Raw genomic sequence first — 72089 nt, forward strand, 5'->3', positions numbered from 1 at the left:
CAAATAAGATAAGCATTTCATAAACTTTGCAAACAAGAGGATTATAAACAAAACTGTGAATCTGTTTTGCAGAGTTCGTTTTACTTTTAAAGACTGTAATAAATTCAGCATATAACTTACAAAATTGTCCTGATTGTGATGTTTTATGTTTGATTCTCTTTTTTTAGAGGAGCAAGAAGAAGAGGACCTCTATTCTTACTCCTGCTTTATTCTTCTTCTTCATTCCCAGCCCGTCAGACATCTTGGTGGTTCATTGGACCCAGAGTTAGGACGATTTAAGTTAAAAAAAAAAAAAACAGGTTGCAGACACTTACTAGCTATGTAACCCTGGGCAAGTCATTTAAGGTCTGTGTGCCTCAGTTTCTTCATCTATAAAATGGAGATAATAATAGGACCTACATCACAACATTGTTATGAAGACTAAATGAGATAATATTTGTAAAGCACTTAGCACAGCACATAGTAGGCTTATGAAATAAATGCTTATTTCCTTTCTTCTTTCCCCTCATTAACAAATCCCTTATAATTACAAATATGTGTAATCAAGCAAAATTAGTTTCCACATTGACCATATCCCCAAAATAAATGTCTCATTTTACATCTTGGGCTGGAAGGACCTATTGGTGTTTACATAATGCCACTGAAGACAGGGATACCTGGTCTCATCCTGGGAAGGAAGAATATATTATTAAATAGCTTCAGAGACCTCAAACTATCTTTCATGATCATCGTTGATCCTCTTTGCAGTCTAGAGAACTTGTCAAGTTTGATATTAAGGACTTACATATTTAAGATATGTCTCTATGTAAGATGGAGTTGTCAAAGGGTATAAATATGGCTTATAGAGAAAATTTATTAAGAACCTATCATGTATGAGGGATTCTTATTCATTACCATCATCACTGTTAACATCACACCAACTGTGATTGCCATCTCAATAACTATTTTTGTTGTTGTTGTCATTCAGTTATTTTTCAGTCAAGTCTGACTCTTCATGACTCCATTTGGGGTTTTCTTGGCAAAGATATTGGAGTGGTTTGCCATTTCCTTCTCCAGCTCTTGAAGAGGATGAGAACTGAGGCAAACAAAGTTAAGTGATTTGCCCAGGGCCACAAAACTAGGAAGTGTCTGAGGTCATACTTGAACTCAGGAAAATGAGAGTCTTTCTGCCTCAGGTGCAGAACTCTCTCCATTGTGTCACCTTGAATCACCATTATCAGCACCATCAAATTCAACTCAATTCAATGGAATTCAATAATCACTTATTAAGTATCCATCATGTACATGGCACTAAGCTAGACAGTGGGTTTACAAGAACAAAGATGAAATAGACCTTATTATATACTTTGCTTTTCCACATTTAAATGTTTCCCCTGGCTTCTGGTTTTTTTTTTTTTCATTTTTAAATGATGATTCATAACTGCATATAGTATATTACATATTGTATAATTATGTACATTATGTCTATAGTATTTATGTAAGTTACATATATGTATATCTATCAGTCTATCCCTAGATTATCTTTCATGTGATTCTTTTTAAAAAAATATTTAATTTTTTACTCCCAATTACATGTTAAAAACAATTCTTAACATTTGGGTTTTTTTTTTTGTAAGGTTTTGAGTTCCAAATTCTATTCCTCTTTCCTTCTTCATTATCCCCTCCCTAAGATGGTAAACAATCTGACATTTATTATACATGCTCAATGATGTAAAACATTTCCATATTAGTTATTTTGTACAAGAAGATTCAAACAAAAAAAGTGCAAAAACAGCATCTCGTGATTCTTGATAAGCATGCCTACTAATTTTGTCATATCTTTAGCCCTTCTCAAATGGCACAGTCTATTTTATTGGGAATGGGGTGTGAAATAACATATACAAAGATAGATAGAAATATAAACAAAGTAAATTTAAAGTAATATTGGAGGCGAGAAAACAGCTAACCCCTAATGGGAAATCAGGAAAGAGCTCATACAGGATGTGGAATTTAAATTAAGACCTGAATAGATCAAAGATTTTCAAGAAGCAGAAATGAAGAGGGAGAGAAATAGATAGATGGGACACTTTCTGTGTGAGGACAAGACCAGAAGTGGAATGTTGAGTTTAGGCAATAGCTACATTGTATGATTTGGTTGAATATAGATTCCATGAGTCACATGAATGCATTGGTAAATCTTCAACAACCAGCTAATAAAAAAATATTACTCATGACACATTTTGAAATTTAATCTTCATTATTAACATTCTCTCCATCACTTTCTTTTTCTTTCTTTCTTTTTTTTTTTTGCCTTTTGGAGGGCAATTGGAGTTAAACAACTTGCCCAAGGTTACACGGCTAGTATTTTTGTGTGGGTATTAAGTGTCTGAGGCCGGAACTGAACTTGGGTCCTCCTGACTCCAGGCCAGCACTTTACTCACTGTGTCACCTAGCCATCCTCTCCATCACTTTCTTAAGTCTATACAATGAACAAAATAAATCAAACCCTAACTTGTAGTGTTTGCTTATTTCCAGATTGTAAATGCTCACACTGAAATTTTATCAATTGGCTCATAAGAGCCTATCTGAGCTGGTTCCATCACATCCTTGAATGAGTGGGAGTGATGTGAAATTATTCTGGGAAGATCAATAGAAGCCAAATTGCAAAGGGCTTGATATACCAAATGGAAATTTGTATTTTGCCCTAGAGCTAAATATGGAGACATTGAAGTTTCTTGAAGAGTGAATGAATGAATGAATGAATGGGAGAATTGATGAGGGTCCAAAAAAGAATGTCCATGTAAGCTAAGAGAATAGGATCTATGAAAGAGATGTTGCAAAGATAGAATGGATATGACTTGGAAACTTATTGGAGTTAGGGAGAAGGAAGAGTTGAGGTTATTGGAGTGACTGGAAGTATAGTGAGTGACTGGAAGGGTGGTGTCACCCTCTATAGAAATAAGGAAATCAAGAGAAGCAATGGGTTTTAGTGGAAAGTTCATGATATTTTAGATGCTTTGAGTTTGAGATGATGGAAATCATGGAACATCTGATAGAATGTCTAGGTGGAGATGTGCAGAAGGAGGTTAATGATACAGAACTGTGGGCTGCAGATAGATTTCTTCACCATCTGAAAAGAGATAATCATTGAATCCATTAAAAATCATATCACCAATATACTAATCAATCTACTACCATTTGTCATAACCATCATTATCATCTTTACTGAATTTATCACCATTTCTATGCCACCATCATCTCTATCACCCACTATATCACTTTCACCACCATCATGTCTGTCATGATTTACATTCTCTTTAATAATAACAATAGTCAGCCCTTTAAGGTTTGTGAAATGTTTTGGAACTATTATTTCATTTAATCCTCAAAACAGCTCTGGGAGGTAGGTACTATTATTATCCTCATTTTACAGATGGGAAAACTGAGTCTGGAAGAGGTTAAGTGATTTGCAAAGGGTGAGCCAAATGGTAAGTGACTGAGGACATATTTGAACTCAGGTCTTCTTGACTCCAGGTCTAGTACTCTATCCACTGTGCTGCCTAGCAGCCTGTGATCATCATCATCATCATCATCACCATCACCATCACCACCATCACTACCACCTTATCAAGAAACATTTATTAAATTATATATGGAGGTGAGCTAGATATCATACAAGGAGATTTAGGCATGTTTTTTTATTTCTATTAGAATGCCTTTTAGACAGATAGAACTGATGTTGACATATAAAAAGTGGGACAAGAGTATTAAATATTGTGCATCAACACATAGAGTCACGTGTCCTCATGAACTGGATATGTTCCTTTTCTGGAAAGAGCAATGGAAATGTTTTCCCCTGAGTGTGCTAGAACAGCAACCCAAGGTCTATGCAAATCCATGGTAGGCATCAAAAAGTAAATCTGAACAACAAACATCCTCTGTATGGGTGTGATTTCACTGGAAGAACCCACACTTTGGGTCCTGTGCTTCCTTCTCCTTTCCTCCTCCAGATGGCACATCAGCTAAGGGCTGATTTTGAGGGCTACGATTTCATGCAACACTGAAGTGGAGAGTGAGTATTGGATGTTTCCAAAAGACATACCCATCATTTGAGTCTCACAACAGCCCTATGACGTAGGTGCTACAGATATTATTAACTCCATTTTAGAGATGAAGAAACTGAGGCTCAGAAAGGTTAAACCACTTATTCAGAGTCTCACAGCTAGTGCATGTCAGAAGATAGATTCAAACAAACTCAAGGTTAGGTCTCCATCAGTTACACCATTCATGATATAGGCTATATGATATAGCAGGTAAAAAGCTAGAATAAGAGTCAGGAAGACCTGGGTTCGAATCCCACCCCTGCCATTTGTTAGTTGTGTGACTGTGGAACAGTTAATTAATCTCTCTGAACTTCATTTTCTTTATTTATAAAGTGTACCTAATAAGGACTGTAGTATCTTCCTCTCAATATTGCCATGAGGCAGCCTGGTACAATGGAAAAGAGTATTCACTCTGGAGGCAACAGACTTGGGTTCAAATACTGCTTTGGACACTTACTACCTGTGTGACCTGGAAAAACCACTAACATTCTTTGACCTCCCATTTCTTCATCTGTAAAACAAAGATATTGGACTTGATGGCCTGGTGGTAGTAGGGAATGACTGGAATTTATTAAGAAAGGGAAGAAACATAGTCCAATCTATACTTTAGGAAATTGATTTTAGCAACTAAGTAAAGGATGGATTGGAGTTGGAAGAGACCTGAAACAGAGTAACCAATCAAAACAACAGTCCTGGTGAGAGGCGATGAGGGCTTGATTTAAGGTAGCTCTGGGGACATATATGAGACATAGCAAAAGTAGAAGGGACAAGATATGGCAACAGATTAGATATGTGAGGTGTGTGAGAGTGAGGAGCTTTGCATGACACCAAGGGTTCAAATCTAGGTGACTGGGAGGATAGTAGCACCTTTGACAATAATAGCAAAATTCAAAAAAGGAAAGAATTTTTGGGAAAAAATGAGTTCTGTTTTGGACTTGATAACTTTGAGATGCATATGGGAAATCTAATTTAAAATAACCACTAGGTAGTTGATGATATGGGACTGATGACAGTCCTTTTTCCATATTCAAATAATTTATATATGTGATACAATGCTTAGAGACAGGGTCTCTAAACCAGGAATACTTGGGTTCAGGCCCTACCTCAGTTATGTATTGGCTGTGTGATGCTGGGCAAGTCAATTAACATTTTGATGCTTTAGATAAATCTAAAAATATAAATTGTAGAAAAATCTTACATTGGTAGATGGAATGTCCTTATCTGGTAATTCTTTATATTAATAAAATAATAGGTATATTCCTATCTTAATAATCTATCTAAATTATGTAATATAGATATACACACATAAATGCACACACATTATATATATATATATATATAAACCTATTATATACTTATTCTGATAGATTCCATGTATTGGATTTATCATAGTCTGAATCTTCCTTAAATGTCACAGCCTACTGTCAAGTCAAAAAGCACTTATTAAGCACCTCTTATATATCAGGCACTATGTTAAGCACTGGGAATAAAAAACAAAGGCAAAAAACAGACCCTACTCTCAAGGAGCTCATGGTCTAATGGGGCATATTTTAGCAAAACAACATGCCATTTTCCTTACCTACATGGTTCTAAATGCTCTCTATCATTTCTCATTTCAGAATCAAAGTTTCCTATTGTGTTCTACATTGATATTTTCACCTGAAGTGATAAAAGCTGGATTCATCCAAAGCCAACTTTTATTTTTTTGTTTTCTGAGAGTGATGGTGAAGGTGGAGGTGAGGGTAAATAGGCAGGGAGAAGTACCATAAATAAATAGGGAGTTCCTTTTTTGAAAATGTGAAGAATAAAGTGTTTCATATTATTTTACAGATTGTGTGGCAGCTGAATTGTCAGGAAATGAAGTAGGATTGTGTAGCCAGGCATACCCCATGTTTACCATCCTTTTCCTGGAGCTTCTGACAATAGCTCGATATATCCGGTCTTTTCCTTTATGGATTGTCCAATACAAGAGATTTGGTTGCATTCAGTAAGTCATTATTTAGATTGGGAAATTCACCTTTCATCTGATAGAAGATAACCTTGGGGGAAGGACTTCTACTATATATATATTCTACTATATATTCCAATCCAATCCATTTCAGTAAGCATTTATTAGGCACTTACTATTTTATAAGGCACTGGGTTAGGTACTGGGAAAACAAAATGAAAAACTTCATTCAGCATTCTACTGGGGGCTACAAAATGAAAACAGATAATAAAATATATGTTAATTTGAAGAGGAGGAGAACTCTAATAACTTGTGCAATCAATAAAGGCTCCCCACAGGAAGTGGTATGTGAACTGACCTTTGAATAAGGCTAAGGATTTTAAGAGGCAGAGAGAAGACAGGAATGCATCTGGACATAGAGGCCAGCCTTGTGCAAGGCCAACATGTGTTCAAGAGTTGGTTTTAATCTTTTGGAATAAGCCTTAAACTATCTACATGTGATTAAAAAAAATTAAACTGGAGTAACCTGACTTATTTTCTTGAATTTGTATGTTGGATTTTGTATTGTTTATAGTTACCCTCGTCAAATCTAATATTCAGGTTGTGATACATTATATTCTCAAGTAATTTTAGGTCATAGCAGGCTGAAGCAGAAAGGGGTTGAATAGACACAAAGTATTGAAAGAAGTCCTTTCTACAAAGAGTTTGAAATGTTGATGTGGTTTAGTTTGAAGGGAAAGGAAGCTTTGATAATTAGCTTTGCTTCCTTCTCCTTCCTGCAGTGTGTTGCTTTTTCTAAAACTCAGTGGAACAGATAAGAATAAGATAGTGATGATGATGATGGTGATGATGATGATGGCTAGTATCCATGTAGTACTTTAAGGTTTGCAAACTAACTTGTCAATGACAGACAAACAAAATCAAGAACTGTCATCTGAGATCAGAGATTTGCGCAATTATATAACCGATACTTTATTGGAAAGAATTAGAAGAAATGAATAATCTTATTTCCCTCTTCTGTGAAATCTGATATTTTGTAATGTATGAAATATACATTTTGACCATGCATTTTTAGAGATATTCAAACTTTGAAACGGTAAATTACTGAGTTAAGTAATCTAGAGATAATTTTTTTTTCCACTTGAACTTTATGTGAAATTAAGATCATGCCAATATCAAGCCAGACTTGAGTGGAAGTACATACCTCAAAGCATTGTTCTTATTTGTAATTGTAAGGTGAAAAAAGTCATTAATTGTAATGGTCAAGAAGAGCTCCTGTTGTTTTAGACACTACACCTAAGGTATAGTTCTGCCATCTAGTGATTTCTCTGTTGAATTACAGGAGGTGTGGAAGATAGCAACTGGTTTGCTTATAGAGAATTGATGTAGACTTAATTTTACCTTGTAATTGGCATAGGCCTTCATATCCAGAACCAGAAAACAAAATCAGAGCAGACATAAGAGGAATTAGGCTGTGGAAAAATAAAAATTTAAATAGAAAATTTAATGGAAATTGAATATATGATGAATGATGCTAATGTTTCTCTTCTCAAAACCAATTTTTTAGGATTTTAATTTTAAAAAATATCATCGGTCAGTTTTAAACCATTCTTTCTTTCTTTTTGCTTTTTGGAGGGGGAAAGGCAGGGGAATTGGGGTTAAGTGACTTGCCCAAGGTCACAAGGCTAGTAAGTGTTAAGTGTCTGAGACAGGCTATGAACCCAGGTCCTCCTGACTCCAGGGCCAGTGGTCTATTCACTGTGCCACCCAGCCACCCCTTGAACCATTTTTTTTCAAAAAATTATGTTTTGACTAATTTGAAAATATTTTTAATAAGAATGCATATGTAGAGCCTATATTGAATTGCATGCCATCTTGGGAAGGGGGGAGAGGAGAGAGGCAGAGAAAATTTAAAACTTATGGAAATCAATGTTGCAAACTAAAAATAAATAAATTAATTTGTAAAAAAATATTATGTTTGAGAAAGCTGAGGAAAAACACATGATACCATTTCAGAATGATTAACTACACAATGCTGGATTAAAAGCAAAGCCAAACTAAACTTGAAACATATAACATGCCACATCATGGAATACTGGTTGTGCCTGTTCACCACTTTTAAAGGAAGTAATAATGGAAGAGGAGGTGAAAGAGACACTTTGTACCAAGTTCAAGTAAGAATGATGTATGATCTGGTCAAAATACAGATTTATCGTGGTTCATGCTCACTTTTTAGTTTTGTGGTCTAAACATACAATGTGCTGACAAATGTGAGACTTAAGATACTTTACACAAACATCAGCATTTGTGCTTATATCTACCAGTCTATACTTGTTGGGGGAAATAATTGCTGCAAAGCACAGTCAATGTTGGGAACACTTTCTGTTGTTTGTTGTCATCAGATGCACCATTGCAAATACTCTTAACAAGTGTCTAGGGCCCGTTGCTGGGATGTATGACTGACTGTAGAAGTATGAGTAGATATAGGTGCTGCCTTTATATAAAAATGGCCCATAGCTGATGACGCTTGTCAGACACTATTAGGGGAGTCTGTATTCCCAACCCCCACTGAGTTATCCCCCATCTTTGATTTCTCAGCTCATCTGCCTGTTTCCTGGAGCTTAGAGAAAGCCACAAAATTGTCAAATTGCAAGGGGCCTCAGAGGGACTCTAGTCCAACCCATTCCTGACCAAGAATCTCCTCTACAGCATACCTGATGAATGGTCATGAGGTCTTTGCTCAAAGACCTCTACAGAGAGCAAAGCCCATTTCCACTCAAGATGGCCCACTAAACTTTTGGATAACTGTAGTGGTTAGGGAGTTTTTCCTTACATCGAGCATCTTGGCCACTTCTATCCAATGCTCATAGTTCAGCCTCTGAGTTCAAACAGATGAAGTCTAATGCCTATACTTGAAGATAGCTTCCCTTCTTTAGGCTTTACATCATTCATTCCTTCAAATAGTCATCATGTGGCACGAATTTAAGGCTTCTTTCCCCATCCTGGTTTCCCTACCCTGAAGGCTCTCTAACCTATCAGTGTCCTTCCTAAAATGTGATGCCAGAACTCTAGACCATAACCCATATGTGACCCAAGAACATGAGGGCAGAGTGCGTTATTATCTCCATAATCCTCTATAATATGCCTCTCAATCCAGTTTAAGGATTGTATAGCTTTCCCTACTGCCCTAAGATCCTGAACGTATAGTCTAGCTTTCTCATCCTATGCCCTAACATGATACTTTGATTCCTATAGAGACTATCTTTCCATGCCTGGAATTTCCTCGGGTTTTATTCCTGGCTTATATTCCCAGGATCTACATTATTGAACTCTGAGTCATATTCTCATATTAATTGCCTGTTTCTCTTCCTAACCCCTAGTGAATTCCTGGTATGATGAGCCCTCCTTCTCCCCTCCCCAAAAGATCCTACTCTCATTTAACTGGCTAATGCTCTCTGTGCTGCCTGTAAAGAAGCAGGGTCAGGGCTCCATTCTCATTGGTCTACAATATTAATCATAAGAAAGACTAGAGGAGACTGAGTGAGGATGTAAGGGGAAGGCAGATAGCTATATTATGCTAAATCAACTAAATGACTTAAATTAGTCTTCTAATTCCTTAATTAACCCTTGATTAAACAGAATGCTCAGGAATGAAGTATTTATAGCAATTGAATTTTCCTTAACTGAGAAGTTAGTGATTTTTATTTCAACATGGTTTATTTTTTTACTCTATCAGATTAGAAGCTCCCAGGAAAGAAAATGCCTCTACTAATATAGATTGGCAACTTGCTAGCAGCTTATAGTTATAGAAAGTTGCTTAGAGCACTGAGAGTTTAAGTGACTTGCCCTGGGTCACAAAGCTAGTATGTGATAGAGATAGGACTTGACCCCAGGTCTTTTTGCCTTTGAAACTCAATCTCCTTTATAGCATTAAAAAAAAATGAAGTATACACAAGAGAGGTTCAGAGTAACACAAAACAATTCTTTTTTCTGTTCTTCAGTGTATGGTGAAATTGTTCACGTTTGTTGATGCTTACATTCAGAGTGGGAAAAATAAAAGCATTTAAGGGCAGAGCCAAGATAGCAGAGCAAAAGCAGAAACTTGGCATGGGCTCTGGCTTCAACCATCTCTAATACCTGTAAAAAAAATGACTCTAAAAAAATTTTAAGGCTACAGAACCCACAAAGAGACAGAGAGAAACAAATCTCTCACTGAAGGCAGCCTGGAAGGCTGACAGGAAAGGTCTATTGCAGTGTGCTGGGAGCCTAGTGCAGTCCCCAGTGAGTCATGGTTCTGGCCCCAGGGAGGCCCTGACCAGCGCCCAGACTGGCCAGAGCAGACTTCAGGAGAGTGAATCACCAGCAGCTGTGGAAGATTCCAGACTCTACAACCCATAAATGACAAAGTTGGGAACTCTGTTGAAAGGGTTAAGGAACAGCATGTTCTGGCCCCTGCCCCTGGGACAAGAAATGGCAGGAGGTGAGGCAGTGCCATGTGGCTGCTTTCAGAGCTCCTGGCCTGCAGATCGTAGGGAAACCAAGCAACTATTCAGAGGGTAAGCACTCTTGCTTTGACCTGCCTGAATCTGGATCATGGTCTTGGGTGGTGGTCCTGGGGTGTATGTCCAGTGTGCCAGAGCTTGTGGGGGGTGTAGAGAGGGCACCCAACTAATAGCTCCAATAGCTGTGAAAACCCCAGAAATTTGGGACAAAACTCTCTCCCTTCTGTAAGTAGAATTCTACCATGTCAAAGAGCTCAAAAGTCAAATAATTGGCAAGATGAGGAAGTGCAATCAGACCATACAATCCTTTTTTGGGGACAAAAAGGATCAAAGCATGGAACTGGAAGGGGACAATGAAGTCAAAACTCCTGCGTCAAAAGTTTCCAAGAAAAATATGAACTAGTCATAGGCCATGGAGGAATTCAAGAAGGATTTTCAAAATCAAGTAAGAGAAGTGGAGGAAAAACTAGGAAGAGAAATGAGAATGATGCACAAAAATCATGAAAAGCTAGTCAACAGCCTGCTAAAGGAGACCCCCAAAAAATTCTGAAGAAAATAACACCTTAAAAAGTAGACTAACTCAAATGGCAAAAGAGGTCCAAAAAGCCAATGAGGAGAAGAATGCCTTAAAAAGCTGAATTTGCCAGATGGAAAAGAAATTTCAAAAACTCACTTAAAGAGAATAATTCCTTCAAAATTAGATTGGAGCAATTGGAAGCTAATGACTTTATGAGAAATAAAGATACTATAAAACAGACCCAAACAAATGAAAAAATAGAAGGCAATATGAAATATCTCATTGGAAAAACCACTGACCTGGAAAATAGATCCACGAGAGATAATTTAAAAATTATTGGACAACCTAAAAGCCATGATCAAAAAAAGAGCCTAAAAATCATCCTTCAAGAAATTCTCAAGGAAAATTGCCCAGATATTCTAGAACCAGAGGCAAAATAGAAATTGAAAGAATTCACCAGTCACGTCTTGAAAAAGATCCCAAAAAGAAAACTCCTAGGAATATCATAGCCAAATTCCAGAGTTCCCAGATCAAGGAGAAAATATCACAAGTAGCCAGGAAGGAACAATTTGAATATTGTAGAAACACAATCAAGATAACACAAAATCTAGCAGCTTCTACATTAAGGGATTGAAGGGCTTGGCATATGATATTCCGGAGTTCAAAAGACCTAGGATTAAAACCAAAAATCACCTACCCAGCAAAACTGAGTATAATGCTTTAGGGGAAAATATGGTTATTCAATGAAATAGAGGACTTTCAGGCATTCTTGATGATTAAACCAGAGCTTAACAGAAAATTTGACTTTCAATTACAAGAAGCAAGAGAAGTATGAGAAGGTAAACAGGAAAAAGAAATTATAAGGAACTTATTAAAGTTGATCTATTTACATTCCTACATGGAGAAACTATAATTGTAACTCATGAGACTTTTCTCAATATGAGGATAGTTGAAGGGAATATATATGTATACATACATAGATGTATATATATAGGAGGGTATATGTGTGTATAAATATATATGTGAGTGTGTGCATATGTGTGTACATGTATACATAGACAAAGGGCACAGGATGGTTTGAATATGAAGAGATGATATCTTAAAAATAAAATTAAGAGGTGAGAGAGGAATATATTGGGAAAAGGAGAAAGGGAGAGATAGATTAGGGTAAATTATCTTGTATAAAAGAGGCAAGACAACACTGTTACAATGGAGGGAAAGAGCAGGAAGGTAAAAGGGAATGGGTCAACCTTACTCTCAATGAATTTGGCTTAAGGAGGGAATGAATAACATACACATTCAATTGGATATCTTGCCCTACACGAAAGCAGTGGGGAAGGGGATAAGAGAGGAGATGATAGAAGGTAGGGCAGATTGGGGGAGAGGGTAGTTAGAAGCACATACTTTTGAAAAGGGACAGGATAAAAGGAGAAAATAGAATAAGTGGGGGGAGGGACAGGATGGAGGGAAATATAGTTAGTCTTTCACAATATAACTACTATGGAAATGTTTTGCATAACTACACATGTACAACCTATGTTGAATTGCTTTTCTTCCCAGTGGGAGTGGGTGAAGAATAAAGAAGGAAAAAAATCTGGAACTCAAAGTTTCAAAAAACAAATGTTAATGTATGTTACATACAACTGGGAAATAAGATATACAGGCACTGGGGTATAGAAATTCACCTTACCCTACTAGAAAGTTAGGGGGAGGATGGGGGAGGATATAAGAGAGAACAGACTGGAGGAAAGTGTCTTCAGTAGGCTCACTATTTTGGGGTGGGAGATAGGGGAGAAACAGGGAGAAAAATTTGTAACTCAATATCTTATGGAAATGAATGTTGAAAACTAAAAATAAATAAATAAAATTTAAAAAAATTTTAAAAATAGATTACTCCATTTTCCAGTCATAATAAGAGTTCAATAAACTAAACTTAATTCACTCTGTGTTTGATGATTTAGGATCTTACATTTCTTCAGGTTGTAGGAAATTGGAAAGATCAGATAGTAGCAAAAGCATTTTTAACATGTTTATTTTGTTGTCATTTATCCCTCCATAATAAAGTAAATCCAGGAAAGAAATTTGAATGAATAGAAGGTTATGACTATTTAGATATCAATTCATGAAGATACTACTGTATTCCAAGTAAGAATAATTATTTTACTTCTCATTTCTCTCATGCTTATTAGAATCTTTTTTTAATTTATAGAATGAATAGTGCCCAACATATATGTCGATAAGACAAATATGGCTGTAGCAATATGTACAAAATTGTGATACAAATTCAATAGCACAAATGAAAATGGAAAGATGTCTTATAAATGGAGGCACTTCTAAGTAGCACTAACAGTACCCATGGATCTACAAGGAATCATACTGATTCTGAAAACCTTGTGAAAGAGAGCAGGAAGCCTGTGAATTCTCCCAAGGAGACAGCAAATTGCTTAAAGCACTTCAGACTTGACAAATGTTTTATTCTTACAGAATCTCTGAGATGGAAGGGACATTAGAGGCCATTTGGTCCAACATGTGACCAAACAGGTGTTCCCATTGGAACAAATCTGACGGGGTATAATTTAGCTTGTGTTTGAAGACCTCTAGGGAGGGGGAACTTGCACCCACTGAAGCTGGCCCATTGTACCTTTGGATAACTAATTACTGGCAAGTTTTTCCTGACATCAAGCCTAAACTTACCTCTTTAGAACCTTGTTTCCAGCTCTGTTTTCGGCTTTCAGTGTCATACTAGAAGGCTTGGCTCAGAAAGTCATACTAATTAATTATGTTATTAAATACATGATGGCTTATGCAATAAGGATTTTGGATTTCACCCTAAACATCAGCTAAAACTGCAGAGACTTTTACTGATTTGGTGGAACATGTAGACATAGAAACAAGGTGGAGGGACTTGACTTCCCTGTTAACTTTCCTATAAAAATTCATGGAGGGGGTTGAAACATTTTAGTTGAAGTGAACAGTTTGGGGAAAGGTGTGGAGGTGGTATAGCTCAGGATATATTCAAGAAATTCCAAGTATTCCAAATTGGTTAGGTTATAGTGTATGTGAAAGGGAGATCTTTGGTGAATCACGAATAATTTTAAGAGTGGAAAGTGGTCTTAACCAAGCAGCCTGAGAAAAGAGGGAGGAATATGGAAAGGTAGGTTGGGTCAAGTTTTTCAAGGTTTTCAATACTGAGACAATATTTTTCAGTAGGGAAATGACATAATTGGGGTTGTCCTTCAAGAAGATTAATCTGATAGTGATATGAAAGTGAATTCAATAGGTCATAGCTAGAAAGTAACTCAGTAGATAAGAGGCCATAATATAAGGCATGTAAGGCCTGGGTCCTCATATCTCAAACATGCAGGCAGGCTTGTGTTTTGGATCTTCTCATTATAAACAAATAAGGACCCTTGTTTTGCTTTTGCAAATCTGAGTCTCCAGTGAGTTGTTACCTTTTTAATTTAGTAAAAACACAACAAACACATATGTTGGGCTTCTAAAACCATGTACCCATGAAAAGATGAAAATGTTTCATTGTCACATCTACCCTGTCACACTTCCACTTACTTCCTGAAACCCATAAACGAAATGCATCTATTTTCCTTTGCAATGGCTTGCTTACCTCTTTTACTGATGGTGGGCTTAAACAAGCACAGCCATCGTCTGTCTGCTGTCCTCTGTCAGATCTTAGAACATCCTGCCAGGGCCATCTGTCTCTCTGTGGTCAGAGCCAAACAGAATTGTCCCCTGATCTTAAAAAAAAACAACTTTGCTTTTTTTCTTTTATGGGGTTCTCTGCTTGACTGGGTACTTTTCAGGACTTGGAACATTTAGGGTGCCTTCTCTTAATGAGTTTCTGGCTTCCATTCCTGGGCAGGGGTGGGGGAGGGGTGTCAATGAGCTTCTTTGATTAGGTGAGACTTCAGATTGGATACTGGCCTAAGGCTATCTCTCTCTTCTTCAAGGAAGCTAACATCTGTGTCACAAGACAAGCATTTCTGAAATCTTGTTCATATGATTTTTCCACAATTGGGCCCATTCTCAAAAAGGGATTACATTATATTTTCTTTCTTTCTTTTCTTTGATACTTTAAGTTGTAATTATCTTCTGCCTAGCCTAGAACAGCAGGTATATTACCATGCTGAGATGATTAGTTCTTAACTATTTCAAGTTATTAGCTGCATAGAAAATGATATGCAAAATTCTGAGATTGGGCTTGTCACACACTGGGACAATGGAGTTGTCTCCTGTGGAGGCAGTTTCAGTGAGATTTCCAAATATCAGGATTTTTCCAACTCTCATTGAAAGTCTAGTGCAATAGTCTCTAGAAAGACAGAATTTAAATGAATCTTGAACTAGTTTTAAAAATGCTAGAAGATTAGGTCCAAGTGAATGAGCAGAATTCAAATTTGCTCATTTGACCAATTTAAGAATTAAACACAAAATTAAAGGGAAGGATATTGCATATAGCAGCAGTTGTCAAAGTGTGGTCCAAGGACCCCTCCCTGGATATCCCTGAGATCCTTTTAGAGTCCATTAAATCATAACTATATTCATAATAATACTAAGATTTAAATTTTTCTAACATAGTAAATATTGATAAATATTCAGTGCTGTGCTGGTAAATATTTAGTAACTGGGGGGGAGGGGGAAGGGGAAAAAAATGTACACAGGAGTGTGTGGTACCAGCCTGACTGGGGAGAGCTATTTGTTACATTTTCAGTGTGAGCATTTACACCTCAAAAATCAGTAAATACATTTAGGGTAATCAAGGCTTGATTTATTATTTTGCTGATGGTCTAGACAAGAAAGCAATGGAGAAAATGTTCATAATTCAGATTAAGCTTAAGTGTCTTGGGCATTTTTTTTGACTAGGGAATGGATTAAACATTTACCAGCACACCCATCAATATAACTCCTGCAAACAAAAGCCCTTTGGTGTATCTTCTAACAATTTTAAGAGTGTAAAGGGGTCCTGAGACCAAAGATCTGAGAACTGCTGACTCATAGTCTTGTGTGGTGCAGTATAAACATCTTTGTACTTAGAGTCACAGAAACTGTGTTTAAATCCTATTTCTGATGCTTATTATGTTTGACACTGTAACAGGTCATCTAACCTTGATGAGACTCAATATCATTAATGAAATGAAAGGTTGGATTAGATGACCTTTGAGGTTCCCTTCTAGCACAAAATAGACGTTCTCATATGGGGGTTCCTAATCTGAAGATCATGAACTTAAAAATATCTTGATAACTATATTTCAGTGTGATAGGTTTCTATTGTGATCCTATGTATTTTATTTTATACATTTAAAAATACTATTCTTAGATGAGGGCCATAGATTTCATTAGAATATTAAAGTGGTTGGGGTGGCTAGGTGGTGCAGTGAATAGAGCACAGGCCCTGGAGTCAGGAGGACCCAAGTTCAAATCCGGCCTCAGACACTTAACATTTGCTAGCAGTGTGACCTTGGGCAAGTCACTTAACCCCAATTGCCCAGCCTTCCCCCCTCCAAAAAAAAAAAAAAGCAAAAACCCCACGAATATCAAAGGGGTCTATCCAAATATCAAAGGATTAAGAACACTGATTCCTGATAGACAGTGAAGCTAAGCTAGTTTTCAGATGTTTCCCCTTTCCTCCTTTTTAGGCCTTTCCTTCTTCAGCAAGACAAGACAAAACTCTGACCTTACCCATTTGCTCTATTAAGAGGAAACCATTCCTACTTTGGTATGGAGTAATTTAATTTGTCACTCTTTCCAGAAGTATAGAATTTTCATGTAAGAAATAGATCATGCCAAAGGAAAAAAAACCTAAAAATTTCAAATGAACTCCTTTTTTCCCTTTTTAAAATTTTATTAAATATTCCTCAAGTACATGTAAAACTTTTTTTTTTTTTTTTTTAGCAATTGGGGTTAAGTAACTTGCTCAAGGTTACACGGCCAGTTATTATTTCTGGGTGTGTAGTACTGAGTATCTGAGCCCGGATTTGATCCAGGTCATCCCAACACTGGAGCCGGTGCTCTTACTCGCTGAGCCACCTGGCCGCCCCTAAGCAATTGGGGTTAAGTAACTTGCTGAAGGTTACACGGCCAGGTGTTTCTGGGTGGGTGCTAAGTGTCTGAGCCCAGAATTCGATCTCCAGGTCTTCTCAACACTGGAGCTGGTGCTCTTACTCACTGTGCTACCTGGCCGCCCCAAAACATTTTTTAACAATAATTTTTTTTAAAAATTTATTTCAAATTCTTTCCTTCCCTCCTTCTTCTATTCCCTCCTTGAGAAGTCTTTGATTTTGATTATGCATATAAAGTCATGCCAAATGTATTTCCATATTAGCCATATCACAAAAGAAAACAAAAATAAAATAAGATAATAAAAATAAAGGAAATTTAAAAATATGCTTCATTCTGCATTCAGAATTCATCAGTTCCCTCTTTGGATATGAATAACATTTTTCATCATAGGTCCTTTGGAGTTGTCTTGGTTTATTGTCTTGATCAGAGGAGTTAAGTCTTTCACAGTTGATCAACCTTACAATATTGCTTTTACTGTGTATAGTGTTCTCCTGGTTCTGCTCACTTCACTTTGCATCAGTTCATATAAATCTTCCTAGGTTTTTCAGGAATTATCCTATTCATCTCTTCTTATACCACAATAGTATTCTATCACAATCACAAACTTGCAACTTGTTCAGCCATTCCCCAATTGATGGGTATCCCTTCAACTTCTAATTTTTTGCCACAACAAAAAGAAGTGCTATAAACAATTTGTGTCTACTATCTTTGTTGCCTCCCTGGAGTAGGGATAATAATCATTACTGTTAATACCTGTTTCACAGGGTTATTATGAGATTCAAATGAGAAAAGGTGTTACTCTGTAACAGGAAAGTCACTATATAAATGTGAATTGTTGTTGTATTCTGATAAGTACAGTAAGGAGAAGTTTGGTGTGGAGTGTGCTGGTAAGTGTAAGCCGGGACAGTGGGAAATGTGAACTGAATGGGACTTTCATATTGAACAATACTTGTATTTGGGGGCCTTTTACTGAAGTTCTTTTACTCTAATGAGCTAGGTACTGATATACATCTTCTAGGTTCTTACTGAAGAGAAACAATCCCTTCATTAATCCAGCTTAACAGGGGCAAGAAATGGACAACTTATTCTTTTTCTGAGTCAGATGTTGATAGGGGGAGTCTGAAATCCAAAGCTTTTATTTTTTCTCTTTGGAAAAAGTTCTTTTCCTTGATTTTGCCATGAGAATATGTTTTCCAGAGCTCCTCCCTTCTGCTTTGGACGATAAGATGGGAATTCTACACCACAATAACTTCGGTTTTTATCTGCAGGGTATGCACTAGACCGTAACATTTATTATCTGGTTTGTGCTTTTTTTTTATTCCTATTGGGAGCTCAAAGACTAATTCGAATAGGGAAGATTCTTTTGCTTTATATGAACAATACAGTTACCCTTCTAATCTGGTTAGCTATTTATTAAGCATGGATCATTTCCCCATAGGTATCCTTAAAGGGATATTCTTTGAAAACCTTCCTATTTAAATTTGAGCTTTTACAACATAGAAAATGGAAGGATCAAGAAGGTAGATTACTACATAGGAAATGTATAGAACCTTGGACAATTAGCTGTCCCTAGGACCCATTTGGAATTGAGTCAGAGATGGGGTTCTTGGGGAAAATGGGAAAGGGGGAGAGGAGAGGAAAGAGGAGGAGGAGGAGGGGAGAGAGAGAGAGAGAAACAAAGAGAGAGAAATGTATTAAGTAGTTACTATATGCCAAGCATTATACTAAGGAATGAAGATTCAAACAAAAGTCAGACTCTTCCCCCTTACATTCTAATGGAGGAAGACAGCCACATAAAGGGGAGCTAGAACAGTAAGGGTTGTATGATATGGAATGGGCCAAGATTTGATAGTGAAAACCTAGACTCCAGCAAAATAAGACAAAAGTATACTTATGAGAGCAAAGGAACCCAGGGCAAGAATTCAGATTCCAAAGAAAAGATCCCAAAAAGAAAACTCCTAGGAATATTATAGCCAGGTTCCAGAGTTCCCAGATCAGGGAGAAAATATTACAAGCAGCCAAGAAGAAACAATTTGAATATTTTGGAAACACAATCAGGATAACACAGGATCTGGCAGCTTCTATACTGAAGGATTGAAGGGCTTAGAATGTGATATTCTGGAGGTCAAAGGAGCTGGGATTAAAACCAAGAATCACCTCCCCAACAAAACTGAGTATCATTTTTCAGGGGAAAATATGGTCATTCAATGAAATAGAGGACTTTCAAGCATTCTTGATGAAAAACCAGAGTTGAATAGAAAATTTGGCATTCAGATACAAGAAGCAAGAAAAGCATGAGAAGGTCAACAGGGAAAAGAAATCATCAGGAACTTTTTTTTAAGCAATCAGGGTTAAGTAACTTGCTCAAGGTTACATGGCCAGTTATTTCTGGGTGTGGTGCTAATTATCTGAGCCCAGATTCGATCCCCCAGGTCATCCCAACACTCGCTGAGCCACCTGGCCGCCCCTATCAGGAACTTATTAAAGTTGAACTATTTACATTTCTACATGGAAAAGTGATAATTGTAATTTATGAAAGTTTTTTCAGTATGAGGATAGTTGAAGGGAATATAAATGTATATATATGTATACATACATATATGTCTATATAGGAGGGTATATGGGTATATGAATACATATGTGAGTGTGTATATATGTGTATGAGTATACATAGACAGAGGGCACAGGATCAATTGAATAGTAAGGGATGATATTTAAAAGGTGAAATTGAGAGGCGAGATATGAATATAATAAGAGGAGATGGGGAGAAACAGAATGGGGTAAATTATCTCATATAGAAGAGGCAAGGGATAACTGTTACAATGGAGGGGAAGAACAGGAAGGCAAAAGGGAATGGGTCAACCTTACTCTCGTTGAATTTGGCTTAGGGAGGAAGTGACATACACACTAAATTGGGTATCTTGCCCTACAGGAGAGTAAGCGGGAAGGGGATGAGAGGGGGGATGATGGAGGGAAGGACAGGTTGGGCGGCAGGGTAGTTAGAAGCACACACTTTTGAAAAGGGACAGGGTCAAAGCAGAAAATAGAATAAGTGGGAGGCAGGATAGGACGGAGGGAAATATAGTCAGTCTTTCACTATATATCCACTATGTTTTACACATGTACAACCTATATTGAATTGCTTATCTTTCCAGTAAGGATGAATGATCAGGGAGGAAGGGAAAGAATATGGAATTCAAGTTTTAAAATCAAATTTTAAAAACTATTATTATTATTATTATTTACGTGCAACAGGGAAATAAGATATACAGGCACTGGGATATGGAGATCCATCTTACCCTACCAGAAAGTTGGAGGGAGGATGGGAGAGGATGTAGGAGAGAGCAGATTGGGGGAGGGGGTATACAGTGGGTTCAATGTTTTGGGGTGGTGGGTAGGGGAAAGACGAGGAGAAAATTTGTAACTCAAAATCTTGTGGAAATGAATGATGTAAGCTAAAAATAAACATAAAATTTAATTTAAAAAAGAACTGGGAAATTAGAGTTTGGGGGAGAGTATCATTAAGAATGTTGAAGTTTCATAGTATGAAGGCAGGAATTGGGAGGAGGGAAAGACTAAGTGTCAGGCCCTGTACTCACTGAGGGAAAAAAAAGGAGTGTCCTAGAGTTCAGTAGACAATAGCCACTAGAATTTTGATTGGTAGTGGAAATAGATTGAGTGAACTTCAAAGAAGGTGAGATGACCAAGTGATGGTATTAGAGGGAGAGCATGGAAGTGGCAATGGGAAATAAAGAATATTCCAACTCCCCCACCTCAACCAGTGAGTTGGGGGAATGAGAAAAAGTACAGCCAATGCTGGAAATTGTAGCCAGGGAGACTGTGTCTCAGGAGGTAGCCAATTTTCAGTGAAAACCATAAGATGGAAGGGTTGGCAATGGAAAAGATTGAAGATGAAAGAAGGTTTGGTATCTATGAGCAGGCATTTCAGAAAGCACAGTGGAAGAGGTGGGTAGCCTTAGGGTGGGATACTGGGTGGGTTGGGTTGAGAGGAATGGGAATAACGGTTCTCAAGCTGTAGGAGACCAAGAACTAGGTTTGAATGATGATACCTATAAGTTCTGAATCAATGGGGTGGGGAGGAAATGAATGACAAGATGTTTATTAGTCTTTGAAGAATGAGTTCAGGTAAGTTATCAACATTCCTAAGGGTTTGGCCTCAAGGTGGAGTCCTCTCAACGATTTAGGCAGCTCTGTCAATGGCACCAGTGGTTGGATGGGAGCTGAAGAAATGGTGTTTCTCTCTATCCTGAAGATGGGAGTCCACGTAGGAGACTAGGTGAGATGGAATGAATCTCTCCTCTTCAGATTAGGAATGCAGGTGTGGTAGTATATTTAGACAAGGCCTATACATTACAAATCGAGATGAAGATAGTGACAGATAAATTTAGTCACTATAAATATTGGTCCTAGACCAAGTATAGACACTATATTTGTTAAGGGGAACATAGCATAACTTATAATCTTTATGTCAATTTCTATGCATTTAAACAAATATCATTTCCTCCCTCATTCTAATCTTTTTAATAGTATTTTATTTTTCCCCCAGTTACATGTCAAGAAAATTTTTAGCATTCATTTTTACAATATTTTGAGTTCCATATTTTTCTCCCCTCCTCTTCTGATATAGTTAATACATTTGCTATCACCTCATTATAATCTTTAAGCAAAATAATAGTAGCATAGAATTGGAGGTAGGGCATGTTGAGGATAGGATGGCATAAGAATAGGTAAGATATCATAGGACTGATTTTTTAAAAAATCAGCGAGAAGGGACCTCCAATGCCATGCATTTCAACCCATAGCATACCAAGAAAACCCTCTCCCACACTTACAAGAGAAAGGAATTTTAAGGTAGCTTTTGCTTTAAGACCTCTAGTATGGCTGGATCTTCCTAGGTAGTCCATTCTATATCTCAGGTTGTATTTAGGTCTGTTTCCTTTCAAGGGAGTAGGTCTGGGGAGAAGGGACACAGAGATGGGAACTAGGAGAAATAAATGTAAGTTCTTTTTTTTTTTTTAAATCAGCAATAAACCATTAAGGTCATAAAAGAGGAAAGTCTGTCTCCCAGATGCTTTGGATATTTGTTTCTCCATTTTTCTGCTTGAAATAGACTTGAGTAGAAGTGTTAAAAGCACAAATAGGTTTTTGGCTTTAATCATAAAACTATCCCCTCAGGATATTAACTGTAGCATTTGAATTTTGGTTTTAGAAAATTACAGATGCAATAAAAGAGAGGAATCTGCACTTCTTCATTGCTCCTTAATTTCCTGGTGTAATGAGTTTACTGCTTAAATATGTATGTAGTCATTCTTCTTCCTTATCTAAAAAAATGTGTCTGGCTACTCTTTCTGGAGCCATGTTTCATTATAGTTCTCAGTCTGCTTTCATGAGGGAAAACAGATACTAATTAATAACAGCCCTGCCTAGCCCTAATATGTTTTTAAAAGATTGGAAGAGAATGAAGATGTTCTTGGGAAGAAGATCAAAATAGAAATCTTGAAGTCTCTTTGTAAGATTAAAAAAAAAAAACAGGAAAGTACATATGGGCGGGAGACCACCTAAATGCTATGAGATCCACTGCTTTTGATTCAGACTTTTATCTCTTTATATATAACTCTTTAAAATGCAAGAATGTTGGACAATGCTGCTGCTATTGGGGCTGGGGGTGGGGTGTTGAACTCCATCTGCTATAGCGGTCTCCCCAAGATGTCCTCTTTTCAATAAAGCAACGTAGGGCCCCCTGGGTCTTGCTATTGGCACTGCCACTGAATCCAGGGTCGTTGCATCCACCCTGTAGCTGGATTCTCTAGTTAGTGTGGGAGACCTTTAAGAGCAAGGACTATCTTGATTTTCCATTGATATTCCCTTCATTTAGCACAGTATTTATTACATAGCAAATGCTGAATAAATGCTTTTCCTTTTTACAATATCAACAGAAAACTGGAGAGAAAAAGGAAACTTTATAGAGATTCTCCTATTTTAAACTATATTGCAAAATAAAATAATTTCAACCATTCTACCACTGTATCTTCAGAATGATCCTCTTAGGTGAGTACTGGATTCTATAAATCAGCCTTCCTACTGCTTCTTTGTTCTAGTGACATGCATTTCACATTGATATATATTTTGGGGGGAAAACGTTTATTTTTTGAAGATGACTCAATAGCAACAACACAACAGCATTACAGTTCCTGAAACAATCAACAGAGGGAGCCAGAGTCATAGCTGTAACCCATTGCGTTGCCCTAAAAGTTGGGAGTTTTGCTTCCATAGTTTGAAGATTCTGTGGATACAGAGGAAGTGAAATACCCTATGAACTTTATTTTGGGGAAAACGCGGAAGTGTACAGTTTCTATGGTCTACATCTGTGCCAGCATCGCTGGAATGTAAATTCAAGCTGACTGTCTAATAGAGGGTACAACTTATAAAGAAAAAGAATTATAGATAGGAGACTCTTGAAATGGCAGCAACCATCATAAGCACCCCATCACTCCAAAAGTCATTGAAATACAATCAATGGGAAAAGCTGTACATGGCGCTTTCAATAACTCCCTTCCCATCAAGAGGTGAAGCCCCCAGAAGAAAGAGCAATATTCTGGAGGAGATCCTGTTTAGAAGCCAGCAATCAGATCTTCTGGCATCTTTCTGGGCACCCCATATAATAGCCCTTTGTGGATATAGGGCATGAAGCCAAGGCAACTCTGTTCACAGAAGTGGTCCGTAGTGGAGGGAAGATAATGAGAATTTGGCTGGTAATTAAGAAGCAGCATGGTGCAGTAGAAATTGGAATCAGAGGCCCTATGGTAAGTTCTGCTTCTGACTTGGCTCTTATAGTCTTGTGAGCTTAGGCAAGGCCGGTTAACAGTTCTCAGGATCAGTTGCCTTATATGTAAAAAGAGGATCACAGAAATCCCTGAATTCCACACAGGGCTATTATGAGGGCTAAGTAAGACTACGTATGAGAAAGAACTTTGTCATCAGTATGGAGAGATAAACATTTGAAAGCTTATTTCTTCTTTTTCTTGGTTCAGTGAAGAGAACAGTGCTTTCTCTAGTCCTGGAAAATAAAAATGGGTTAGCTCTTTGTGCTGAGATTTTACAAACTCATTCTGAAAATGAATCTCTCTTTCTTGATCCTCCCAGTCTTTGAGGTCTTTGGATATTTCTAAGAGTAAAGAGATATCAGAATAGAAAAGGATGAAAATATGATTAGCGGTTTACTCTGGGGAGAGTGAGTGAACACAGATTTAGGGGGCTTTAATATTTTGAGCCTCACTTCTTGCTTCAGTGATTTTCTTCATATTTAATTGCTACTAGGCCAATGATGATGAGCGTGAAAAATGCAATTAAAGAATGAAAAGTGTCACTTGTGACTTGATGTTGAACAGAACTGATGGAGTACAACAAAAAGAAATGGCATTGCAGAAGCACACATTTTGTCTTTCAGTTTAATTGAATCACTTTAAGTTTCTAGAGCACTGAATTCCCCCTCATGCTTGATTTAATTATGCCAATAACAATACCTTGAATTCATATAGGGTTCTTTGTCATGAGAGGGAGAGGAAGGGAAGGCTTGAATAGAAATCAAAACATTTAACACTGACGACGCTATCTTATATTTTAGGATGCAGAGTAGGAAATGAGTATTTTTTTTTATCACATCTTTAATAACTGCACCCTGCCCTGCCCAAGGCTATGAATGCAGGTATTTGAAGGCAGCATTATTCTCATTTTTTTTTTATAACACTGGCTTCTCTACACCATATAATTTTGGATGCAAGTAGACATGAAGAAAGTTGAGACCGTGAGGGAATTCCTTTTATTTTTACCTGGGAGCGAGGAGGAGGAGGGGAGAGCAATCATACACAAGTCTTGATTTTTCTACTTTATCTTTAGGGAAATCAGTTCCCAGAGATGAATTATTAAGCAATTTTAAAGTAAAACATGTTCTCATTCAGATTTTAAACCTATATGTTTCTACTCTTATGAGAAGGTAATCTCCAAGGCTTTCTTTTATTTGTATCACCAATGCCTAGTTCATAGTAAATGCATAATAAATTCTTGTTGATTAATGGATTTCTTCAGAACTTCTAGACTTAGGCTCCTCTCCTTCTAGTAAATCTAAATTCTTCTGGGATTGCTATGAGAGTCTGCCCTAAACAGGACATGAAACCCAGAGACAACCACAGGACTGATCAGATCTGCTGGGCTTGTTTCCACCTGTCTACCCATCACCAGGTTAAAATGGAACTACTAGGTTTATCCTACTGATGGCTAACCCCACCACAACCAAGGTGGAAGGAAGTATGAATACCCTGTGGATGGGGACCTAATATCACAGAGGGCAGCCTTATCCTGGGAGATAAAACCTAAGATAACTGGGAAAGCTGGAATTAGACACCTATGCCCTTTCAGCAGTGTGATTGAGAGGAAATGGTAGTGGACTTGGTCCTAGAAAATGTGAGACTAGTTTTTGCCTCTGATGACAATGTGACCATAGACAAATTAACTTCTATTGGCCTCAGTTTCTTCATCTGCAAGAGTTATATAATATTTCCACTATCAGCCTCACAGAATTGTTGAGTTCAGTACTTTGTAAAATACAAAGTGCTATGTAAATGAGTTATGATTTTTTTTTGCCAGTTATATATAATGTAACAGTAATAATTTTAGCAAGGCAGCTAGATGACACAGTAGATAGAGAGTTAGACTGAGAGTCAGGAAGAACTGAAGTCAAGTCTGGCCTCAGAGGCTTACAAGTTGTGTGACCCTAGGCAAGTCATTTCAACCTCAATTTCTTTACCTATAAAATGAATGGGAGAAGAAAATGACAAACTACTCCAGTTTCTTTGACCCTTTGACCCAAAATGGGCTCCCAAAGGACATGACTGAAACAACTGAACAACAACAATAATTTTATCATTTATATAGTACTTGAAGGTTTGCAATGCTTTTAAAAAATGATCATATTTTACCTTCACAACAACCCTAGAAAGTAAGTGCTATTATTATCCTCCTTTTATAGGTGAACAAACCGAGGCAGAGATTGAATGACTTATACAAATCAATTGAGACTATAGGATCATGCTTTGGGATATTTCTATGGATCCATGATTTCTTTGATGTGGGTACTTCTTCCACTGGTATGAGCTGTAACCTATCTATATCTTCTCATCCCATATGTTCCTTTATTTCTGTAAATACTCCACAGAGGATAGACCCAACCTTCTGGAGATGCTCCCTTGGGTCTTTTAATATTTCATGGATATTAGCGCAGCATTTGGGCTGCCCATCTGTTATCCCTCATTCTTCCTAAATAACTAGGCCCCTTCATTTTCAAGTCATGCACATTTGTCCTTGATGATGTCTTTCATAAGGCTTCTTGTAGGCAGTTCATCATGGTATTATGCTCTTGCTAACTTACTCCTACCACATATTTTTCTGTTGTTTGGGTCATTTGTAATTCTTCCTCCAAGGTGATGGTGTTCCATGATTTGGAGTCCCATTTGGAAACTGGTGCTAAGGCTTACCTTACTGACAAAGAGCATGTTTTAAAAACACCAATATTCTCCTATGCTTTATGATACTCTTTGGTAAACCCAGCAAGAGCATGTGAAAAAGAACCAAGCTCACATCGTATGTTTGTACTGGCTCAGTTTTCCTTATTTCTGTTTATAAACTCAATATATGTTTGGCCAGAATTGCCAATGATATGAGAGTTAAATTGTAGGTGAAGGAACTCTGTTATCTTAAATTCTTTGGCTATAGGTTAAATATCACATTTCCATTTGATAATGTGACCCTAGGAGGGAATAAATAAAGGATCAAGAAAGAGGCTATACGTGTGGACAACTCAATGCTATATTAAAAATAAAAGACAAAGATAGGAGGAGTCATGGTAAAGGGCAAAGAGAACAGAACTACTCAGAGTTATTATTATTATTATTGTTACAGTTTTAGGATTTAGAGCTGGAAAGGATCTTTGAGATAACTTAATGTAGCCCCCTCATTTTACATATTTGGAAACTGAAGCCCAGAAAAGACTTGAGATCAAATTCTAGCTCTACCACTTACTAGCTATGTTATCTTGTATAACTTTATATCTCTGGGCCTCAATTACCTCATCTGTAAAGTGAAGTGGTTCTCCAATGTGTTTCTAGCTTGAATATTTTATGATTATAAGTGGTATCTGGCTTGTATAATTCAGTTGGAGTTATCTGAGACAGTGAAATTTTAAATAAATTTTAAATAATCCTTTATCTGACTCAAAGAACAAAAGTGAAATTGTAAAGTCAACGCTACTGGTGGATTCGAAATGCTAGGAATACTTATGCTACTTTGCCTGCTTCAATGTTCTTTCGATGATCTCTTTATTTTTTAAAAATTGTTGATGTTTGGAATATTTCTTCAAGGTTGATAAGTATCAAGAACAGTCTCCACTGTATGATTACAGTAGAGAGATACTATATGACTCTCCCAAGGTGTTATACTGAGTCAGAGTGAGAACCCTTTTTCATACTTCTAGACTACCTATAGTTTCATCATTGTTGAGTCATTCCCCAGTTGCAAACTATTCCAATCTAAGCTATAAGCATTTTATGGACAATGCAGAGAACTATGACAATTTAGTAACCAAGGGCAGGGCATTAGCAAGCTGTTCTCAGGTGTGGAGTAGGTGAACCATTTTAGAACTGAGGATTAACTTGTTGAATTCTACCAAAATATTTAAAGAACAATTAATTTCAATACTATATAAACTATTTGGAAAAATAGACAAAGGAGTCCTATCAAATTCCTTTTATCACACAAAGATGGTGCTGATACCTAAATCAGAAAGAATCAGAACACAGAAAGAAAATTATAGACCAATTTCCCCAATAAATATATTGATACAAAAATTTTAATTAAAATAATAGCAAAGAATTTATAGCAATTTGTCACCAGAATAATACACTATTGCTAGATGGGATTTATACCAGGAATGTGGGACTAGTTCCATATTATGAAAGCTATCAGCATAATTGAACACATCAATAATAAAACTAATGGAAATCATATGATTATCTCAATAGATGCAGAAAAAGTTTTTGACAAAATACAGCATCCATTCCTATTTTAAACACTAGAGAGTGTAGGAATAAATGGAATCTTCCTTAAAATGATAAGTAGCATCTATAAGTACCATCTTCTAGGATAAGCTAGAAGCATTCTCAATAAGATTAGAGGTGAAACAAGGATGCCCATCATCACCACTATTATTCAATATTGTACTAGAAATGTTAGCATTAGCAATAAGAGAAGAAAAAGAAAGTGAAGGAATTAGAATAGGCAATGAGAAAACAAAACTAACAATCTTTGCAGATGATATGATGGGATACTTAGAGAATCAACTAAAAAAACACTTGAAACAATTAACAACTAAAAAAGTTGCAAAAATCATCAGCATTTCTATATTTTACCAACAAAACCAAGTAGCAAGAGATAGAAAGAGAAATTCTATCCAAAATAACTGTAGACAATATAAAACATTTGGGAGCCTACCTGCCAAGACAAACCCAGGAACTATATGAACACAATTAGAAAACACTTTTCACACAAATAAAGTCAAATCTAGACCATTGAAAAAAATATCTATTATTCATGGGTAGACCAAGTTAATATAATAAAAATGACAATTCTACCTAAACTAATTGACTTATTCAGTGCCATACCAACCAAACTACCAAAAAAAGATTTTTATAGAGCTAGAAAAAAATGCTAAAAAAATTGATCTGGAAGAATAAAAGGTCAAGAATATAAAGGAAATTAGTGAAAAAATGCAAAGGAAGGTGTTGTACTAAACCTAGTTGTACCAAACCTAAAATTATGTCATAAAGCAGCAATCATCAAAACTATTTGGTATTGACTAAGAAATATAGTGGTGGATCAGTGGAATAGGTTGGGTACACTTAGTAGCTGTGTGACCCTAGTGTAGTGGCAAGCACCCCAAGCGTGCCCAGGGTGGCTGCCACCACAGGTTCTTGGATCTGCTTTGATAAAGGAAAGCAACTCAAAATGGGTTAACAAGCTTACTTTAATCAATCAAATATGTATCGTTTATCTAGTTAAGGAAAAAGATCAGCACCCCGAACTTCAGAATATACAGACAGAATTATCAAGACAGAGACAGATCAAGTAGACAGATTTCCAAACTGTCCAATCATTACATCCATACCAAATCAACGTCTGGGTTTCTGGACAATGGCTTCCCAGAGTTTCATTTGATCAAATCACAGAACACTTCTCAAAGTGAGCCCCAAAACAAAGCTACACATCAGGGCTTATATAGCCTTCTCCTGGCTCAGAGAATGCAATAACCTTATTGACTCACTGGCCAATCAAGAAGTATCTACTGAAAAACAAGCCTCCCACCCCAGGCTCCAGGTGCACTTTAGCCTAGGGGCAGGGAAGATCTTTAAAATTTACATTTCCATTACACCTAGGCAAATCCACTTAACCTTGTTTGCTTCAGTTCCTCATATGAAAAATGAGCTGGAGAAGGAAATAGCAAACCACTTCAGCATTTTTGTCAAGAAAACCTCAAAGGAGGCCATGAAGAGTTAGACACAACTGAATTGACTGAACAACAGCACGGACAACAAATCACTTAACTTCTCTCAGCCTCAGCCTCCTCATCTGTAAAATGGGGATATTAATAGCACCTACGTTAGAGGGCTATTGTAAAGTTCAAGTGAGATAACAAATGAAATGAAATAACAAGTGTAAAAGCACTTTGCAAAATATGACATTTTATGTAAATGCTAATAGCCATGATATATTTATATTTGTAGTTTCTCCCCTGAATTCTAGTCCTGCATTTCTAATTGAATGCTCCACTCAACCCAACATGATCCAAAGTAAAAAATTCATCCCTCCTTCCAGCTTCTGTTTCTGCTGATAGCACTTATAGTCCTGCTTAACCCAGGTTGAAGTCTCTATCATTTCTGGCTCTTTTCTCTCACTCCCAGTCAACTCCTGTTTTTCTTTTGTTTGTTCATTCATTCATTTATTTTTGCCACCCTAACTGGTTCATAAAGACTTCCACAATTTGTCCCAATTTGTTTCTAATCTTATTTCCCATTACTGTCCTTCACAAACTCTATGTTCCAGCCAGACTTAATGGCTAACTCTTCCTTGAACCCAAGAAAGCATTTTCTGCCTCTGTTCTGGTTCAAAATCTAGATGAATAGTACCTATGACTGCCACTTGCTACATTTTGACCTTGAAAAAATGCCTTAAATACTCTGGATTTCATTTTTATTAAGTCTCTTAAATGAGATTAGACTTCTACATAGTCTTCACAATCCCTCCTATACATTGTCCTCTACCATTTATTAGCCATGGGTAAATCACTTTGGGCAAATCGCTTAATCTCTCTGGACCTCAGTTTACTCAACTGTAAAATGGCCTCTGAGATCCTTTCCAGGTCTAGACTGATGGTCCTGTGAATTCCAGAGTTGTAAAAGAACTCAGAGGCCATCTAGTTCAACCATCACCTGAACAAAAATCCCTCATACATCATCAAGCAACCAATCACACACATATATTAATCCTCCTCTTCACCAGACATCCAGAAACCACCAGGAACTTAATCTCCTCAGCTCTGGAATTCCTCCATTGGGTTAGGCTTTCTAGATGAGTAGATGAGTGAGTGAAATCTCAACTAACTGTATGTTTAGGCTAGCCCTTCCCAGGTCATGCTTTATGCCCCATCCAGGCATAAACCAGGGTCCTCAAAGGCAATTTGCTGTCCATCTTGCCACTAGGTACCCTCTAATGCCTCTTCACTTCTCTACCTTTACCCCTTGGAATTATATTCAAAACAGTATCATGTCTGTGGGAAAGGGCATGATAATCAACTGCCTTGTGCCTCTCTGCACAATTCTTGTGACTCCGCAGACCAAAACACAATTCTTTGGTCACCAGGTGCTTTATGTGCTATCTCCCATTGGAATGTAAGGATTTTATAGAGGAAGACTATCTCACTTTTGTATTCGTGTCCTCCACATAGAAAGTGATTGATTCATTCAGCACTTAAACGATGTGGTAGGTATAATACCAAGCACCAATGCATCATGCCCAACATGACACTTGAAGACTTCCAGTGAGAGGGAACCAACTACTTCCTGAGGAAGCTGATACTATTTTCATATAGTTCCAAGGGAACCTCAGTATATGGATGAAGAAACTCAGGCCCAGAGCACAGACATTGTACACAAGAGTGATACATATTGATAAATGACTTGCCAGATGAGGACCATCTACATGAATTTCCTCTTTTTCCTCTTAGGAAGTGCAGATGGCGCTATGCCCTTCATGGCAAATATCCAGAAAGGGGCCATTCGCTGGAAGCATTTATTCATGAAATCTGCCTGAAGTCCCATTTGTTGTTGAACTAATATTCCTGATAAAGACAAGGAGTTTCTCTCTCTTTGGTAGAATAATCAAATTTTGAACTAGAGACTGTATGAACCCTTAATATATCAAAGGCCAAGTATCCTATCCATCAAATCAATGAGAGGAAAAGGAAGGACATTTTCCATCATGACAAAAAGATAATTTGCATTTTGATGCATTTAAGTTTAACCTAGTATTTATCTAATGACCAAACAAATAAAACTGATCCACATAGAAACAGTTTATAAGCAGGTATTATTTATATTTTTCCACTGCTGACTTTTTCTTAGCATTTTATGGGATCCAGGGAAAATTCACATACACACATATCCTTTACCTCTGTTCCTCTATGGCAATTGCATGGATTCAAGGGAAAAGGAAGAGAAAAGGAAAAAGAAAAAAAAAACACTTATCCTCACTTTGTTGCGTTCTATCTGTAATGGGGATCTGACACCTGTGCAGCCTCTATCCGAGGCAGGGGAAATCTTTCCTTGAGTGGGACACTGCGGAGGTGGCTGCTAGGAAAATTATGATGATTTGTAAGGGAAGTGCCTTGGAGAGACTGTGGAACATGTGTGGACATTCTGTAACTAATTCTAGATGTGAAGGAACCAAGGAAAGGGCACTGGACTTAGTGGCAGAAAATCTGTGACTTTGGGCTCATTTCCCTGAGCCTTGATTTCCCCACCTGTTAAACAGTGAAAGCAACACCAACACTATCTACTTTACAGCATTTTTGTGAGGATCAAACAAGACAATGTATGTATAGCTCTTTATCCTGAGAAAAATGTTATGTAAACTTAAGTGTGATATAAGCCAATTCACTTAAATGTGAGGGCATTCTTTTTTGTTTCAGAGGTTTGCTTTTGCCACACTATCAGAGCCAGCTGTTCAAAATTTTGCCAGAATCATTCCACAAGTCATGATACTGCCTATAGATAAGGTAAAAAAAAAGAAGAATATAGAAATTAGGAATTATTCAACCCCATAAATAAGACTGAGAAAGAGTGATCAGACAATTAGAGTAAAAAACCAAGAGAGAGCAGTGCTGTAAAACCCAAGGAGGAAGGAGTTTCTAGGACAATAGGGCAGTTACTGTTAAATGCGGCAGAGAAGTTAAGAGAGGTAAGGATTGAGAAAAAGATCTTTGGATATAAGAATTAAGAGATTATTGATAACCTTGGAGAGAACAGTTTCAGTTAACTTAGGTCAGAAGCCAGCCTAGGGATGAGAAATGAGTAAGAAGATAAACCCAATTCAACTCTCTTATGTTATACTATTTTCAATAAAAATATCCATCAATTAAACTGACATTTTCTCTTGCTATGACATTGCCATTAGTAGGTTTCCAAGGTAACAAATATTCCTTTATATCATTTTTTTTAAAGCAATCAAGGGGTTAAGTAACTTGCTCAAGGTTACAAGGCCAGTTATTTTGTGTGGGTGCTAAGTATCTGAGGACAGAACAGATCCCAGATCTCCCTATGCTGGGGCCGTCACTCTTACTGCACCACCTGGCTGCCCCTCTGTAATGTAATGCCAAGGAAAGGCAACTTCCCAAGGTTCAAAATACCAGCATAGGTGCTCTCCATTTTATTCAGTGACAAATTAAGAACAGAGAAGACCAAAATATGACATCATTCAAAATACAGCATTTACTAAGTGTGATTAAATAATCTCCAAGTACTACCCCACCCCAGGACCTTCCAATCATTCAATCAATTACAAAGTCCCTGTTCTAAATACTACTCCACCCCTAGGCTGTACCTTCATTTAGTCCATCACAAAGCCCCTCTTCTCAAATGGAGATTAGTTTCCAATCATTAAGTAAAGTACATTCATTTGTTCAACCATAGAACCCAAAAAGGTCAAAAGTTCCCCACCCCTAGATCACAATTGAATCTACCCCAGAGTTACATCAAGTTTTAGCACAGCACTTAATACCCAAATGGAGGTCTTTTCTTCATCTTGACACAAGGCAAGTTCTCAGCAATCTTAGTTCCTGGGGAGAGAAGGCTTAGCAAGGCCACAAGATACATTGCCAGTCTCTTCATTAATTTGTCCTCTGTCTGCAGAACAGTCCTAGAACCCCTGAAAACATTAGCAAAACCCTCTCCCAGGATTTCTGTAAACATACAACAAGAAAATCCTTCTTCAGGGCTTCTGAACCAACAGAAAGGTGCCCAGACCCCTGCAACAACAGCACTGTCCTTCACCAGTGGACAGTATTCACTCTCTGTCTGCAGGACAGTCTCAGGAGCTCTTAACCAACAGCCAGGTTCCAGGGCTTCTTCAACAACAGGACTGTCTTTCACCAGTGGACAAATCTGGCAAAACAACATCAAAAGAGACAGACAAAGTACTAGCAAAACAGCCATGTCTCCTCAGTCCTTGGCAGCTCCGGGGGTAGGTCTCAAAAGTCCAGGGCAATTCAAAGTGGCCCTCAGCAATCCTCTCAGTCTCTCTCTCTCTCTGCCTCCATGAGGGTGCTGCTTCCAAAAAGTTCTTCTGCCTCTCTCTTGTCTCTCCAAATCTACTTCACCAGCTTCTCCCAGTTCGTGTCTCTCTTTTCAAGTCAACAAGTCCATCCCACTGGGATTAACAAGCTCTGGGTTTTAACACAATCAATTTGAAAACCAAGCCAATACAGGGGAATCTTTATATTCCATTACTATCACACCCTCCTTAATATCATTTTCTACAACTATTAGAGATAGGCCTAATGCCAGCACTCTTAGTTCACATTTTATATTGGGAAGAAATGAGGTGCTTACAAATCACTGAACAGTTAACAAAAGGTTTACCTTGCCCTAACAGAACAATGAGATATAATAAGAATGCTGTGGAACTTAGCTTATCTGGATGTGACTCCTCTTTCCTGCCTCCTTTCTCCCTCACTCCAACCCCTGTCTCCACATGGAAACACATCTGCTTTTCAAACCAGAGTATTATGACTTGTGGGTCAGAAACACATCCTGTTCTAACTACATGTGGATGGAACATTTTAGGCTAGTAGGTAACTAGGAAGCTAGGCCAAGGGAGGCAGGGGTCAATGAAATCCCAGAAATAGTTTTGTCCCCATTTAGGAAAAACTAATACTTCTCACAGTGGGAAAAAGGAGAAACAAGCCTAACCCATGCTGTGGGAAAACACTGGTAGTTATTAATCCTGTCACAAGAACACATTTTACATATATCATCAAATGGACATTTTAAACTATGTCTGTTCCTTCATCCCCTTGCAATTAAAATTAGGAAGATTTTCATTTCTCAATTAATTACAAGCATCTTTAGACATAAGATAAATTCTCCTTCCCATCATATTTTGTACAAGTGGAAGCATTCAAAGCTGCTTTTCATGTAATTTACCAAGCATCATTTCTATTATTTAAATAGCTATAGGTTGAATCAGTTGTCCTCCTACTAAGTGAGGATCCTAATGTTTGACAGTCCTGTAAACAGCCTTAAAAGATCTAAGCAATCCTTTTTGATGTCGTGGACATTTTCTAAAAAGTGTGGTTTGTTTATTAAAAACACCTAATTTTCTAGGAAAAATTCTCTTGAAAGACAACGTATTCTGCTTTTACACTTTCAAGATGTCATTTTAATTTATGTTTTTATGCTTTGTGAAGCTAATGAGCTAATGTATTCATATGAAACAAACACTGCATTATTTCCTCCCCATTGATAATGGTACTTGTGAATTCCATTGACAAATATAGGGGTAGGGATTGAACCTATAATTTCATTGTTATAGGAAAGATCCCTTTATGAAGGTCATTTAGTATTTTCTCTGTACTTTATTATCTTAGAAACTTGTCTAAAATACCAAGAAGTTAAGTAATTTACCCCAGAGATAGGACTTCCATCCAGATCTTCTGGGCCTTGAGGTCAGCTATCTCTTACCATGATGTTGCCTCCAAATAATAAATATAAAGGATTATGTTTTCTGGATTTGAGCTTTTTACTCTGTTTATTTCTGTTATTTGAATGTTTTTTTCTTATTCTTGCTTATACTAGTTTCAAATACCTTTTTCCTCAAATTGCTTATGTATTTATCTATCATAAAGGGAATTATTTCACTTTAAAAATTAGCAATAATAAAATATGGAAGGAAATTTAATTGTTAAATTTTCAAATTGTTGAACAAATCTATCCTTGAGTTACTTCAAGTTTTAAAATGTTGCAGCTGAGTGGACCATGTGTATGGGAAGAACCAGCTTATTTGGTAAGTACTATATTGTATTTGCCAAAATGAATAACATTGAAAACTTGAACAGATTTTGGACCTTTAAATTCCATACAAATAGGGGCAGCTAGGTGGCACGGTGAATAGATCACCGGCTTTGGAGTCAGGAGGACCTGGGTTCGGATCTGGCCTCAGACACTTAACACAAAAAATAGCCGTGTGACCTTGGGCAAGTCACTTAACCCCAATTGCCCTCCAAAAAGAAAAAAATTTCCATACAAAGGTGGTTCCACTCTATGCTGTGCCAACATAGCTTACCTTCCTTAGGAACCTATGTTGACTGATGATCTATGTGGCAGATCATGCTCCTGTCAAGATTCAACATGCACTCACTCCAATTTGAGCTCATTTGCATATTTCACATAAAATAATTACTGTACTGCATTCACTGTCAGTTGGAGGAAGTCCACCATTTGCTCTTGCTTTTGTAAAGTTTTATATGATTTTTGTTTTCATTGAAAAAAGTAGATGTGTGTATGTAGAAATTACACTAGAAAATAGCTTGTAATTTTGGACATTTGCACCTCACTGAAAGAGTCTTACGCTTTCTCTATGTGAAGTCATGCTCCACCTTTTTGAAAACTCTGCTGAGAGGGAGCAAGAGAAGACTAACTTTCACCAACTTGGGCATAGCCTTTTGACTGAATCCAAACTTTATGAAAGGATTTGTTCTGTAAAACTTGGACTCAGTCAAAAGGCCACACCCAAGGACCTAGAAGGTCACATGTGACTTGTAAACCTCAGGTTCCCTACCCCTTGTCTAGGCATTGGACTAGACAGGCACTGGGGATACAAATACCCAAGAGAGATAGTTCCTGCCCTCAAGGGGCCTACATTCTATTAGGGGGATGCAACATGTTCACAGATTAAAATAAAGAATACTTACATGTAGCCCATCTTTGTCTCCACTCAGAGAAGGCAAGGACCCCAGAGCCATGAGCCACTTTGGTACCTGTCCTTCTGGATGGATGGACCTGCATAGTTTCCAAAGTTATGAAGGCCACCTCTGGCCCCAACTTTAGGTTAGAGGAGCTTTTAGGAAGAAGAAGCAGTAAGCAGTTTCAAGCAAGAAAACATATGTGGAACCATAGGTAGCAGACATCAGAGAGGAAGTAAGTAAGCAATTATTAAATGTTTACTAAGAACACAAGCTGTACTAAGTGCTTTACAAATGTTATGTTATGTCAGCAATCCTAGGAAGTAGGAGTTATTATCATCCCTATTTTATAGTTTAATAAAAAGAGGTTAAATGACTTGTCCAGGGTCACATAGCTAGTAAAGTCTGAGATTGGATTTGAACGCAGTTCTTCCTGACCCCAGACACTGTTGCTATATTTATGATGTCATCTAGCTGCCCCTTGGAACCATCATGAGCTCTATGATAATTCTGATCCAGATATGAAAGGCACAATCAGAGTATGCGTAATGAACTGGAAAAAATCATCCCTGCTGCTCAAGTCTAAGCTGAGAAAAGAGACGCTGAAATTCTCTTTCTCTCCCTTTCCCTTTCTTTGGGTAGCCAACTTTATTGTGGGTTATCTATTCACTTTAAGCTCTCTGCTTCCCTCCAACCCTGCCTATTTAGGCTATTTAGGGTAATCACTGTGGGATTCTAGAAACCTTGGTCTTTTTTCTAAATGTTCACTTTAAGTTCTGAACTTTAAATGTGATAAAACCATTGTCTATTAAAAACCTAAATAGTTTGTTGTATTTTATTTAATTCTCAGATATATAGGTAAAAAACAAAACAAAAAGATTAGATTAACTTTCTAACATTAGACATTTGGTTAAATTGAGCTGGGTGTATGGACTGGCACCAAGAAGGAGAGCAAGGTGGGGGCACCTATGTTATATTTTCATTCAGTATTCAAATGGGTCATTGATCTCATGCATTTGGGAGTTGCCTCCAAAGACATAAATTTCAGCTCACCCTGGTCTGCCCAGCCTTTATGACTCAGATCCATCTCTCAAAAGTTCACCATAAAGGATCCATCCAGCATGATGGAGACTTCTCTCAAATTTCCCTGATGTCAGAAGGGCAACTGTTGGGGAACACTTACCATTTACCTATAATATTCTTGCCACTTGACCTCTTCCAGTCATACTTGATGAGGTCCTTTACTCTTATTTTTTTGGAATTGCTAGTTGGCTATATGTTACAGCCTGCTCACACTTAGTAGGATCTTTCCCCATTACCCCCAAATGATCCTTATCTTTAGTTCTTTGAAGCATTGGTGTGCCTTGTTTTGATAACATATCACAACAACAATAAAATGTAAACTTTGAAAAGTGAGTGTTTGCTTTCATGGGAAGCTTAGAATCAGTAAAAAGCTTTATAATTTCCTGAAATCACTTCAGTTCACTTTACTACTCCTATTACACTCTGAACCCAGCCCACTGCTTTTCTCTATTGTCTGTCCCCAATTTAGATACTGCTGGACAAGCTCTATAGGATATCTACCCATTCTTCATCCATTTGATCTTTCCTGTGTAGATGGACAGGTCAAATTCCATTGAGTGATTTCTCTTCCTGGGGGCTCTGTAATGTCTTGGGGGCTGGTGTAATCTACGCAAGGTCATCTGTAAACAGGAACTTCTCATGCACATTTCCAAATACAGAGAATCCCTTCTCAACTTGGGCTCTGCCCTGAATCTTCTTTAACACAGTGGTGAGCACTTTTTGTAATTATATATCTCCCTCTTTGTGCTTCCATGATGTTTATTATTAGAGGATCACTGAACAGTATTATTTCTATTGTTACATGTTTCAACAGATCATGAAAGATTTTGATATATGAATGAGAGACATTCTAAGGCCTCATCTCATGTAGGTTAGCCTAGTTTTTCCTTAAAAGATGTTAAAACTATTCTTAAAATTTGATTGGTTCAGGAGACTAACATGGCAAGGCTTCCTGATTGATCTCCAAGCATACAGCCATGAGCAGCTCTAGCTGGACCCTGAAACTTGACAGGCAACAACACAGGAAGTTGTATTCAATTGAAACAATATAATGTCTTTGCTGAACATACTTAATATCCTCTCTCTGATATAGCAAAGTGAATCTCCTTTTCTGAACTAAGTTAGATCTTCTATAATGAATTCATCTTGTTCGAGTTTCAAACCTAAACTGCCAGACACCTGACCTGAAACCACACACCTAGGGTCCTAGGTCCCACTAGAGGTCTTTCTAGCTCTAAGATCTAGGAGAACATGCTAGGCATTGAGGACAGCCCCTGAAAAGACACAGGGGCAGCACATGGAATATCATACTTGGGAAACAGAAAGTAGGTCAGTTTTATTTCTACTGGGCAGGCCATATATTCTACCTTCATGATTCTTATTTCTCTCTTGAACCATTCAGGAACATCCTGATGTGGTTCTATTCTCTCTTGGGAATCCACAGAGTCCTCTGTCTCATCAGGCATTGATTCAATTTTCTGTTTCCTACAATATTTGTTCAGAGCACTTGGAGTCTTTTAAATGAGTTAGAGGTCATATTCTTTTTTTTATGGCATTCATGTTATTTTTTTAATGGCTTATGCTCAAGATCTTTACCTGCATTTTCTTTCTCCTCAGATATTTAGTCATTTTTAGTTTAGTTTTTTTCCCTTTATATCCCCCCTTTTGCTCATTTTCTAAGTCCTTCCCCTTTCATAATGTTTTCCCTGTGGATTGGACCTCAAACTGTCTCAGCCTCCTCCCACACTGGTGAATTTACTTTTCACTGACCTCAGCCTCTGCCCCAAGTGACTTCTGTGGGGAATGGTCTCAGCAGGCCTGGTAGACCCTGTCCCCCCCACCTCCTTTTCTTTCAAAGAAAATATTTAGTCCTCCATCTTGTTGGCCACATGACCTAGATTCTCATACTTTTTTTTACATTATCTTAGATTTCCCTCTTCTCTCCCTCCAAAACAACCATCTCTTAAGACAAAGATTTTTTTTTTCTTTTTTTTCCCCCCAAATCTTTTCCTAAGTCCCCTGCCACCTTTTTTTCTATTGAGGGTATGACCATCCTTCCAGTTACCCGAGGTTCACCACTCTGGAGTCAGCCTCAGCTCTCCTCCTTCACCCCCTATATTCAACATGTTGCCAGATCATGTCAAATCTACCTCCACAATGTCCCTTGAATCTGTCTTCTCATTTGTCCATGAGCATTATTACCTGGCATGCATCCTATGGCCATAGCCTCTTAATTGACCTTCTTGTCTCAAATTACTCCTTTTCTAATCTGTCCTCCATACAGCTGCCAATTTAATATACCTAATGTACAAGTTTGATCACATTTGCTTAAAAAACTCCAGAGTTGTCTCGCCTCTAAGATAAAATATAAATGCCTCTGTTTGGCATTTAAAGTCTCCCACAATCTGGCTTTAGCCTACCTTTGATTGAATGGCTTCTCTGAAAACCTCAATTTAAAGAATGTGCTTAGGATAGCAGTCTCTTCATTTTTCATAAGGCTGTGATCCTCTGGACTCCTCTATCATGACCCCTCACTAGATAACTTCCCTCCTACCCCTTCCTTTGATTTTCTTTTATGTATTGTCTTCTTCCATTAGAATGTAAATCCATTGAGGGTAAGAATTGTCTTTCTTTTTTGTTTGTATCTATAGTTTAGACTTATGACCAAGAATAACTAACCCAGCAAAACTGGGTATAATATACTCCAGGAAGGGAAATTGACCTTGACAAAGATTTTTTTTTAAACAAAAAATCAGGTAGTCCTTTCATTTTAAATCTGAGGTTACTGAGGTCAAAAAAGGTAAATTACTTGACTAGTTACTTTGCCACTAAGTGCAAAGTCCAGATTTGAACCTAGATTTTCTAATTTTTACAAAATGAAATATTCTTCTCACCAGATCACATGCTATCTCTACTTTCTGAAAACTGATCGGTTTGACATATTTCAGCTTTTCTGCAGGGTTATATTTCTAGTAGCTATTTTATATCCACAGGCTAGAGAGTATCATTATATTTTCCTACCAGAAATGGTACATTTCATGAGCCAAATATTGAAATTGTTATCAATAATCTTCCTTCTAGATTTATAGTATTTTAGAACTGGGACAAATCTCAGAAGTCATCTAATTCAATTCTCTCATTTTATAGGTAAAGAAACAAACCTAGAGATGTTAAGTGACAGGCCCAAGGTCATCCAATTCATCTGGTTTATTTCTTAACACCACCTCCTTTTCCCCACCCCAATAAAAATATCTTAAATGATTAATGATTTTCTTTTTCCTGTCTTGGTCAAATTATTGTGGGGGAAAGTATTGCTGCTTAGCAGGACTTTTCCCAGCCAGTAACTACAGTTGAATTGTGCATGGCATTCTAATTATGTTGGCCAAAGTAGGAATGACTCTAATTCACAAAAGCTTTGCCATCTTCCTCTTGAACAAGTTAGAATCATTATTATTTAAACTCCTCCCAAACAATGTGATTCTAGATTCCAATGGCTTTCATTTCCTCCAAAGACAAGTTACAAGTCTCAATGACATTGATTTTTATCATTATTATTGTTGTTGTCATTATTATTAATGCCATTACTTTTACTATTCTGTTATTTTAATGGGACGAAATTCTATCTATAAAAAAAAATATAGAAGGAGCTTCAGGACTCTTTGCTTTGATCCATAATTCAAAAGACAAAGAGTAACAAACACAAAGAAAAGAGAGAGGGAGAAAGTGAGTGAGGGAGGAAAAGAGAGAGGAAGGATGAAGGGAGGGAGGCAAGGAGAGAGAGACAAAGAGACAGAGAAAGACAGAGACAGAAAGAGACAGAGAGAGATAGATGGAGAGAGACAGACAGAGAAACAGACAGAGACAGAGAAAGACACTAGGCAGCATTCCAGGTACGAAGCTGCCAGTAGCCATATAGTCCTGGCTAGCTTGTGTTTGGAGCCGCTAGCAGTCACAGTGGTTATTTATAGCAAGGGGCCATTCTATCAGCTGTAGTTGGGAGTGGGGAAACCACATTTTTGTTGATTCCTTTTGTCTTTATATCACAATCATTTCTAAAAGGGGAAAACATGCTCTGTTCCCCCTAGATTGAATACTCCTTTGCATAAAAGAAAAATAAATAAGCATAAAGAGTCAATGCAAGGATCATTTCTGACAACCTATGCAACATTCTGCTGAGCAGTTCCTTGACTCTAGGCTGTGAAGAGGGAGGCACATTTCAGCATCTGCTGTCCAGTACCATCACTGATTTTTTTTTTTGGCTTAGAGACCACCTTCCTTCTAGCGATATTTTCATTTACGTTATAGTCTGTACGTGTTGTTCTTTTGGTCCTTTAGCTATCCTGATAAGGTAAGTTGTCATACTCTCAACCAGATGCTCCCTCCAAGGTGATCAGGCTTTGTCTCTGTGGGGTGGCATAGCAAAAAGATCCCTAGATTTGGAATCGCTTCTTAGCTGCTATCTCTGTGATCCTGGGGCAAATCACTTCCCTTTTCTAGGCCTTGGTTTCTTTATCTCATGATGAAAGGGTTGGACCAGACGATTTTTCCAACTGAAAATTTTATGATCCAGATCCTAGAAAAAGAGAGGGGTTATTTTGGTGGAATATATGAGTCTTGGGACTATACTCATTCTATTCTCATAATGAAGCTTGTTTGCACCTTTTAATTCAGCATATACCTACTTCATTCCTTTAGACACATCCCAAACTCCAAAAAGCTTAACAAAAGCTTTTGCAGTTCTATTCAGTTTTTCTTTAAAAATCATAGATTCAGACCTGGGAGAGTCCAAAGTTTAACTAATAAAAATCTCTCATTTGATAATTAAGGAAACTGAGGCCAAGTGTGGTTAGGTTTCAGTCCCAAGATCACATAGATAGTGACAGAGCAAGAATTTGGAACAAGGATAAGTAAGTCTTAATGACTTAGAAAAAAAATTAATTATCAACTAGTATGCAAGTATTATTCCTCCTTATTTCTACTTTTTTCATCATTTCTCTTGAGATTCTAAGATGTTTGGTTCCTCCAAATTAATTTCTTCTGTCTAGCTCTTTAAATCCTTGATCTGCATAATATTAAATTTGTGCATTAATTTAGTCAGTATCATTATTCTTATTATATTGGTATGACCAAGTCTGGAGGACCCAGAGTCGGACAGCTAAGTATCTGAAACTGGCTTTGAACTCAGGTCTTCCTTATTCTATGTCTAGTCCTCTATTCACTGTGCCACCTACCTACATATCTTTAGGGTTAGTATTTTCCTCTGAGGATTGATACAACTACTAGAAGTTTGGTTATGATGTTTTGTTGTCATTGTTATTAACTACTTCTACAATTTGAGCTTTCATCCAGTTTCCATTTAAGCCTGTATCTTTTTCTGGTGTTCATGTATTACTGTTTTTATTTTGTTACAGTATTTGTTCAATTGTGTCTGACTCTTTGTGACCCCATGTGTGGTTTTCTTGGCAAAGATATTGTAGTGGTTTGCCATTTCCTTCTCCAGCTCTTCATATAGATGAGGAAACTGATTTGGCCAGGATCACACTGCTACCGTGTTTCCCCGATAATAAGACCTATTCCGAAAATAAGCCCTCCCCCTTACTGTGTAAGATTCTTTAAAATAAGCCCTCCCCCGAAAATAAGCCCTATTGAGATTGCTACTGTAGTGAAGGTAATCCCCTGCGCTACACGCTATATTACGGTACCCTCTGTATGCACCGTCCCCTCCCCCCCCAGTGAAACGCATGCCGCACTCCGAGCTGCATCCAATCAGAGCTGCAGCAGTGAGCACGTTATCCTGTTCTTCCCCAATGATTTGCTTATTGAATAAAGGTACATTTTTTTGTTCACATTTACCTGTTTATTAAAATTGCTGTCAATGTTCATTAAAATAAGCCCTCCCCTGAAAATAAGCCCTCTGGTGTTTTTCTGTCCAAAAAATTAATAAGACAGTGTCTTATTATCGGGGAAACATGGTAATAAGTGTAGTATCTGAGGTCACGTTTGAACTCAGTACTTCCTACCTCTAGACCTGGCCCTCTATCCACTGTGCCATCTAGCTACCCTTTATTATAGTATATAAAGGGTTTAATATTTCTACTTACAATTTCTTTGTGAACTAGCATATGGTCTGCTTTTTATTAAGGTATCATATGGTATTGAGAAATATATAGATTTATATAATGTGTATTTAATGTTTATTCTTTCCAGTATGTTCCCTTTTGTTCATCTTCCTGTATAATTTGGCCATACCTAAGAGAACATTACAGATTCTTAATATTGTTGTGTTACTTTCTATGCCTTTTCCCTATTCACTTAACTTTTCTTTCACTGATGTACACATTCTGCCATTTAGTATATACATGTTGAATATTGATACATGTTCATTGTCTGTGGTTGCTTTAACACTAATGTCAAAGATAGCCTGGCACAGTGTACAGAGAGCCAGGCTTAGAGAAAGGAAAAATTGGATTTGCCTCTGAGACAGAGTGATGTTGAGATTCTGGACAAATACCTTAGCCTCTCAGTGCTCTAGAGGTAACTCTTAAAGGCTGTGTAAGTTGCAGAAAAGGTACCAACCTGTGTTGAGAGAATGCCTTTGCCCAGGAGTTCTTTACCATTGAAATCGCAGGCTCAGTCACTATTACTATTGTTATTGTAAAATTTTACTTTTGCTTTTGTTTATATACAATTCTAAATGGTGTTTCCCTGAAAATATAATGATGGAGGCTATAATGCATTTTAGTGTGCCGGAAGGCTGATGAAAAGTTGTCATAAAAGGGTTAAAACCTTCCCTCTGGAACGAAGCTCAGTTTCTATTAGAAAACAAAACAAAAAAAACACAAGAGAAGCTAGGTGTGTGCATCAAGAAATGTTTTATGTCTGAGTGTATATTGAGGTGTTGGTGACATCAGAGACAGAGAGTATAACAGGATTTTCTGGTTCTTAAAGATTTGGCTAGGGTGCTCTACTTTCTTGTTTTGACTTGTCCGCTGTTCATTTTTATCATCTAAATCACATAGTACCATACTTACTATTGCCCTAAATCGTTCCCAGGAAGCAAACACTAGCTTTGTTTAGAAATAGCCACAGAACAAAGTAATACTGGGTTCTAACATGCTTTGTTTCATGATTCCTAACTCAGAAAGTGATTCTTTGCTCAGGCAAGCATCTTTACAATTAAAGTAAGTAGGTTTTATATGCAGCAACTTCAGACCCTTGTGAGCATTTCAGTTATTAAGGTTCAGACTTTCGTTCAGATTTGATCAGTTATAAGTAAGCTGTTTATAACAATAGATCTGGTAAAACAAAGTATTGAGCATAAACCACTGTTTCCATGAAAATTCTCTAAAGCAAATCATCAGAGAGTTTGAATGACATCATACAAGTTAAGACAAATAAAATCAAAGTAGAGACCTTCTGTTTGTTTAGTTTTAGAGATGTTTATTTCAGTTAAAAACAGAAACAAAAAATTAACACATTGTTGAATTAGATTATCAAGTACAAGCTGAAAAGCAATTTGCTTCCATAGCTGATAAAATTAGGGAAGTGAGAATCTATGCAAAATATTGTCTCTCCTTTTCTTTAGGAGATCTGTGTGTGGAGCTAAAATGTGGTTATAGATGGAACAAAAACTTTGTTGCATACTGCTTCGTTATTTTCCTTTTATAAGACCAGATACCAATTTTTTGGTTGCTGTTCAGCAGTTTTTCAGTCATGTCCAACTCTTTGTGACCCCATTTGGGTTTTCTTGGCAAAGATACTGGAGTGATGTGCCACTTCCTTTTTCAATTCATTTTACAGATGAGAAAACTGAGGCAGAGTTAAGTGACTTGCCCAGGGTCACACAGTGAGTGTCTGAGGCCAGATTCCATTTCAGGAAGATGAGTCTTTTTGACTCCAGTCCCAGTACTCTATCTACTGTGCCACTTAGCTGTCCAATTTCACATTATGTTATGTTTCACTCTGGTTCCTCACTAATTCTATCCTGGAAATCAATGTTTTGGAACAGTTTTATGAGTTGAAGGGATTAATTTACCAGAGTATTTACTGAATGCCTAATATGTATATTTCAAGATGCTATAGAGATAAAAAGGAAGTAAATCAGTAATTCATAGATTTAAGTCTAAAAGGAACCTTTTGAGGTTATCTAGTCCAATTCTATCACCTATAAACAGAAAACTGAGACTAAAGAGGTGAAGTGACTTATTCAAAGTCACACAGCTTGTATGTAGCAGAACTGGGATTAAAAATCAGGTACTCTGTCTCTAATGCTTTTCCAAATATGCACTGGGGCATCCTCATATAGTCCCTTACCTTAATCTGATTGTGAGAAATGAGATGCAGTGGAAATTTAATAAACTCATAGTAAGCTAAATCATTCAATGTTAAAATGAGAGGGACAGACAAACTCAAGGGAGGGAGAGAAAAATGTCAACTGAGGCAATAGGGGAGACATTCACAGTGGGGAGTATAATATTAAAGATGGTTTTATGTCGAGAATAAGCATGACATGATCAGAAAACAGCGAGGAGGAAATTACCTGTTTTCCAGCTTATCTTAAATAAATTGTTTGTTTTGAAGTAACATTGGATAGAGTGAAAGAAGTCAGATTAGAGCAAGTTCTGAGATTTAGATAGAGGAATTTAGATTTGAAGAGGTTAGTAGTTGGAACACCTTGACTATTTTTTTTTTTTAAGCAATCAGGGTTAAGTAACTTGCTCAAGGTTACACGGCCAGTTATTATTTCTGGGTGTGGTGCTGAGTATCCGAGCCCGCATTTGATCCAGGTCATCCTGACACTGGCCACCCCTAAGCAATTGGGGTTAAGTAACTTGCTCAAGGTTACATGGCCAGGTGTTTCTGGGTGGGTGCTTATTCCATCTCCAGGTCTTCTCAACACTGGAGCCGGTGCTCTTACTTGCTGTGCTACCTGGCCACCCCCCACCTTGACTATTTTTGAGGATGGGGGTTGACACAAACAAAAATAGGATTTTAGGATAATGTTAGGTAGCCTACACCTAGGGGCCCCTTCCCATCATGGTAACCATGACTTGTTAAAAACTAAGTCATTAAAGTAAAATCATTGTCAATTTTTACTAATTAGAAAAGATTATCTTCTCTTATTTGAGAATTAGCTGAGCGAAGTCAGGAAAGGGTCAATGGCAAAGAGTTGACAATTAGGTGGTGAATTAGGTGGTCATGGTGAGTAATCAGTAAGTAATGCAGACAAAATATTGTCTTGCCTTTAGCCCATAATGGACCTCTTCTTCCACAATGATATAGAAAAAATAGTTAAGCAGTGCATAAAGAAATACATGTAGAAAGATATTTGAAAATCAATGTTAAGGAGCTATATAGAGGGAGAAGAATTTGTTGTTGAAATATACATATGATAGGAATGTTGGAGTGAAATGAATAGTCCACCTTAGAATTTGCAAAAGAAGAATGGAATTCTGGGCAGAGTTTGACATGCAGCTTAGGGTTTTAAAGAACAAATTTAAAAGAGTTCAGAGAGAAGATAGTTTAGATCCTGTTGCCTGAGATAGTCTTCATTCATAGTTTTGGTATGAGCATCTTTTTGCAAATTAGCTTTTTCCTAGTTGGATTTCCTTAATGTCTGTTCTGCTATAGTCTGAGAGAGAAATATAGTGCAAAAACCACTAGATAAGAAGTTTCAAATCTCATTTCTGTAATTTACTTGCTCTTAGATCATGGGTAAGTTACTTAATTGCTCTGACCCTCAGCTTCCTCATTTGTAAAATGGGGATAATTATACTTGCAGTTCTTTCATCTCAAAATTGTTGTATCATTTCAGATATTGTAACATACGATTGCACCATAAGAAATGACAAATCTGATAGATTCAAAGAAACATGGACAAACTTGTATGAGCCAGCACAAAGTTATGTGATCAGAACCAGAAGAATAATTTACAAGTGATTATAGTAATATAATGGAAGTTAACTTTGAAAGATGTCATAACTTGAGCAATTCAAAAGGCTAATCATGAGTTCCGAAAACTCATGATGAAATGTTTCCTGCTTCTTGGCAGAGAGGTGGACTGGAGGTATAGTGACACATACTCTTTTAGACCCACGCAATGTGTTAGTTCACTTCGCTTGACTATATTTATTTGTTTCACTGGGGAGATTCTATGTAGAAGAGGGGGAGAATAGTGGATAGTGATAGATATATTTTTAAAAAATAAGAAAATAGCTTCAATAAGACACTAAAAACATACATAAAAATAAGTTCAGAAAGGGACACAGGAAATTTTGTTATTATCATGTTAAATTCAACATACATCTTTTTTAAAAGACAAACTTTAGTACATAAACTTAAATACATTACAAATATAACAAGTAACAAATACACAGTAAACTTGAATTTATAACAGATATTAATGGTTTAACAGATAATTAATTTTTATCCTTTTTGTGTTAACTGTTCATATTTGTTGATGATTTTCATAATTAAAAAGAGAAGTTTAAAAAGAATTAATATTTCACCAGTTTATTTTTGGAGACTATTACAGATTCTTTATTGTTAAAATTGTAAGATGGGAGGAATGAAACAAGCAGTTATTAAGCTATGTGTCAGGCACTGTACTAAGTGCTTTGCAAATATTTTCTCACTGGATCCTCACAACAACCCTGGGAAGGAGGTGCTATTATTATCCCCATTTACAGTTGAGGATATGAAAGCAGAGAGGTTAAATGACTTGCCCAGGGTCACACAGCTAGTAAGTATATGAAGTTGGATTTGAACTAAGGTCTTCCTGACTCCAAGTCCAGTACACCACCTAAGACATCTTAAGAACATAAAAGGAGGTAAATTGGAGATTACAGAATTAACAAGAACCCAAATAACTTCCTGTATTAGAGTCTGTATGTGTGACATTTTACAAAAACACTCTAGAGTTTTCTCTACTAAGGAAGAAAGGGCTAATTTTATAATCACCAAAGCTTCGGGCCCTTTGCAGAATTTTTGTTTGAAAACTCAAAATTTTAATTTATGCCACTGCTTAAGAGAAGTATAGGAGTGCTAAATATAGGAATGGTATGTACTTTTCCAATATATTGTAACAAGCTAGCTAAAGAGATAAAGCTACTACTATAGAAGGAGAAAAAAGGGAAGGTATATCATGTAAGTGATGTGATATCTATTTAAAGGTATCATTTAAGACATTAGCTGCTTCAGGTCCATCCTTTATTAATTTAAAAGTCTACTATCAATTGTTATTTTTTGGCCTTCTATATTTTTTAATAGTACCTCCTATTTGCTATAGATATTTTTTTGTACTTTTTATTTTATTTTATTCATTGTACTTTTTTATAGTACCTCCTATTCACTAAAAATATTTTCAAGTTTAGTTAGTGTAGCAAGTCCATGTATGATTATTTAGACAATTGGGAAGTTTTGATTGCTATGGCAGTCACGTTATGTAAGTTAAATTTCTCAAGAGAATGAATCAATAAATGAAACATTTATTATTTTTATTATTAAACTCTTATTATTATAACTAATAATTAAAATACTATTATTATGAAACACTAAATTATGGGGATACAAATAGAAAAGTAAGACTATCTGCACTCCCAAGGAGCTCACATGTTCATAGTGGAGACAACAGATGTAGGAAGTTCCAGCTTCAAGACAGATGGAAAAGTCCCATGGTTCTTAGGGTACAGAAGCAAAGTAGATGTTAATTCCTCTTCTTTTATGTGATTTCCACTGATAAAATCACATCAATTTCTGATGTTCAACCATTTTAAATGCCAAGGACTTTACTGGCAAGAACTTTTTTTTTTTCTGGGTCTATAGCACCTGTAGGAAATTGCCGGTCTGCATCTCCACAAAGGTTGTTTCCCAGAAAGATGGCTGACAACACGGGGCAGGAAACAACGCTGTTGCCAAGATTCCTGGGTTCTTGGATGTCTTAGGGGAGAAAGTGTTTGAAATGGTGGTAATTGGCTTGCCTGGCACATGATACCTCCTGTCTCTCCCTCAAGTTGCCTGGATGCTTTAGCTAGATTAGCTTGCCTGACCCACATGGCAATTGGTGGGATGGCTGGCCTCTTGTTCCACATCTATTTCCCTAGATGATGGGCATGGCTGGACTGGGAGCAGGAATGGTGATCTAGAGGTTCCCATCACTCACATGGATGATAATAGATTAATCTGTAAAAGTTGTGCCATTTAGAAAGGGTCCTACTCTAACACTCCAGTGATGATGTGGATTATGTATGTATGATGTATGCCAATGTAGATCATGACCCATTCATTTCTGTCTATTGTATGTGACTATTGTCTGTTTGCCCATACATTTACCAAAGATGGGATCCACCTAATATGTTATGGGCCTGTAATGGTAATGGTAATTTGAGGATCTTCCCTGCCCCTTAATAGGCCGAATGTAATCAAATGGAGCCTGTGGTGGGAGGAGCTTGCTTAATGGGTGAAACAGAACTGAGAGGAAGCTGAGAGTCAGAGGAGTTAGAAAGTAGGGAGGAGAGGATGCAGGCAAGGAGACAACTAGGTTTGTGAGTGATTGTGGGAAGGCTTTGGGATGGTGCTGCTTTTTGCAGTGTAATTGTGTATAGATTTCATTGTTGTGATGATGAATTCAGCTTTCTGGTGTTGGGATTTGGCTTTCTGGTGTCTGAATAAATGTTTTGTTTCTTTATTATATATGGAGAGTCTGTTATATCTTGCGATTCAGAACTATGCCAGCATTTTCATAGTCATCATCAGTGCTGTGAATATCACGTTGGTGCTATAGGGCCTCCCTTGCATTTTATTGACATTGCAAGAATACCAGTACAGCACCAGAGCAGTCCATCAATTATCCCTGGAGCTTAGAATTGACCAGCCCATCTTCTTGTTTGATTATATATTTCATTAATGACATTCTTTATGTCACCAGTATTGTCTTTGGGTGAGCCTTTATTCCAGTTCTTCAGTAATTGTAGTGTCCCATGTCTTGTAGTATGATCAGAATAATATATTCTTGTGGTATGATCAGAATAATATTTTTCTTTTGTTTTTTTTTTTTGGAGGGGGGAAGGCAGGGCAATTGGTGTTAAGTGACTTGCCCAAGGTCACATGGCTAGTAAGTATTAAGTGTCTGAGGTTGGATTTGACCTCAGGTCCTCCTGACTCCAGGGCTGGTGCTCTATTCACTGTGCCACCTAGCCACTCCCAGAATAATATTGATCTTTAAAAGATGGGATTTTGTTTCAAGTGGAAGTTTGGCATTATTGAAATAACTTTGCAGTTTCCCAAAGGTAAATAAGCTCATTCTCTTCCTTCTGTTTAATTCAGAACCTAGCTCATTTTCAGTTTGTGATGTCCAAGACATGTATACATACACACACACAGATACAGACAATGATAGGCAAGTTTTATAGGTTGTCCATTCCATGATCTTACCTACAGACATTCTTTATTTCCTTTGCTTTTTGTGTGTGACTAGTCAGGCCACAAACTCCTTTAAGTGCATGTAAGTTCTCATTTAGGAAGCTCTATAAGCACAAAGTCATCTACAAACAGGAGCTTCTAGAGAACCTTAGAGGGAACCCTTTTTGACTTAGAATCTTCACTAGATCATGTCTATGATAGTAACAAATATCTCTGATGAACATATATAACCCTATTTTATGCCTCACTTGGTATTAATAATCAGAGGATTGTCAAATAAGTATCTCTTTGCTATGATATATTCTGAATGATTGTGTATGGTTTTGGCATATGTTTGTAGCAGGAGATGCTTTAATATCTGATTTGTATAGTGCCTTAACTTTACATATATTTTCTCATTTGAACTCATTTGATTTTAGGAGGTGCTTTGATGTCCAAGGCAATTTTTTAATAAGCCACAAATAATAAGCAGAGTGGAACTTTTTATTCCCTACATCTTTCAATCATTTAGGTAATGGTAAAAATGCATATCACATATAAAAGTCTACCTGTTGTTTTCTAATAGTCTTGTCAGGGTTGTTCCCTGCATATGCAAATTAGTGTCATAAAAATGTTGTACAGATAGGAAAGTAGACATATGAGTCAGTGGGTATTCATGTTCTCTTAGTGGCCCCCTCTTTAAAAAAATGTTTGGTATTTTTCCTCATGTCATTGGTGTCTTCCCCTCTCCTTGAGATACTTTGACAACTGACCCCTCAAATTCCTCAAAATTGTGTTGCTGTCAGCATGGATCTTCTCTATGTAAACTTGGTTTAGTCCAGCTTTTCCCACAATTTTTGTTCCTTTCTTTGATTCCTTCTATGTCTATGCCATACTTCCTTAAGAAGCACATTTTAGGGGCTGCCAGGTGGTGCAGTGAGTAAGAGCACCGGCCCTGGCATTGAGAGACCCGGGATCGGTTCCAGCCTCAGATACTTGGCACCCACACAGACATAGCCGTCTGTGTAACCTTGAGCACGTTACTTAACCCCAACTGCTTTAAAAAAAAAAAGAATCACATCTTAGACTGTGATACTAGAGTCCAAAGAAAAAGGGTCTTCGTACAGAAAATAAAGCAGTTACTCCATACTTCTTTTCATTGTTCTTAAAGTCACAGAAGGATGAAAAATTCAATATGCAGGTATTGCCAAGGAGTTATGTGGTTCTATAGTCCTGTATACTAGAATGGAGTATCTATCTCTGGGATCAGTCCTATTCCCATTCTGACTTCAGTTCTGGTCCTGAGCAAGAAGGATGTTATACGCCCCTGACTCAAACAATGTTAAGGTGATATTGTTCCCCCAAACATCAGTCTTCTCTATTGATTCCATTCTGCCTGACCTCTCAAATCTTAGACTCTGCTTGCCTGCATAGTCATGTCCCATATGCAATCTTCTAGACTTTCCTTTCTAGAATTCTGTTATTCTTTACATCTTCTCCTATATCCTGATCACACCATGACAATTTGTTTGCCTAGATCCTTCAAATCTCTCTGTTCTAGTTGGACTCTTGGTTTTGGTATCTTCTGGCCTGCCCTTACCCCTTAGAGGCTGGACCAGTAAGTGTGATATATGCATGGAATGCACTTATATAGGAAAAATAAACTTGATAATCTGAAAATAGCCAACAGATGATAATTTCAAAACAAATGTATTTATTGCCTTTGGTGAACTTAAAATGGCAAGTCAACTAAATAAATTCTCTTCTTTAAGACAATAATAATAATAATAACATTTAAATACTGCTTAAAAGTTTAAAAGCACTTTGTTTATGTTATCTTATTTTATCTTCACAATAAGACTATGAGGTAGGTACTATTATTTATTATCTATATTATACAGATGAGGAAACTGGGACTGACCAAGGCGAGGTGATTTGCCCAGGTTCATACAAAGAGTAAGTGTCTGAGGTAGGATTTGAACTTGGTCTTCCTGCCTTCAAGTCCAGCACTATCCACTATAACTTCTTTTTTTTTTTTTTTTTAAGCAATCGGGGTTAAGTAACTTGCTCAAGGTTACACGGCCAGGTGTTTCTGGGTGGGTGCTAAGTGTCTGAGCCCGGGATTCGATCTCCAGGTCTTCTCAACACTGAAGCCGGTGCTCTTACTTGCTGTGCTACCTGGCCACCCCTCCACTATAACTTCTGCTTCATTTTGCCATCAAAACATAATTAGATATGTGACTGTCTTATAAGACAAAGCAGAGTAATCCTAAGGAAGACTTCTTTTTTATTATTTAAATTTATTTATTTACTTTTAGTTTACAACATTCATGAACCATGAGAAAGAAGGGACAAAATGAAACAAAACACAAAGGAGAGAGAGCAAGTGGTTTGTTTCAATCTGCCTTCAGACTCTGTAGTTCTTTCTCTAGATGTGGATAGCCCTTTCCACCATGAGCTAAGGAAGACTTCTAACCGGCATGTTGAAATATTTTTTGTGATGCAACACAATTAGCAACTCTTGGGAAACAGTCCACGAATGGACTGTTGAACAGAAATCAGAAATGGGCAACTCTTGGTGGGGCAAAGGGATTGAATTTTCCTTAAGGTGAAAGCAAAAAGGTTAAGTACTAACAGTCAATTGCTGCAGGTAGAGACTGGAGTTGCAAGCAAAAGGACTTTGAAACAAAACATTTATCTGAGTGTAGAAGAGTTCTATTTACACATGGTCTTTTCATCCACTCTGTGCCATGAATAATGAGGAAATCCTTTTGAACAGGGAAAGCAACTTGAGAATATAACCCTTGGATTGCTAAATTAAAAATTGGTCCAGGATACAGCAGTCTAATGTTCTGGATGGAAAACCTAAAAAGCAACTGCTTGTACCCAGAAGGCAGAATTAGGAATGAGGAGTGGAAGCTGAAAAGAGGTAGATTTAGAATGAAGGTAAGAAACAAAACAAAGCATTTTAACAATTAGTGACATTCCAAAGTGGAATGCACCACCTGGAGAAGTTTCTCTTCTTGGGAAGTCTTCAAAGAAAGGGCTGGATGGGATGGCTAGGTGGCACAGTGAATAGAGCAGCAGCCCTGGAGTCAGGAGGACCTGAGTTCAAATCTAACCTCAGACACTTAATACAAAACTAGCCATGTGACCTTGGGCAAGTCACAACCCCAATTTCCCTGCCTTCCCCTCTCCAAAAAGAAAAAAAAAGGGGGCTGGAAAATCATTTGGTGGGGATGTTGTAAGTGAAAATTCTTGTTCAGGTACAGATGGGACCAGATGACCTCAGATGCTCCTATAATGAGATTAAAGTGATTCTGAGAAGTGCTTATGGTGATCTCTACACAATCCCTTAAGATGTAAAAAAGCACTGTGATATGTATGAAAAAGAATGAAAGACATCCTGGATCTTTCAGATGTTAATTTTTTTTTTTTTGCTTATACAGTGTGGACCAGAGGTGGGTGACCTCTGCACCTTCTGGGATTTTGTTGCCTAAATTTTGTGTATTACTTTCAAACATGGCACCACCCCCACCTTTCCAAGGTCTGGGTATAAGCCAGGAATTCAAAGTAAGTCTAATCCAAAACACACCAGAAGGGAAAAGGGTTAGAAAAGTGATTTAGAAGAAAAAGTCAGATTTAACAGGTATCTTCTAAGTTCCTCTGCCTACCCACCATCTCCTTTTGAAAGTAGAGAAGGAACCATTGGTTCTTGTTGAATTAGTCCTGACTTTTTTTTTTTTTATATTTGCTATGTGTCCTTGTTCAGTTTCTGTGGCTTCCCACTTTAGTTTACAATAATACCAATAACATTTATTTACTACTTTCTGTCATTCTCTGATTTCATCTTTACAATGAACCTATAATATAGGTAAAGCAAATAATAATTCATTCTCATTGTATGGATGAGGAAACTGAAGCTTAAGTTAAAGAGGCTCAGATTACCCACTTTATGATTCCCAAGTCCAGTGCACTTTGGATATAAGGAAGCTGTATGTAATTTGGGGGAAACATGCAAAAATGAAAAGTGTACTAATTATGGAAATTAAGGGTATTTCTCAAAAGCTTGACGGGGTGATCAAAGGATTCACTCCACCATCCCCCATCAGTTATGCATTGTACATGTTATATTATTTGCATGTATATTATTCATTAAAAAAAATTGTGTGAGTGGAGAGAAGGGAATGGATGTGAAAGATATGGAGGTAGAATCTCCTTGGCAAGTGGTTGGATATGGAGCATGGGGGAGGGGGAAGAGGCAGCTGATAACAAGGTTGTGAACCTGGGTGACTGGAAGGATGGTAGTGTCTTCAATACAAAGAAAGAAGTTAGGAAGAGCTATGGGTTTAAGGAAAAGAAAGAGATCTCTTTGGGGCCTGTTGGGTTGGAGATGCCTATGTATATCCAGGAAGAAGTGTTCAACATGTAATTGGTGATGTGGTTCTGAAGTTCAGAGAGATGAAGGATATAAATGCTTGTGTGTATGTATATATGCATACAAGTTATTAGATCAGATAAAATTCATCTATCCCTCATAATATTTAGGCCATATTTTCCTGTCTTATCCACAAGGCTAGCATGAGAGATTTTGTCTAATACTTTGCTAAATTGAGGTAAGTTACATTTATAGTACCCCCTTGTCCTATCAGTCTAGTAACTTTCTCAAAAAAAGAAATAAAATCAGCTTGGTATGACCTGTTCTTGTGGATTCTCATTTAGTGCTTACTGTGATACACCTCTGTTCCTCTTGATCTCTCAGAGATCACTGATAGTGGTTCAGCAACCACATTCTTTATATATATGCATATATGTGTGTGTGTGTATGTATATTTCTATAGCGCATGTCAGTGTATGTATATACATAGATATTACACATTCACTATATATGTGTATATCCTCCTTTAGACAGATACATCTCATCTCAGCCTTTTCTACCTCCTTCCAGCACAATGTTCTGACCACTTGAGGTACTTAATAACTATTTGTCAAATGAACAGTTACATAAATAAAGATATTGTACACAATCAGCTTATATGCGTAATTGAAAAATCATTGATATTAGCACATTGAATATGTATATACAAAATAAATATTATATTCTCACCACTAGGTGGAAATAGAGTATTTTCATTTTCTTTTACATTTTGGGAAGTATATTACTATTAATAGTTTTTTTTTTTAACAGAATAATAAAATCATGGATTTAGGCCTGGAGAGCTCTCAGGGGTTATCTAATCTAATCCCTTATTTTACAGACAAGGACATTGAGGCCCACAAAGGTCAGATAACTTGCCCAGGATCACACAGGTAGTGATGTGGCATAGTTCAGATTTAAGCTGAGAACTTCTGTATAGTCATTTCCAAAGGTTTTCTCATGATAACCCCAAAATTAGAGCAAGGAAGGATCTTAGATGTAGTTAACTTAGTCTTTTCCTTTTAAAATTGAGGAAACGAATGCAAAGAGAGGTTAATGTGTGTGTGTGTGTGTGTGTGTGTGTGTGTGTAAGAGGGAGAAAGATAGAGTGTGTCAAAACAGAATGAGTTATTTCCAGAATCAAGGTTACATTTGGATTCTTGAAATAATAGAACCTCTGAAATAGTTATGGGGCACATTAAAATATAGGTGAAGTGAACCGTTCCCTCTTTCCCTCTATGTCAGTGGCTGCCTGAATTGTTACTCATTATCATGCTTCTCAGATGTAATCGAAATTGGTTGCTATGCCTTTCTGACTGGTCAGTAATAAGGGAGCATTTGCTGACTGCATCCAGTGTCTTCTTCAGTTTCCCCTACTTTGATTTAACATAAGAGGTCCTTGGTATCTGTCTGAAAATGACAGATGTAACTACTCCAAAAAATTCCAGAGCAAACAGACATTAAATCCTCTGACTGGAGCTAGAGGTGTGGGGGGAATATCTTGCCATTGGACCCAGATGGCTTAGGAGGAAAGAGTGAGGCTGGTAACTTTGCACAGCCCTCCCTCACTTAACTCCAATTCATTTGCAAATCATGACATTACCTTCTGGATGTGATGGTCCTCTTCTAGAATGAGGAACAAACAAGATATCCCCAAATGGGGCAATAGTCCCAAATGCCCCAGTGTAATTATGTCCCTGGTTTACGTGGAACAAACTTGATTTGCAGTCCATTTTGAGGGAAGACTGAGAAGTGTGAAACAACTGTAGGGGCTCAGAACATCCACAAATGGGAAAATGCAGCAAGCACAGCAGTAGTAATGCAGTGGATAAAGAGCTTGTCTCTAGAGTTCCAAAAGGTCTGGATTCAAGTTTCATCTCTGACATATGCTGGCTGTGTGATCCTGGAACAATCATTTAACGTCTCAGTGCTCTAGACGACACTGAAAGTAAGTTTCAGAAAAGGTGCCAACCTGCTCCAGGAGTAGACTGGGCTTCTTTACCCAGGCAGTTTCTTTATACTGAGGAAGTGGCAAATATAGCCCCCCTCTCCCTATCTCATCTTCCATTTTCCCTACACAAAACTGGGTTTCTTTTCTGTGACAGATAAGGAAATTTCAGTTCCATTCTATGTTTATTTTGCTCATCTCAGTTACAGATACAGGAGATCAGATTTAGAACGAGAAGTAATCTTAGCTGTCTCAGCTTCTGCCTGTGGCCAGGGAAGAAGGGGTTAGTTGTCTGACTGAAGTGGGTATTCAGATCCTGAAAAAACAGAGTCCTCAAGAGGAGAAAGTTGCCAGGCAGGTATGTAAAGTGCATTGTAAAATTTTAACCGATCTATACAAATGACAGCTATTATTATTATTAGTAAGAAAATGTGGGTGGGCTCGGGTCCCCTCCCAAGGAAAGTGAAGTAATGGAGTGTTGGGGGGAGGCGGCTAGGGCGAGTCGCAAGAAGGCAGTGCCAATTGAAGCTGCTTATCAATTAACAAATGTTTGTTCAGCACTTTTCACTGTTCACGCAAATGTGCTTGCTTGGCCTCTTAGGTGGATTGCAAGCGAACATCCTGGGGATTTTTAGTTGGAACCCACACCAGATCGGCGATTTAAACACACACACACACACACACACACACACACACACACACACACACACACACACACACACACACACACCCCAAAAAGAAAAGGGAGAGGATCCTTTCCCCTTCCCCTTTCCAGTTTCCTGTCTATGGTTTCTTAGCGTCGTTAAGGGAAAAATAGGCACTTCTGTCTGGACAGAGGCAGGGTAGGGCAGGGGTGCGAGGTGCTTTGGGAGGGGTGGCTGCTTGTCCGAGCTTGCGGTTAGAGCTTACGGGAGTCCCCCCAGGCTCAGGGAGGCTCTTGGCAGGTGAAGCCCATTCACACCTCTTAACCCACTAGGAAAATTGAGGGGGGTTGGGGGTGGAGTGGGGTAATGGAAAGAGGCCGGGCTTCCTCTGATCCCATTGGTCCAACCCACCGCCTCACATGGCCAGACCTCTATATATGGGAGGCGCCCGACGCGGATCCTCTACCTTTCATCAGGACGCTCTGCTCTGTTCTGGGTTTCTTCCCTCCTCATCTCTCCTGAATCACCATGGCCTTTCCCAAGCAGTTGCTGGGCAAATGGCGCCTTGTGGAAAGTAAAGGATTTGACGAGTACATGAAGGAATTAGGTGAGGCATGCTTTCTTTATGGTAGGGGAAGCGCGCGCGCGTCTGCCTACTGATGTGTCAGTCTGGCACCTCTGTCTGGCCTCTGTCCACGAGGTCCCGAGCAGAGATGCTGAGCCTGCGCCCATCTCGCTCCTGGTGCCGCTTGGCGGCTCCGGCAGGGTCTGGGCCCTGGGAGGGAGCTGAGGATGCAAAATTAACAAGCCCTAGCACCACCACCACCTCCTCCTCCTCCCTTCCTTTCCCCTCTATGCTTGTGGCCACTTAACGGCTGCCTCTTAAATCTTTATCCCCATCACTGCCTCTTTTGTTTATGGACGGCCAAGATGCCTTAGCTGAGGCCACGTCCCCTTCGGGACCCTGCCCTCGTGGGCCTCAGGGAAGGACCCTAGCGTGCTCACTCTCAGGGAGGCATAGTGGTACCCTGCTCAGGGATTGCGGGTTTGGGGAAGCAGCGGCAGCTCTTGCTTTCATTCATTCCCGAGCTTCTTTCTCTTCTTAAATTTCCTGGAAGCCACGAGGGCCACAGCACCTGCCTGTGTAAGAGCATCCTGCCCAATGGGAGGGGAGAGAGTTCGCGGGGTGTGGCGCTAGGGCTCTCTCCTTTCTGGGGATAGGTTTTACAGTGGAAGGGGCGGGGGTTGAAGAGGTGGGAGAATTAGGCTGGCAACCCTACTTAACTGGCTTGGCGGACCTGAATCTACTGGGCGTTTCTTTGTTTGGTGTCCTAATCCTTGGGAATTGCAGTTGCTGCTCAAAAATCTGCATTTGGAAATTCATTCTCCCGGCTTTCTCCAAAAAATCAGTCTGTCTGGAGAATGACCAGTGCGGTGCAATAGAGAGCGCCTCCTTTATCTTTGTAGCTAGGAAGTTCTAGATAACTACATCTGGTGCACCTCTTACAGATTAACCAGTTCAGCCATCTCGTTTTACTGTTAAATAAACCGAGGTCCAGAGAGACACCTTGCCCAACTAAAGTTAAATGATGACTGAGCCAGGATTATAACTCGGGGCCGGATTTGTAATCAGAGAACCTAATTTTGAACCTAACTTTGCTACTTGGGCAAGTCTTCACTTTATTTCTCAGTTCAGTTTTCCCCTTTGTAAAATGACGTGGTTAGACTAGGTGACTTTTAAGGTCCCGTCCAGGTCTACATCTATAGTCCTAGTCCTCTGATCTTCTTTCTACACTGCTTGTGATGGAAATAAAAGTCTTTTTTTTTTTTCTGTTTTAGTCAGGAGGTGTTTGTTTAGTACCTACAACGGGCAAATCACCATATCAAGATCTGAATAGGAATGTGAAAAAATTTGAGATACCGTTTTTTGATCTTAAGGGCCTAACGAGCTAGTCTTCACTGTGAGATAAATATACGTCACCGAATTGGATGAACATTCCAAGAGCCTCCAACTCTGCCCCTGGAGTTGAGAATACTTACTACTCTCCTGGTTCTTCCTCCTCCCCTCCCCAAATAACAACAACAACATTTCAAGTAATTCCTGCTTCCTTCCAACAGTGTTTCCTTTTCTGGCCCCAGCTTCAGTGCTTCTTATGTCAATAATATTGATTCTTTTAGTCTTGGTTATTAGGGTTCAGTGCAGGTTGAGGAAAATTGGAGGAGTTATGACACTGTCAAAATTGTCTGTTGACTGCTTGTCTTTCATTTACATTAAGGGTAAATGAGTTGAAAACTAAGTTAAACTTGCTGTTATTAAACTTCTTAGAATGACTTCAAGGATACTGTAGAATTTCTTGCTTATACCAACAGCCAGACAACAAAAAGCCCAAAACAAAACCCAAATCCCAAACTCTTAATAGTTTTTTCTCTCCTGAAGGCAAGTGAACCAGGAACACTTCAGAAGGCACAGAATTGATTGTTGTTTTCTGTCCCTGCACTGTCCTTCTTTTGGAGGAGTGCTGTGTGCTTGGGTGGGGAGGAATTCTTTGGGATACAGAGCTAGCATCTCTGGGAAGTTGAACTTGCTGAGATTCAAACACTTTATTTTGTTACCTGAGTAAACAGTGGATGAACCGGTTCAAGGCAAAGGCATGGGTATGTGGTCAGGAACACTATATTGGGATTCAAAAATCCAGATCTTTAATTATCTATTAATTTTATCTTGGCCTATTTACATCTATAAAATGAGTCCCATTTGAATACTAAAAATGATTTTGACATCAGAGTTAAGTATGCAAATAAAATATCACTTACTACATGCTTTTAATTGTAGTGCCTAACAGATCCTTAAAAACTAGGGTGGTAGTAAGATTAGGTAGTGCTTTTTCATCTTGAGTCTAGTTAGTAATACAAGTCCCCAAATGTGTGGCTGCATTGAATTTTGCAAATAGGTTCTTTTTCTTTTTTGAATACTAAATTTTCAGAGAACTGTGGTTCAGATCTTGGCTTCATCACTTTTTCTGTCTATTCTATGTATGATCACAGGCAAGTCACTTAACTTCTTTTGGGTCTGACCTTATTCATCTATAAAATGAGTATATCAAACTAAATTACCTTTGAGGTTCTTTCCAGATCTGTGATGCTATGATCCTAAGTGCTTACTCCCCTTTTGTGTGTTGGGGGGTAATGGTGGTGGCAGAGAAGGCAAGTATGCTTGAAATTCCTCTGTTATTATTTTAAAACCCTTTTACTTGAAATCTTGCCTTTGGAAATTGGAAGTGTAATATGGTTTACCAAATTATCTTATTGGAATATCTTAAAATAACTTTCCTGTCTTGATCAATAGTATTGACTAAGAAGGAAGAATGCTAGCTGAGTCAGAGCAAACAGTATGGAGAAGCATGAATAAGCTCTGAAGGTTTCTAAGCTTGATGATTTCACTTAACTTCCACTGTGTCATAAATGAGTTTTGAGTAAATCAACTTTAATTATCTATTTTTTCTCCTATGTCTTGTGGGCTAAACTCAATTGTACTCTATATTTTGAATGCAATACTGCAAATGAGTGATTTTCATCAGTCCTTATGTGACTTAACATTTTGTAACTTTCTTTGGCAGGAGTGGGGATGGCCCTGAGGAAAATGGCTGGAATGGCCAAACCAGATGTTTATATCACTGAAAATGGGGATGTAATTACCATTAAGACTGAGAGTACCATAAAAACTTCACAATTCTCTTTTAAACTTGGTGAGGAGTTTGAGGAGACCACAGCTGATGGCAGGAAAACTCAGGTTAGTAATGACATTTAGTCCTTTTTACAACTGAGGTAACTTCCATAAAAATAGTTTAATTCCTCATTAAAATTACTACTGTTTTAGTCAAGAACCAAATGAAAAGGACATGTATGTTTTCCTTATTGATATTGAAGTAAGAAACTTGTAAACATCAACTTCTACAACTAAAATTCATGTACAAAAATAGTTCAGGGAGCTTGAAGGCTGAAATATTCCAATATGATATTCTAAGTTTTGACTTGTGTAAAATGTTTCTTACAATATCAGAGTATAGTCATAGTGAATAAAATTTGACAAGGGAAGTAGCTGCAAATATAGGAATAGTCTTCTGTCAAAGGTCTTAATCAAGTAAACATTCATATTAGGAAATGTTTGCTTGACAATACAATTTGGAAATTTTATTTTCCTTTAGACTCGTTGTACCCTTGAAAATGCTACATTGATCCAGCTACAGTGTTGGGATGGTAAAGAAAGCACAATAACAAGAAAAGTAGAAGATGGAAAGCTATTGGTGGTAAGTCAAAAGCCTCCCATATCTCTTAGATTTCTTCTTTATCTGTGATCTACCTATATTGGACCATGTCACTGTGAAAGTAAATAGAACCATATGCAGCAGCAGATATACCACAGCCCCCAATACAAATGACTTGTCTAAGATGCAAACACTAGCCTTGCTTTATATCTGTCTCCAAATTGAACACTCTCTACATTACACAGCTTATTGATCACAGACAAAGGTGGGCCCCTAAGCATGAGCACTATCTTCTTTAGTGGTGGCAGTAAGTTCATATTGAGTAATCTACACATTCCTGCCTGGGTTCTTTCCAACTCCTCCTTTCATGAATAGCCCACACTTACATATTGCTTCACAGTTTACAAAAGCCTTCCTTACAACAACCCTGTGAAATCATTAGCCATGGAAGCTTCAGAAAAACTCTCCCTACCTTGATCTCAATTTCCTCAGTGGTAAAATGAAGTAATTCAGTAAATTTCTGTGGTCCTATCCAACTGTAAGGTGCTAAAGTTCCAAAATGTCATGGGCTTGCTCAGAGACCATTTTTGCTAGATTACTCTAGATCTTTGATGCCATGATAAGTTTTCAAAGCATACAACATTCTGTCCTACATCTGTTCTAATCTCTACTCTTCCTCCCTCCCCTCTCCCCACAGGACTGTGTTATGAACAATGTGACTTGCCACAGGGTCTATGAGAAGGCTGAATAAAGAAATTCCATCTTCATATGGGACAGGAATTAGCTGTTATGAATGAACCAGCTCAGTTCAATGAGCAAACTCTCCAACCAAACTCTCTTGCTTTTTTCTTCTTCTCTTCTTTGCTGTGGTCTGTTATCTCAGTAACGACTACTTGCAAACAGTTTTATTTCCAAGCTTTGATGTAATTAGGATTGTTTTGGCTAGTAAATAAAGAATTATGCTGTTATTAGACCCTCTTGTCTTTCATTTAAGGAGAGTTAGAAGTGAATATTCATTTGAGTTAATTTTAAATAAGTTTTATACTCTGGACCAGTCATAAGATCACTGTGATTTGAAAATACAACCCAGTACTATATTTCTGGAGATAGTTTTGCTGTAAATATTGTAATATTTGTCATTCTAATAGAAACTGACATTCCCTACCCCATCCCCAAACTATTCTTTAAATCTCAGTCTTCAAATTAAAACTGATTACTTAGTGGAAAGGTGACTATGATTGATATTAAATATTTAGCAGCCAGTATAAAGTTATAAGAGGCTGGGGAGGGTGGTTGGAGCATAATGGAATGAGTGGCCCAAGAGGCCTTTCTTTCCAGGACTTTCTTTCCAGACCTGAAAGACTTAATATACAATGATATTCCATGACTATGTTACACATTCTACTTCTTGTAAATTAGGTGTACTTTTCTAGAGTTGTATTCCAGTCACCAATTCCCATTCTTATAAATCTCAGTGATATAGATGAGGTTAAATTTGACTTTTTGTTTTAGAACCTCTGGTTCTAACTACTTATTGCCAATATTTGTGCATTTTTTTTTATAGATATCTGAAGTCATGGGTTTTATTGATGATTCTTTTCTTGGATTTTATCTTTTGTGAATTACTGGTCTTTTCTACTATTATTCTTTTATTATTTTAATGGCTATTTTCAATGATATCTTGTTTGTTTATTCATAAGCAGATTTCTCCCCCTTTTCTCTTCATTTTAAAGTCCTTTTGGTTATATTTGCAAGACTGCTGACAGATACATTTTTGACATTCCTTGTTAAGGCTATATTACATCCCTGGCTAATAGTCCACTGTAAAACAGGTAAAAACTGGTTTTATTAGTATGACTCCAAGCCCTCTGTATGTATGTATGGCAAATCTCATCAACCAAGAAGTTTGGGCTTTCCCTGACCATCCCTCAGCCTCTTGTGGATTGGCTAAATTAGAATTATATTCCCTACCACTCTGCCCTTTGTTCCTCACTTCTTACTATTCAATTTAAAAAATACCCTCATTTCCCTTGTCCCAACTATATACTCTCCCATGGAGGACAGGACAGTCTTCTGTATAAGTTTATCTATATAGTTTATGTCACAAGGGCCTCCCGGAGTTAACTCAGTGTGAGAAAGCCATTGTAGGATCCCACACCTAGAAGGTAGCCCACCATGTGCTACCCTTGGAAAAAGACCAGGGACAAAGGGGGCCACACACTGAGACTGAGCCTTGTTGGCATCTGTTCCCCACCTCGTGAGTTTTGTTTTGTTACATATTTTTATTAAATGCTATTTCTGTGTGGTTTTGCTGTTCTTTACCCAAGCTCTCCTATACCATAAATTGTTCCCAGAAGTGGGATATGAGGAGCACAGATAGCCAGGGAGCCTTTTGGGGAGGGAAGGGAGTAAGAGAAAGATTCTCAAGAAGGGCAATGCTACAGTGATGGGAATTTTACCTGAGGAGGACTGGTTACTCAGGGGAATATTACAAGATAGGGAAGGGTGGTCAAGCATTCTTTGTAGACCCCCTTCCCCCACACCAGGATTTCAAGCAATGAGTTTTTTGAAAATAAGAAATTAACCCCTTGGTGATAGAAGTTTTTTCCCCATTGGGTACAATGTCCAAGTAGCCAGGAGTTTTAGATTATGAGGACATTCAGTGGTTGAGGGTGAGCTTTGAACTACCCAAGATTCTGAGCAATGGGTTGTTCAGACACAAGAAATTAAACTTTAAGAGAGCTGAGGATTTTATCCCTTGGCTGTTCCCCATGGTGGTAGCAACAACTGTATAAAGACTGACTGCGGGCGGCCAGGTAGCACAGTGAGTAAGAGCACCGGCTCCAGTGTCAGGATGACCTGGAGATCGCGGGCTCAGACACTTAGCACCCACCCAGAAACACCTGGCCATGTAACCTTGAGCAAGTTACTTAACCCCAATTGCTTAGGGGCAGCCAGGTGGCTCAGCGAGTAAGAGCACCGGCTTCAGTGTCCAGTGTCGGGATGACCTGAATCAAATCCGGGCTCAGATACTCAGCACCACACCCAGAAATAATAACTGGCTGTGTAACCTTGAGCAAGTTACTTAACCCCGATTGCTTTAAAAAAAAAAAAAGACTGACTGCACAGGAAAGTGCAAATGGACATAGAATTTGTACTTTTCCCACGTCTGACTCAAGTGATAACTTTTTGTAGCTGTCAGTAAGATTTATGTACCCCTTGATATCAGACTTACAGGTTTGGGAAGTTTCCCTTTTCCCCTTTTTCTAAACTTCCCCACCCCCCCACACTCCACTTTGACCAAAGGAGGGGGAGGAGAAAGGGGTAGTAATGGTTTAAAATAGATTAAATAAAAATTAAATTTAAAATAGTTTAAAGAGATAAAACCAGATTAAACAGAAAAGCCTCCTTTAAGAACTAATACTTGTAGTGGGGAATCAGGAAACAGAAGGGACCTTGCTTAGTCTAGAGAGATGCATACATAGTGGATGATTAGTCATGGATAGTGGGGCAAAACTGGAAGATCTGGATGAGAGATAGGAAGGGGGAGGGGAGTCACCTTTAGAACAGATTACCGAGGAGCCTTCCTCCGAGGACAAGGTCATACATACCCAAGAAGGGTTTGTGCTCTGCTTGACTGAAATCTCTGACCCCCAGCCCTGTTGTCCCTATCTCCCTCTGAGATAGGGGAAGAAATCACTCCCCAGATATTTACTTTCTATTTTGATGTCACTCCCTCACTCCCAGCCAAAGACTGGCTTCTCCCTATGGGCATTCAGCAGGGAAGAACCACAGGTCATATATCCCAGTACTAGCCCATGGCCAAATGGGGAAACTAGACCTTTTCTGAGTCTCCTAGACACCAGAACCCAAGTGTCTGTAGGACTAGAAGGCCTATATGCAAGGGCCAAGAGAGTTTCCTTCAGCATTTTCAGCTCAAGTCCCTTGTTGTGGAATATCCAAGTGACTTCCACAATTGCAATGGGACCATGCTAGCCTATCAAATTGACCATAGTGGTAACTCTGATTAAAGAGTGTCAGTGTCATTGGAAAATCAAACCCAACATAAATTCAGGAAGTAGGGACCATTGTTCTGGCTTAGCAGCCAAATTGAAAAACAGATAGCAATATGTCATTCATGGATGATCCCACTGAAGGGGGTCCTTTCCCAAGGTGTGCAAACAGAATGATATCGAGCCTGTACTTGACAAATCCCTTTAATTGCATGACTGATCTATGCCCAAACAGCCATGGAAATTGAAACACAATGATATTCTCTTGGTGAACCCATGAAAGGGTACAACCATTGTGGAAAGCAACTTAGAATTATACACAAAAAGTTACTAAGCAATGTGTGTCCTTTGACCAAGCTAAACTAGTTAGGCCTATAGCCAAAAGAAATCAAAGTAGGAAAAGGTCCTATTTTTACAAAAATATTTATAGCAATAAACTGGAAATTAAGCCCATTAATAAATGGCTGAATGAATTATGGTATATGAATGTGATAGAATCCTATTGGACTGTAAGAAATGAGGAAATAGATGGTTTCAAAAGACTTGGAAAGACTTAAAGGAACTGACATAGAATGAGGTAACAAAGAGAGGTTAAGTGACTTGCCCAGGGTCACACAGTATCTGAGACCACAACTGAACTCAGGTCTTCTTAACTAGGCTTGGTGTGCTATCGACTGAGCCAGTTAAGTTCCCTCTATCTCTGCCCCTTATCCATCATTCCTTATTATGTGATTTAGAAAATACTCTTTATTTCACTGGGTCCTGACTATATTGCCCCTATGCTTATGGATGACAGGGCAGTCTCCTATTGGTTCCAGGCAGCTCTTCCCCTAAAACTCTATATAAGTTTGTACCCTGAGGAGCTCTGGGACATCAACAGGAGTGTGAAGGTCTTTATGGGGTTCCATATTTAGAGGCTACCCCAGTATGTGTTGCCTTCAGCAGGGCAGGTAGAAAACAATGAACAAGAAGAATACTTGAAGTCTTCAGTGGTTATTGTGTCTTTCCTCTGTGTCAACTTTGTGATCTTCTTCTGGACTCATTATAGATTCCTCCTTATGGCTGAATGGTTTCAAAAATAGACCCACTATGATATCTTATATGTTTCTCCTTTCCTCAATCCTCACCCAAACCACTGTTCTTCACCATTCACCTGGAAGCTTGTGTATTTTTATACAGGAGCAAATACAAGGCTATTAATATTTAATGCTATTCTATGAACCATTTTATCCAGGTTCACCACTGTATTATTAACTACTTAATAAATCATTTTTTTCCATAAGAATATTATGAAATACTCTTATCAATTAAATGCCTTGCTAAAACCTAGGTTAACTATCTACAACCTTCCCCAATCTGTCAAAAATTGAAAAAAAAAAAAGGCTAGTTTGGCATGACTTGTTCTTGATGAATCTATGCTGCTTCTTTTCAGTCATGGTTTCCCTTTCTAGACACTGACCAACTATCTCTCTAAGGATTTGTACTAGAATTTTTCCAGTATATTACCTCCAGACTCACATTTGCAGATTGAGTCCCCAGTGGAATTACCACCTTCTTCACTTCCCTGCACATTCTGGGTCCTAAACCTGTAGTTCATTAGCCCACACCAATTTTGTTTACCTTTAATAGTCTGCTAGAAGACACTGCTCAAAGCAAAGGCATTTTCTGAAATGGCATCATAAAAATAGTAGTAACAAATCATTCCTCCATCAACCTAAGGGGCATTCTCCCACAACTATATAGAGCATGTCATTGGAAAGAAGGAAGGAGTAGGTACACACATAGACTATACTAGAGGAAAAGTACACACTTAGGGAGTACATGTCGCCAAGGAAATCCCATTTTTGGCACTGAAGGGTCCCCAATCCTTTCTCTACTTGTGTAATTCTCATCTGACTCCCCTTGGTATGATGTCTTTGCCATTTGAGCCTGAGCCGCTCAGAAATTTAATTCCTGATGATTTATATTGGCTTTCTTTTCAACTCACAGTGGTATTGCCCTTCAGAGTTCTCTCCTGCTTTGCCTATATTTTTAAAGAGTTTGTCTTACTTTTGTTTTTTCAAGCATAACGGGGATGTGGTTAATCCTTAGCTAGCCAATGGATGTTTTTTCCTTTTCCCAACATTGTGCTGTTTCTCCCATTCCCAATATTTCTGACTGTGGATCAGCAATCACATCTGCCAGTTCTTTCAGTTCCCAGTGATGTTAATCACCTGCGCTGGTTATTTGACTTCATCAGGGGATCTAAATCATAGGTATCAAACTCAAAACCTGCAAAACTCCAGACTTAGGGTCAGAATCCAATTAAAATGTAATAAGGAAATTTTAAAAATACAATGCCAACTAGATAATGCTAATTTGTAGTTTTCTAAGTCAATATGTGACCCTCGGAGATGCTTTTCTAATTGAGTTTGACTCCACTACTCTAGATGATCTTTTACTATGTCCTTACTTATCTCAGATTATCAATTCTCTATTAGTCATTTTTTACAGCGAACATTATTCTCCTTGATAGAGAAACAGATGAAAAAATATGAATCATTCCTTTGGAATAAGGCATACCCTTCCATTGGAATAGTCTATTCATGGCTTACATCCCAATAAACCTCAATGATACTCAAAAGTCATATTTATCTCCTTGTGTTAAGATCTCTTAGATGTCTAAGGTCCCTCTTCCTGGGTATTCTCATGTGATATGAGTGCGGACATTTTCTCTATATTTTTCTTCCTGTTGTTTGTCCTGTTCTCAAAAAGGACCATGATGTCAGGAAGATGATACCATGATTTGCAAGCGAATTGGATTTAAGTGCAAAGTCACCAGCCTCACTTTCTCCTCCAGAGCTTTCTGGGTCCAGTAGCTGGAAGTAGATCAGGATAGCTGGAGATAGCTTAGGACATAGTGGAGGACTTTGACCTTTTTAAGCTAAGGTCTTTTTGACTTATCACTTTGACTAAGATCCAAGATAGTGCTCAGCATTTGCCTGGGGTGGTGGGGAGTGTCCATCCCCTCCCCCCTTAGTCTGCCTGAGAACTGAAAGGGATGGGAGAGTGGGAGAGGTGCTCAGCCTCTGGAGCCAAGGTGGCTGGCCCCCAGACCTTCAGACAGAGATGGGGTGGAGGTGAGGAGGTGAGGAAGAGGCCCCAGCAGCCAACTCAACCCAAGCAAAGGGCGTGTTGGTGGGAAGGGCTGGCAGGTGTGGGGATCTTTAGGGTTGTGCTTCCCCTGAGGGTGTTACATATACAGATACAGATACAGACACACATATGTTACTGGCTTAGTAGTTATATAAGGGCAGTTTTTCCCCCTTTGCCCTATTTTTAGTTTATAATCTTCTTGATCTGATCTTAGATCTCCAAGAAAATGTATTATTCATGGCTCTCAACAAAGACAATCCATCACTGTCCAAGATCCCATTATCCTTGTATCCTAATTTGTGGTCCATAACCCCAAGCTCTAACCTTTGATACTGTTACAACAAGATGTTCTCTTTTCCTATCTTCCATTCTTTCCCCAAACCATTGCTTTCTTTAAACGTTTCATCTGGAAGCAGTGATGAAAATGCTTTCTCTCCTCTTACTCTTGCTTTCTACAATCTTCAGCTTTCCTGCCCAGGTTATTGTGAAGTGATTTTTTTTTTCCTTTCTGTGTTTACATCATTCTACATTTAGAACAAATCTAGGCAACAAACTTTATCAATCACTTACTGTGTGTCAGGCACTATGATGAGTGCTAGAGATATAAATGTAACCAAAAAAGAAAGACAGTTTTGCCCTCAAGGAATTTACATTCTAATGGCAGAATACACATTAAAGGGGAGTCCAAGAGGTACCTGTACTGGGGCAAGGTGGCAAAGTTCTTGGAGTCAGAAGCAAAAATGAGAGAGGAATGAAGCCTGGAGGGGGCCTGAGCTTCTCCCCAAAATCAAAGTCCCAAAAAGGAATTCAGTAACCGGAGGTGGCTAGCATGGTAGAAGGTAATTGCATGAGGAAAAGGCTTTAATAGTAGAGAATGGTGACAAAGTCCTCAGGATCAGAAGCACAGCCAAGAGGGGAAAAAAGATTTACATTACAGCCCACAATCTATGAACTATTCCATTAAGGATAGTGTTCACACAAAATTCTAGCAAATGGTATACAACAAAGGTAAAAAATTTCTTCCCTAATTTAGAGATATAGGAAGGAGATATGATTTACCAAAGGTTATACAGAAAATTATGATTTTCCAACAGCAAATAGCAAAACCAAAGTTAATATTATAATTTGTTGCCCCAACAGGAGTAGGGAATGTGTGGCCTTCTAGATCCTTGGGTGCAGTCTTTTGACTGAGTCAAAACATTTCATTTGAAATGTTTCATTTTACAGAATAAATTCTTTTATTAAGGGGATTTGTTCTGTGACGTTTTTATTCACATGTGAGCACCTAGAAGTCCCCATGTAGCTTCGAAGCTGCAGGTTCCCTGTAACCATTGCTTTCTCTTTTCTTTCTATAAGGAAGATATGTATACAAACATATGCATATGCAAGTCTTACAGAAATATGCAATACTATACAAACATAGCTAACCTAGAAACTATACCTATGTGATGATATGAGATTACAATCACCTTTTCCAGTTTCTGAGGAAGTAATTTTATACCTTAGGAGAAAGTCCTAGTTCAAATCAGCATTCTTTGTTCTTGATACAGGCAATAGTTCCCAGAGGAATGGGGAATTTTAATAGATAAGTGTCTTGTAGAGTAAGCATGCCCACCTGCCAACATGGAATACTTTCAGCAGGAGTAGATATAACATTAACAAAAGATACATTCAAAAAAAGTTTCAAAAACTGATCTCAGAATTTTCTGAAACCAGAGTGTTGGGTGGGTAGGAAATCACTTCAACTATTTAAGGCTAGTTTTCTTTTGAAGTTATAGGTAATACACTAGTACCCTGAACATTATAGTGCCTGACACATAGTAAATGATTAATGAAGCTTGTTTCCGAGGCTTCTTTTAAATGTAGTGTTATGTAAACACAGAAAGAAAAAAAAATCACCCCACAATAACCTGGGCAGGAAAACTGGACACTACCAGGCCATTGGGGAAAATTTGCATAAAGAAGAATATTTCCATACAAATATGGATAACCATTAGCAACATTTTTGGTATCTTAATAAATTCACCACCTCCCTTATTGGTTTTGACTATATTTATCCATGACTATGATATTAAAGTGTTCCCTATTATTATATAATAAATGATTAGAGTACAAAGTAAAGAATCACTGGGCATATGAGGCACAAAATTCTATTACAATGATAAAAATGAGAACATTTATATTGTATGTTTATATATATATGCACACACATACATATATATATATATATATATATTTACATATGTTATCTCAAGTCCTCACAATAACCTTGGGAGGTAAGTGGTGTTATTAATACCTCCCCTTTTATAAATAAGGAAATTGGGGCAGACAAATATAAAATGACTTGCCCATGGTCATTCAACTAGTAAGTATATAAGGTATGATTTGAACTCTGGTCTCATTGAGTCCCAGTGTGACATTCTATTCACCAAGCTAAGCTACAATCTTTATTCAGTTCTGACACTCTCCACCCAACTTTTCAA

The 72089-nt window shown here is 37.9% G+C and overlaps 1 protein-coding gene and 2 long non-coding RNA genes across 4 annotated transcripts; 2 read left to right on the forward strand and 1 right to left on the reverse strand.

The window, feature by feature from the left end:
• Positions 1-1827: 1827 nt before the first annotated feature.
• On the reverse strand, positions 1828-29469 carry LOC138170687 (uncharacterized). Its single transcript, XR_011170715.1, has 3 exons — positions 29357-29469; positions 7432-7502; positions 1828-3109 (listed from the first exon to the last, which is right to left on the reverse strand). It is a non-coding gene; the product is annotated as an uncharacterized lncRNA (long non-coding RNA).
• Positions 21113-31915, forward strand: LOC138170688 (uncharacterized). Of its 2 annotated transcripts, none has more exons than XR_011170716.1 (3): positions 21113-21418; positions 23079-23190; positions 31472-31915. It is a non-coding gene; the product is annotated as an uncharacterized lncRNA (long non-coding RNA). The 2 variants fall into 2 exon arrangements; XR_011170717.1 differs by lacking the exon at positions 31472-31915 and adding an exon at positions 26168-27120.
• A 26713-nt stretch (positions 31916-58628) lies between these two features.
• On the forward strand, positions 58629-63429 carry FABP5 (fatty acid binding protein 5). The gene is made up of 4 exons (XM_069100179.1): positions 58629-58800; positions 61811-61983; positions 62399-62500; positions 63156-63429. Exons 1-4 carry the CDS (start codon positions 58722-58724, stop codon positions 63207-63209), a joined length of 408 nt encoding a protein of 135 aa, XP_068956280.1. The 5' UTR covers positions 58629-58721; the 3' UTR covers positions 63210-63429.
• Positions 63430-72089: the final 8660 nt, after the last annotated feature.

This window comes from Petaurus breviceps, unplaced genomic scaffold (genome assembly GCF_028583685.1).
Source record: "Petaurus breviceps papuanus isolate PSGF00001 unplaced genomic scaffold, PetGlider_PUasm1.0 38, whole genome shotgun sequence".
Classification (NCBI taxonomy): Eukaryota; Metazoa; Chordata; class Mammalia; order Diprotodontia; family Petauridae; genus Petaurus; species Petaurus breviceps.

Coding starts and splice junctions, on each gene's coding strand:
- FABP5 (XM_069100179.1), top strand. CDS start 58,722: ATGGCCTTTCCCAAGCAGTTGCTGGGCAAATGGCGCCTTGTGGAAAGT. Junction 58,801..61,810: donor CGAGTACATGAAGGAATTAG/GTGAGGCATGCT, acceptor TTTCTTTGGCAG/GAGTGGGGATGGCCCTGAGG. Junction 61,984..62,398: donor CTGATGGCAGGAAAACTCAG/GTTAGTAATGAC, acceptor ATTTTCCTTTAG/ACTCGTTGTACCCTTGAAAA.